The 72,089-nt window shown below is 46.2% G+C and overlaps 1 protein-coding gene across 1 annotated transcript; it reads left to right on the top strand.

Annotated features, from left to right (window-relative positions):
- Nucleotides 1-20,132: 20,132 nt before the first annotated feature.
- Nucleotides 20,133-40,834, top strand: LOC129811135 (tumor protein p63-regulated gene 1 protein-like). Its single transcript, XM_055862343.1, has 4 exons — nucleotides 20,133-20,180; nucleotides 20,757-21,009; nucleotides 35,290-35,522; nucleotides 40,410-40,834. The coding sequence occupies exons 1-4, from the start codon at nucleotides 20,133-20,135 to the stop codon at nucleotides 40,602-40,604; spliced, it is 729 nt and encodes a 242-aa protein (XP_055718318.1). The 3' UTR covers nucleotides 40,605-40,834.
- Nucleotides 40,835-72,089: the final 31,255 nt, after the last annotated feature.

Genomic DNA, 72,089 nt, shown 5'->3' with positions numbered 1-72,089 from the left:
AATCTTATTGACTAAAATGATATAGTACTGCTGGCTGGTGAAGTAGCCTGGCTAGCAGTAGCTGCGTTGTTGAAAGTGAAGCTGGCTAGGTGACCTCGACAGTTTCTCTAAGTTTCTCTAAACTACACAATTATCATGGATACAAGGACAGCAAAGACAACTAGCTAACACTACGCTAATCAAGTCGTTCCGTTGTAATGTAAGTTTCTACAGTGCTGCTATTCGGTAGAAGTTGGCTAGCTAGCAGTGTTAGCTAGCAGTGTTGGCTAGGTAGGAGGACGGCAGCGCGGCAGGCGAAACTAGCTGGCTAGCTAACCGATAATTACTCAGAGTTACACAATTATCTTAGATACAAAGCTAGCAAAGAAAACTATGTAGCTAGCTAACACTACACAAAACAAGTCGTTCCGTTGTATTGTAATCGTTTCTACAATGCTCTTCGGTGGCAGCTGGCTAGCTAGCAGTGTTGGCTACGTTGCGTTAATTTCGAACGAAAATAGCTCGCTAGCGAACCTCAATAACGACGCAATTATGTTTGATAAAAGACGGCTATGTAGCTAGCTAAGATCAAACAAATCAAACCGTTGTACTGTAATGAAAATGAAAATCAGACCGTTGTACTATAATGAAATGTAATGAAAAGTTATACTACTATTCGGTAGACGGTGGACGTTTGCTAGCTGCTGGGCAGATAGCAGTGGACAACGAGACGACGAAATACGATAATTACGCAGTTATCTTTGATACACAGACGGCTATGTAGCTAGTTAAGAAGAAATTGCTAAGGTTGGACAAATTAAATCGTTGTACTATAATGAAATGTAATGAAAAGTTATAAAAGTTATACTACCTGCAGAGCGAATGCAGAGCGAATGCAAATGCGACCGCTCGCCCCAAACCGGATGTTATTACCTGGTGCTCCCTGTATATATAGATAGGCATGTTATTACCTGGTGCTCCCTGTATATAGTCATGTTATTACCTGGTGCTCCCTGTATATAGCCATGTTATTACCTGGTACTCCCTGTATATATAGATAGTCATGTTATTACCTGGTGCTCCCTGTATATAGCCATGTTATTACCTGGTGCTCCCTGTATATATAGATAGCCATGTTATTACCTGGTGCTCCCTGTATATAGTCATGTTATTACTTGGTGCTCCCTGTATATATAGATAGTCATGTTATTACCTGGTACTCCCTGTATATAGCCATGTTATTACCTGGTACTCCCTGTATATATAGATAGTCATGTTATTACCTGGTGCTCCCTGTATATAGCCATGTTATTACCTGGTACTCCCTGTATATAGATAGCCATGTTATTACCTGGTACTCCCTGTATATAGATAGCCATGTTATTACCTGGTGCTCCCTGTATATAGCCATGTTATTACCTGGTACTCCCTGTATATAGCCATGTTACTACCTGGTACTCCCTGTATATAGCCATGTTATTACCTGGTGCTCCCTGTATATAGCCATGTTATTACCTGTTGCTCCCTGTATATAGTCATGTTATTACCTGGTGCTCCCTGTATATATAGATAGTCATGTTATTACCTGGTACTCCCTGTATATATAGATAGTCATGTTATTACCTGGTACTCCCTGTATATAGCCATGTTATTACCTGGTGCTCCCTGTATATAGTCATGTTATTACCTGGTACTCCCTGTATATAGCCATGTTATTACCTGGTACTCCCTGTATATAGCCATGTTATTACCTGGTGCTCCCCGTATATAGCCATGTTATTACCTGGTGCTCCCTGTATATATAGATAGTCATGTTATTACCTGGTACTCCCTGTATATATAGATAGTCATGTTATTACCTGGTGCTCCCTGTATATAGCCATGTTATTACCTGGTGCTCCCCGTATATAGCCATGTTATTACCTGGTGCTCCCTGTATATATAGATAGTCATGTTATTACCTGGTGCTCCCTGTATATAGCCATGTTATTACCTGGTGCTCCCTGTATATAGCCATGTTATTACCTGGTGCTCCCCGTAGATAGCCATGTTATTACCTGGTACTCCCTGTATATAGCCATGTTATTACCTGGTGCTCCCTGTATATAGCCATGTTATTACCTGGTACTCCCTGTATATAGCCATGTTATTACCTGGTGCTCCCCATATATAGCCATGTTATTACCTGGTGCTCCCTGTATATAGATAGCCATGTTATTACCTGGTGCTCCCCATATATAGCCATGTTATTACCTGGTGCTCCCTGTATATAGATAGCCATGTTATTACCTGGTACTCCCTGTATATAGCCATGTTATTACCTGGTGCTCCCCATATATAGCCATGTTATTACCTGGTGCTCCCTGTATATATAGATAGTCATGTTATTACCTGGTACTCCCTGTATATAGCCATGTTATTACCTGGTGCTCCCTGTATATAGCCATGTTATTACCTGGTACTCCCTGTATATAGCCATGTTATTACCTGGTGCTCCCCATATATAGCCATGTTATTACCTGGTGCTCCCTGTATATAGATAGCCATGTTATTACCTGGTGCTCCCCATATATAGCCATGTTATTACCTGGTGCTCCCTGTATATAGATAGCCATGTTATTACCTGGTACTCCCTGTATATAGCCATGTTCTTACCTGGTGCTCCCCATATATAGCCATGTTATTACCTGGTGCTCCCTGTATATAGATAGTCATGTTATTACCTGGTACTCCCTGTATATATAGATAGCCATGTTATTACCTGGTGCTCCCTGTATATATAGATAGTCATGTTATTACCTGGTGCTCCCTGTATATAGCCATGTTATTACCTGGTGCTCCCTGTATATAGCCATGTTATTACCTGGTGCTCCCTGTATATATAGATAGCCATGTTATTACCTGGTGCTCCCTGTATATAACCATGTTATTACCTGGTACTCCCTGTATATAGCCATGTTATTACTTGGTACCCCCTGTATATAGTCATGTTATTACCTGGTGCTCCCTGTATATAGTCATGTTATTACCTGGTACTCCCTGTATATAGATAGCCATGTTATTACCTGGTGCTCCCTGTATATAGTCATGTTATTACTTGGTGCTCCCTGTATATATAGATAGCCATGTTATTACCTGGTACTCCCTGTATATAGTCATGTTATTACCTGGTGCTCCCTGTATATAGCCATGTTATTACCTGGTGCTCCCTGTATATATAGATAGCCATGTTATTACCTGGTACTCCCTGTATATAGTCATGTTATTACCTGGTGCTCCCTGTATATATAGATAGTCATGTTATTACCTGGTGCTCCCTGTATATATAGATAGCCATGTTATTACCTGGTACTCCCTGTATATAGTCATGTTATTACCTGGTGCTCCCTGTATATAGTCATGTTATTACCTGGTACTCCCTGTATATAGCCATGTTATTACTTGGTACCCCCTGTATATAGTCATGTTATTACCTGGTGCTCCCTGTATATATAGATAGTCATGTTATTACCTGGTGCTCCCTGTATATATAGATAGCCATGTTATTACCTGGTACTCCCTGTATATAGCCATGTTATTACCTGGTACTCATGTGTCATGTGATGCTGCAAGGGGAGGGAGAGTTAAATGTGTCATGTGATGCTGGAAGGGAGGGAGAGTTAAATGTGTCATGTGATGCTGCAAGGGGAGGGAGACTTAAATGTGTCATGTGATGCTGCAAGGGAGGGAGAGTTAAATGTGTCATGTGATGCTGCAAGGGAGGGAGAGTTAAATGTGTCATGTGATGCTGCAAGGGAGGGAGAGTTAAATGTGTCATGTGATGCTGCAAGGGAGGGAGAGTTAAATGTGTCATGTGATGCTGCAAGGGAGGGAGAGTTAAATGTGTCATGTGATGCTGCAGGGGAGGGAGAGTTAAATGTGTCATGTGATGCTGCAAGGGGAGGGAGAGTTAAATGTGTCATGTGATGCTGCAAGGGGAGGGAGAGTTAAATGTGTCATGTGATGCTGCAAGGGGAGGTAGAGTTAAATGTGTCATGTGATGCTGCAAGGGGAGGGAGAGTTTAATGTGTCATGTGATGCTGCAGAGGAGGGAGAGTTAAATGTGTCATGTGATGATGCAGGGGAGGGAGAGTTAAATGTGTCATGTGATGCTGAAAGGGAGGGAGAGTTAAATGTGTCATGTGATGCTGCAAGGGGAGGGAGAGTTAAATGTGTCATGTGATGCTGCAAGGGGAGGGAGAGTTAAATGTGTCATGTGATGCTGCAGGGGAGGGAGAGTTAAATGTGTCATGTGATGCTGAAAGGGAGGGAGAGTTAAATGTGTCATGTGATGCTGCAAGGGGAGGGAGAGTTAAATGTGTCATGTGATGCTGCAAGGGGAGGGAGAGTTAAATGTGTCATGTGATGCTGCAAGGGGAGGGAGAGTTAAATGTGTCATGTGATGCTGCAAGGGGAGGGAGAGTTAAATGTGTCATGTGATGCTGCAAGGGGAGGGAGAGTTAAATGTGTCATGTGATGCTGCAAGGGGAGGGAGAGTTAAATGTGTCATGTGATGCTGCAGGGGAGGGAGAGTTAAATGTGTGTGTGTGTGTGGGTGGGTGTATTGCCTTACTCCTTTCTCTCCAAACTGACACGGTAATTAGTTATGCGGCACATCATTCACACACATATTATTCTTTATTCTCTATAAAGGAGCACTTTGTGAAGTATTCAAGAGAGGAAAAACCCACTCGGAGTTGAAGGAGTCAGAGCCAGAAAACCCACCAGGAGTTTAGTGTCAGTAGTGATATCAGAGAACGATGTCTATGAAGTTTGGAAAATAATCCTTCCTCCTGCCACCACTGTTTTCTGTTACCTCATTAGTTTAAAGGTAGAGGAAGAGAGAGAAAAGGAGAGGTAGGGGTAAAGCAGAGGTTGCTGTACACAGACGAGAAGAGAGCGAGAACGAGAGAGAAGTTGCTGTTAACAGACGTAGGGAAGAGAGAGAGAGAGCACGAATACAAATTCCATCTAGACACCGTTTCCCTAGAGCCGACAAAGAACGATACATACCTCGGCCTAAACATCAGCAACACAGGTAACTTCCACAAAGCTGTGAACGATCTGAGAGACGAGGCAAGAAGGGCCTTCTATGCCATCAAAAGGAATAAAATTTCAACATACCAATTAGGATCTGGCTAAAAATACATGGATCCGTTATAGAACCCATTGCCCTTTATGGTTGTGAGGTCTGGGGTCCGCTCACCAACCAAGAGTTCACAAAATGGGCCAAACACCAAATTGAGATTCTGCATGCAGAATTCTGCAAAACATCCTCTGTGTACAACGTAAAACACCAAATAATGCATGCAGAGCAGAATTAGGCCGTTACCCGCTAATTATCAAAATCCATAAAAGAGCTGTTAAATTCAACAACCACCTAAAAGGAAGCGGTCCTGAGACTCTGTTGACAAACACAAACACACCCCACATAGCCCCAGGACAGCAACACAATTAGATCCAACCAAATCATGAGAAAACAAAAATATAATTACTTGACACATTGGAAAGAATTAACACAAAAACTGAGCAAACTAGAATGCTATTTGGCCCTAAACAGAGAGTACACAGTGGCAGAATACCTGACCACTGTGACTGACCCAAACTTAAGGAAAGCTTTGACTATGTACAGACTCAGTGAGCATAGCCTTGCTATTGAGAAAGGCCGCCGTAGGCAGACCTGGCTCTCAAGAGAAGACAGGCTATGTGCTCACTGCCCACAAAATGAGGTGGAAACTGAGCTGCACTTCCTAACCTCCTGCCAAATGTATGACCATATCAGAGACACATATTTACCTCAGATTGCACACACCCATAAAGAATTAGAAAGCAAACCAAATTTTGATAAACTCCCATATCTACTGGGTGAAATACCAGTGTCCCATCACAGCAGAAATATTTGTGACCTGTTGCCACAAGAAAAGTGAAGCGAAAACCGCATTGTAAATACAACCCATATTTATGTTTATTTATTTTCCCTTTCGTACTTTAACTATACAAATCGTTATAACATAGCCATAATATGGAGAAAGAGAGCAAGAGAGAGAGGTGGCTGTAAACAGACATAGAGAAGAGGGAGAGATAAGGAGAGAGAGAGAGGTGTCTGTAAACAGGTGCAGGGAAGAGAGAGAGAGATAAGGAGAGAGAGATGGCTATTAACAGACGCAGGGAAGAGAGAGAGAGAGATAGCGAGATGGCTATAAACAGACTCAGGGAAGAGAGAGAGAGAGATAGCGAGATGGCTATAAACAGACTCAGGGAAGAGAGAGAGAGAGATAGCGAGATGGCTATTAACAGACTCAGGGAAGAAAGAGAGAGAGAGATAGCGAGATGGCTATTAACAGACTCAGGGAAGAGAGAGAGAGAGAGATAGCGAGATGGCTATTAACAGACTCAGGGAAGAAAGAGAGATAGCGAGATGGCTATAAACAGACTCAGGGAAGAGAGAGATAGCGAGATGGCTATAAACAGACTCAGGGAAGAGAGAGAGCAGTGTCTGTCTGCGAATAAGTGAAACCTTGCTGAGATCCCACCTTAAAATACACCCCCTTACCTTTCCTAAACCGTGGATTTGTTTATTTGCTCATGCAATTTCCAGTATTATTAGCTTTTTGGTCCAGAGAAAATCAAAGCCATGCATCTAAATATAGCCCGCTCACTGGTGAGAGAGCCCGCTCACTGGAGAGATAGCCCGCTCACTGGTGAAATAGCCCGCTCACTGGTGAAATAGCCCGCTCACTGGAGAGATAGCCCGCTCACTGGTGAAATATTCTACTCACTGGAGAGATAGCCCGCTCACTGGAGAGATAGCCCGCTCACTGGAGAGATAGCCCGCTCACTGGAGAGACAGCCCGCTCACTGGAGAGAGAGCCCGCTCACTGGAGAGATAGCCCGCTCACTGGTGAAATAGCCCGCTCACTGGAGAGATAGCCCGCTCACTGGAGAGATAGCCCGCTCACTGGAGAGACAGCCCGCTCACTGGAGAGAGAGCCCGCTCACTGGAGAGAGAGCCCGCTCACTGGAGAGAGAGCCCGCTCCCTGGAGAGATAGCCCGCTCACTGGAGAGAGAGCCCGCTCACTGGAGAGAGAGCCCGCTCACTGGAGAGACAGCCCACTCAATAGTGGACTTGGTTCTATTTCTACATTTTAGAGCAGGCCTGACTGTACCTGCTGGAACCAGTAGTAACTACTGAGATACAGCAGAGGGCGCTCTATGACATACAGAAGTTTCCTCTTAAAGAGCGACTGAACGCACCCATTGGTTTTCTTTTTGCTCATTATGAAAAACAAGTCTTCAGTCTTGGCGGTGTGGTTCGGTGTGGCAGTTACTGATGTTTGTCCCCGATGAGACACCATAGGAATATAGCTACTATCACTTCCTCAAAATAGTCAGAATGAATGTTGGATAGTTAAATTTTGAAGAAAAAAAATTCGCAGAGGAGCTTTTGGTCACACAATTTGACCTCTAGGTGCTTGGTGGGGTATTTCTCAAGTAAAAAAAACAAACAAAAGAAAGTACTGCGTGTTGTCATATGTAAACAAAGCCATAGCTTCTGTGCAGGTCTGTTTCACTGTCTGTTTCATTGTCTGGCCAGCAGCATACCACAAATAAATAAATAAATAAAGTCTGTGCCATTGGATAGACACTAATCGCCACAGTGGTTCATCATCTTAGTGGTTGTGGGTAAATCAAAACCCAGCCCTCAGGTAGGTCCTGACGAACGTTTAAAATCTCACAACTCCGTGTAGGAAGAGATTGACCTTCATGACCAAAATTAACCTAATTGCTTCTTTTCTGTAAAAAAAAAAAAAATTCTGACTAATATCGATGTCACACATGCCGTTTTCAACAAGAAAAGTTTCACGTTTCAAGTTTTAATCTCACGTGCACAAGTACAGTGAAATGCCTTTCTTGCAAAGTCTAAACCCAACAATACAGTAATCAATGTCAACGTAGCATTAAAAATAACTTAAAGGTGGAACAAAAAAAACACCAGAAATAAAAATAAGAAATTAGAAGAACTCAAAGTAAGAATCTACAGTAGCATACTATATACAGAGTCAGCATACTATATACAGGGTCAGTATACTATATACAGGGTCAGTATACTATATACAGAGTCAGCATACTATATACAGGGTCAGTATACTATATACAGGGTCAGTATACTATATACAGGGTCAGTATACTATATACAGAGTCAGTATACTATATACAGAGTCAGCATACTATATACAGGGTCAGCATACTATATACAGGGTCAGCATACTATATACAGGGTCAGCATACTATATACAGGGTCAGTACCGTATTAACAATGTACAGGGATACTGGAGTGATGGAGGTAGATATGTATAGGGGTAAGGTGACTATATACAGGGTCAGTACCATATTAACAATGTACAGGGATACTGGAGTGATGGAGGTAGATATGTATAGGGGTAAGGTGACAGGGATACTGGAGTGATGGAGGTAGATATGTATAGGGGGAATGTGACTATATACAGGGTCAGTACCATATTAACAATGTACCGGGATACTGGAGTGATGGAGGTGGATATGTATAGGGGTAAGGTGACTATGTACAGGGTCAGTATGCTATATACAGGGTCAGCATACTATATACAGGGTCAGTTCTAGTACCATATTAACAATGTACAGGGATACTGGAGTGATGGAGGTAGATATGTATAGGGGTAAGGTGACTATGTACAGGGTCAGTACCATATTAACAATGTACAGGGATACTGGAGTGATGGAGGTAGATATGTATAGGGGTAAGGTGACTATATACAGGGTCAGTATACTGTATACCGGGTCAGCATACTGTATACAGGGTCAGCATACTGTATACCGGGTCATCATACTGTATACAGGGTCAGTATACTGTATACCGGGTCAGCATACTGTATACCGGGTCAGCATACTATATACAGGGTCAGTATACTGTATACCGGGTCAGCATACTATATACAGGGTCAGTATACTGTATACCGGGTCAGCATACTATATACAGGGTCAGCATACTGTATACCGGGTCAGCATACTATATACAGGGTCAGTATACTGTATACCGGGTCAGCATACTATATACAGGGTCAGCATACTATATACAGGGTCAGCATACTATATACAGGGTCAGCATACTATATACAGGGTCAGTATACTGTATACCGGGTCAGCATACTATATACAGGGTCAGCATACTATATACAGGGTCAGCATGCTGTATACAGGGTCAGTATACTATATACAGGGTCAGCATACTATATACCGGGTCAGCATGCTGTATACAGGGTCAGTATACTATATACAGGGTCAGTATGCTGTATACAGGGTCAGCATACTATATACAGGGTCAGCATGCTATATACAGGGTCAGCATACTATATACAGGGTCAGTACCATATTAACAATGTACAGGGATACTGGAGTGATGGAGGTAGATATGTATAGGGGTAAGGTGACTATATACAGGGTCAGTACCATATTAACAATGTACAGAGATACTGGAGTGATGGAGGTAGATATGTATAGGGGGAAGGTGACTATATACAGGGTCAGTACCATATTAACAATGTACAGAGATACTGGAGTGATGGAGGTAGATATGTATAGGGGGAAGGTGACTATATACAGGGTCAGTACCATATTAACAATGTACAGGGATACTGGAGTGATGGAGGTAGATATGTATAGGGGTAAGGTGACTATATACAGGGTCAGTACCATATTAACAATGTACAGGGATACTGGAGTGATGGAGGTAGATATGTATAGGGGTAATCATACTATATACAGGGTCAGTACCATAGTAACAATGTACAGGGATACTGGAGTGATGGAGGTAGGTATGGAAGGTGATCCGTTCTGCTTTAATGTCTACTACAGCATTATATTATAGGCCTGCCACCCTGCACTGCGCTGTGCACAATGCACTACTAAATGAATTCATTAAAATGCATTACGTTGATGGGCTGTAGTATGTAAATACAGGTGTGCACCTTAACACACCTGAAGGATAAATTAGAAGCCATCTGGTACACTAACCACTAGGCTACCCTGGGATGGCAAGTAGCCTAGTGGTTAGAGCGTTGGACTAGAAACCGAAAGCTTGCAAGATCGAGTCCCCGAGCTGACAATGTAAAAAATCTGTCGTTCTGAGCCCTGAACAAGGCAGTTAATTAACCCACTGTTCCTAGGCCGTCATTGAAAATAAGAATTTGTTCTGACTTGCTGACTTGCCTCAATAAATAAAGGTTACATAAATAGTAAAGTACATGAAATCCTCTAGTGGGGCCATAAACAATATACTAGATGTGGGTGGTATATCTGGGTCACTCAGAGGGCTGTGGCGGATAGAGAGAGGCCACAAGAAGCATAGCTACACATCTGTTGTACTGCTTTGAACATACCTGTAGGTACACCTGACCTGAACAGTCCAGCCCTCAACTTCTCTCTCTAGCAAACAAAACAGTGAAGACATCTCTAGATCTGTTCTCCTCCCTCCATTCTATATCTGACTCCATCTCTAGATCTGTTCTCCTCCCTCCATTCTATATCTGACTCCATCTCTAGATCTGTTCTCCTCCCTCCATTCTATATCTGACTCCATCTATAGATCTGTTCTCCTCCCTCCATTCTATATCTGACTCCGTCTCTAGATTTGTTCTCCTCCCTCCATTCTATTTCTGACTCCATCTCTAGATCTGTTCTCCCTCCATTCTATATCTGACTCCATCTCTAGATCTGTTCTCCCTCCATTCTATATCTGACTCCGTCTCTAGATCTGTTCTCCTCCCTCCATTCTATATCTGACTCCATCTCTAGATCTGTTCTCCTCCCTCCATTCTATATCTGACTCCATCTCTAGATCTGTTCTCCCTCCATTCTATATCTGACTCCATCTCTAGATCTATTCTCCTCCCTCCATTCTATATCTGACTCCATCTCTAGATCTGTTCTCCCTCCATTCTATATCTGACTCCATCTCTAGATCTGTTCTCCTCCCACCATTCTATATCTGACTCCATCTCTAGATCTGTTCTCCTCCCTCCATTCTATATCTGACTCATCTCTAGATCTGTTCTCCTCCCTCCACTCTATATCTGACTCCATCTCTAGATCTGTTCTCCTCCCTCCATTCTATATCTGACTCCGTCTCTAGATTTGTTCTCCTCCCTCCATTCTATTTCTGACTCCATCTCTAGATCTGTTCTCCTCCCTCCATTCTATATCTGACTCCATCTCTAGATCTGTTCTCTCTCCATTCTATATCTGACTCCATCTCTAGATCTGTTCTCCCTCCATTCTATATCTGACTCCATCTCTAGATCTGTTCTCCCTCCATTCTATATCTGACTCCATCTCTAGATCTGTTCTCCCTCCATTCTATATCTGACTCCATCTCTAGATCTGTTCTCCCTCCATTCTATATCTGACTCCATCTCTAGATCTGTTCTCCTCCCTCCATTCTATATCTGACTCCATCTCTAGATCTGTTCTCCTCCCTCCATTCTATATCTGACTCCATCTCTAGATCTGTTCTCCCTCCATTCTATATCTGACTCCATCTCTAGATCTGTTCTCCTCCCTCCATTCTATATCTGACTCCATCTCTAGATCTGTTCTCCCTCCATTCTATATCTGACTCCATCTCTAGATCTGTTCTCCCTCCATTCTATATCTGACTCCATCTCTAGATCTGTTCTCCTCCCTCCATTCTATATCTGACTCCATCTCTAGATCTGTTCTCCTCCCTCCATTCTATATCTGACTCCATCTCTAGATCTGTTCTCCCTCCATTCTATATCTGACTCCATCTCTAGATCTGTTCTCCTCCCTCCATTCTATATCTGACTCCATCTCTAGATCTGTTCTCCTCCCTCCATTCTATATCTGACTCCATCTCTAGATCTGTTCTCCTCCCTCCATTCTATATCTGACTCCATCTCTAGATCTGTTCTCCTCCCTCCATTCTATATCTGACTCCATCTCTAGATCTGTTCTCCCTCCATTCTATATCTGACTCCATCTCTAGATCTGTTCTCCTCCCTCCATTCTATATCTGACTCCATCTCTAGATCTGTTCTCCTCCCTCCATTCTATATCTGACTCCATCTCTAGATCTGTTCTCCCTCCATTCTATTTCTGACTCCATCTCTAGATCTGTTCTCCCTCCATTCTATACCTGACTCCATCTCTAGATCTGTTCTCCTCCCTCCATTCTATATCTGACTCCATCTCTAGATCTGTTCTCCTCCCTCCATTCTATATCTGACTCCATCTCTAGATCTGTTCTCCTCCCTCCATTCTATATCTGACTCCATCTCTAGATCTGTTTTCCTCCCTCCATTCTATATCTGACTCCATCTCTAGATCTGTTCTCCTCCCTCCATTCTATATCTGACTCCATCTCTAGATCTGTTCTCCTCCCTCCATTCTATATCTGACTCCGTCTCTAGATCTGTTCTCCCTCCATTCTATATCTGACTCCATCTCTAGATCTGTTCTCCTCCCTCCATTCTATATCTGACTCCATCTCTAGATCTGTTCTCCCTCCATTCTATATCTGACTCCATCTCTAGATCTGTTCTCCTCCCTCCATTCTATATCTGACTCCATCTCTAGATCTGTTCTCCCTCCATTCTATATCTGACTCCATCTCTAGATCTGTTCTCCTCCCTCCATTCTATATCTGACTCCATCTCTAGATCTGTTCTCCTCCCTCCATTCTATATCTGACTCCATCTCTAGATCTGTTCTCCTCCCTCCATTCTATACCTGACTCCATCTCTAGATCTGTTCTCCTCCCTCCATTCTATATCTGACTCCATCTCTAGATCTGTTCTCCTCCCTCCATTCTATATCTGACTCCATCTCTAGATCTGTTCTCCCTCCATTCTATATCTGACTCCATCTCTATATCTGTTCTCCTCCCTCCATTCTATATCTGACTCCATCTCTAGATCTGTTCTCCCTCCATTCTATATCTGACTCCATCTCTAGATCTGTTCTCCTCCCTCCATTCTATATCTGACTCCATCTCTAGATCTGTTCTCCCTCCATTCTATATCTGACTCCATCTCTAGATCTGTTCTCCTCCCTCCATTCTATATCTGACTCCATCTCTAGATCTGTTCTCCTCCCTCCATTCTATATCTGACTCCATCTCTAGATCTGTTCTCCTCCCTCCATTCTATACCTGACTCCATCTCTAGATCTGTTCTCCTCCCTCCATTCTATATCTGACTCCATCTCTAGATCTGTTCTCCTCCCTCCATTCTATATCTGACTCCATCTCTAGATCTGTTCTCCCTCCATTCTATATCTGACTCCATCTCTAGATCTGTTTTCCTCCCTCCATTCTATATCTGACTCCATCTCTAGATCTGTTCTCCTCCCTCCATTCTATATCTGACTCCATCTCTAGATCTGTTCTCCTCCCTCCATTCTATATCTGACTCCATCTCTAGATCTGTTCTCCTCCCTCCATTCTATATCTGACTCCATCTCTAGATCTGTTCTCCTCCCTCCATTCTATATCTGACTCCATCTCTAGATCTGTTCTCCTCCCTCCATTCTATATCTGACTCCATCTCTAGATCTGTTCTCCTCCCTCCATTCTATATCTGACTCCATCTCTAGATCTGTTCTCCTCCCTCCATTCTATATCTGACTCCATCTCTAGATCTGTTCTCCCTCCATTCTATATCTGACTCCATCTCTAGATCTTTTCTCCTCCCACCATTCTATATCTGACTCCATCTCTAGATCTGTTCTCCTCCCTCCATTCTATATCTGACTCCATCTCTAGATCTGTTCTCCTCCCTCCATTCTATATCTGACTCCGTCTCTAGATTTGTTCTCCTCCCTCCATTCTATTTCTGACTCCATCTCTAGATCTGTTCTCCTCCCTCCATTCTATATCTGACTCCATCTCTAGATCTGTTCTCCTCCCTCCATTCTATTTCTGACTCCATCTCTAGATCTGTTCTCCTCCCTCCATTCTATATCTGACTCCATCTCTAGATCTGTTCTCCTCCCTCCATTCTATATCTGACTCCATCTCTAGATCTGTTCTCCTCCCTCCATTCTATATCTGACTCCATCTCTAGATCTGTTCTCCCTCCATTCTATATCTGACTCCATCTCTAGATCTGTTCTCCTCCCTCCATTCTATATCTGACTCCATCTCTAGATCTGTTCTCCCTCCATTCTATATCTGACTCCATCTCTAGATCTGTTCTCCTCCCTCCATTCTATATCTGACTCCATCTCTAGATCTGTTCTCCCTCCATTCTATATCTGACTCCATCTCTAGATCTGTTCTCCTCCCTCCATTCTATATCTGACTCCGTCTCTAGATTTGTTCTCCTCCCTCCATTCTATTTCTGACTCCATCTCTAGATCTGTTCTCCTCCCTCCATTCTATATCTGACTCCATCTCTAGATCTGTTCTCCCTCCATTCTATATCTGACTCCATCTCTAGATCTGTTCTCCCTCCATTCTATATCTGACTCCATCTCTAGATCTGTTCTCCTCCCTCCATTCTATATCTGACTCCATCTCTAGATCTGTTCTCCTCCCTCCATTCTATATCTGACTCCATCTCTAGATCTGTTCTCCTCCCTCCATTCTATATCTGACTCCATCTCTAGATCTGTTCTCCTCCCTCCATTCTATATCTGACTCCATCTCTAGATCTGTTCTCCCTCCATTCTATATCTGACTCCATCTCTAGATCTGTTCTCCTCCCTCCATTCTATATCTGACTCCATCTCTAGATCTGTTCTCCTCCCTCCATTCTATATCTGACTCCATCTCTAGATCTGTTCTCCTCCCTCCATTCTATATCTGACTCCATCTCTAGATCTGTTCTCCTCCCTCCATTCTATATCTGACTCCATCTCTAGATCTGTTCTCCCTCCATTCTATATCTGACTCCATCTCTAGATCTGTTCTCCCTCCATTCTATATCTGACTCCATCTCTAGATCTGTTCTCCCTCCATTCTATATCTGACTCCATCTCTAGATCTGTTCTCCCTCCATTCTATATCTGACTCCATCTCTAGATCTGTTCTCCTCCCTCCATTCTATATCTGACTCCATCTCTAGATCTGTTCTCCCTCCATTCTATATCTGACTCCATCTCTAGATCTGTTCTCCCTCCATTCTATATCTGACTCCATCTCTAGATCTGTTCTCCTCCCTCCATTCTATATCTGACTCCATCTCTAGATCTGTTCTCCCTCCATTCTATATCTGACTCCATCTCTAGATCTATTCTCCTCCCTCCATTCTATATCTGACTCCATCTCTAGATCTGTTCTCCCTCCATTCTATATCTGACTCCATCTCTAGATCTGTTCTCCTCCCTCCATTCTATATCTGACTCCATCTCTAGATCTATTCTCCTCCCTCCATTCTATATCTGACTCCATCTCTAGATCTGTTCTCCCTCCATTCTATATCTGACTCCATCTCTAGATCTGTTCTCCCTCCATTCTATATCTGACTCCATCTCTAGATCTGTTCTCCCTCCATTCTATATCTGACTCCATCTCTAGATCTGTTCTCCTCCCACCATTCTATATCTGACTCCATCTCTAGATCTGTTCTCCTCCCTCCATTCTATATCTGACTCCATCTCTAGATCTGTTCTCCCTCCATTCTATATCTGACTCCATCTCTAGATCTGTTCTCCTCCCTCCATTCTATATCTGACTCCATCTCTAGATCTGTTCTCCCTCCATTCTATATCTGACTCCATCTCTAGATCTGTTCTCCCTCCATTCTATATCTGACTCCATCTCTAGATCTGTTCTCCCTCCATTCTATATCTGACTCCATCTCTAGATCTGTTCTCCCTCCATTCTATATCTGACTCCATCTCTAGATCTGTTCTCCTCCCTCCATTCTATATCTGACTCCATCTCTAGATCTGTTCTCCCTCCATTCTATATCTGACTCCATCTCTAGATCTGTTCTCCCTCCATTCTATATCTGACTCCATCTCTAGATCTGTTCTCCTCCCTCAATTCTATATCTGACTCCGTCTCTAGATCTGTTCTCCTCCCTCCATTCTATTTCTGACTCCATCTCTAGATCTGTTCTCCTCCATTCTATATCTGACTCCATCTCTAGATCTGTTCTCTCTCCATTCTATATCTGACTCCATCTCTAGATCTGTTCTCTCTCCATTCTATATCTGACTCCATCTCTAGATCTGTTCTCCTCCCTCCATTCTATATCTGACTCCATCTCTAGATCTGTTCTCCTCCCTCCATTCTATATCTGACTCCATCTCTAGATCTGTTCTCCTCCCTCCATTCTATATCTGACTCCATCTCTAGATCTGTTCTCCTCCCTCCATTCTATATCTGACTCCATCTCTAGATCTGTTCTCCCTCCATTCTATATCTGACTCCATCTCTAGATCTGTTCTCCTCCCTCCATTCTATATCTGACTCCATCTCTAGATCTGTTCTCCTCCCTCCATTCTATATCTAACTCCATCTCTAGATCTGTTCTCCTCCCTCCATTCTATATCTGACTCCATCTCTAGATCTGTTCTCCCTCCATTCTATACCTGACTCCATCTCTAGATCTGTTCTCCTCCCTCCATTCTATATCTGACTCCATCTCTAGATCTGTTCTCCTCCCTCCATTCTATATCTGACTCCATCTCTAGATCTGTTCTCCTCCCTCCATTCTATATCTGACTCCATCTCTAGATCTGTTCTCCCTCCATTCTATACCTGACTCCATCTCTAGATCTGTTCTCCTCCCTCCATTCTATATCTGACTCCATCTCTAGATCTGTTCTCCTCCCTCCATTCTATATCTGACTCCATCTCTAGATCTGTTCTCCTCCCTCCATTCTATATCTGACTCCATCTCTAGATCTGTTCTCCTCCCTCCATTCTATATCTGACTCCATCTCTAGATCTGTTCTCCTCCCTCCATTCTATATCTGACTCCATCTCTAGATCTGTTCTCCTCCCTCCATTCTATATCTGACTCCATCTCTAGATCTGTTCTCCTCCCTCCATTCTATATCTGACTCCATCTCTAGATCTGTTCTCCTCCCTCCATTCTATATCTGACTCCATCTCTAGATCTGTTCTCCTCCCTCCATTCTATATCTGACTCCATCTCTAGATCTGTTCTCCTCCCTCCATTCTATACCTGACTCCATCTCTAGATCTGTTCTCCTCCCTCCATTCTATATCTGACTCCATCTCTAGATCTGTTCTCCCTCCATTCTATATCTGACTCCATCTCTAGATCTGTTCTCCTCCCTCCATTCTATATCTGACTCCATCTCTAGATCTGTTCTCCTCCCTCCATTCTATATCTGACTCCATCTCTAGATCTGTTCTCCTCCCTCCATTCTATATCTGACTCCATCTCTAGATCTGTTCTCCTCCCTCCATTCTATATCTGACTCCATCTCTAGATCTGTTCTCCTCCCTCCATTCTATATCTGACTCCATCTCTAGATCTGTTCTCCCTCCATTCTATATCTGACTCCATCTCTAGATCTGTTCTCCTCCCTCCATTCTATATCTGACTCCATCTCTAGATCTGTTCTCCTCCCTCCATTCTATATCTAACTCCATCTCTAGATCTGTTCTCCCTCCATTCTATATCTAACTCCATCTCTAGATCTGTTCTCCTCCCTCCATTCTATATCTGACTCCATCTCTAGATCTGTTCTCCCTCCATTCTATACCTGACTCCATCTCTAGATCTGTTCTCCTCCCTCCATTCTATATCTGACTCCATCTCTAGATCTGTTCTCCTCCCTCCATTCTATATCTGACTCCATCTCTAGATCTGTTCTCCCTCCATTCTATACCTGACTCCATCTCTAGATCTGTTCTCCTCCCTCCATTCTATATCTGACTCCATCTCTAGATCTGTTCTCCTCCCTCCATTCTATATCTGACTCCATCTCTAGATCTGTTCTCCTCCCTCCATTCTATATCTGACTCCATCTCTAGATCTGTTCTCCTCCCTCCATTCTATATCTGACTCCATCTCTAGATCTGTTCTCCTCCCTCCATTCTATATCTGACTCCATCTCTAGATCTGTTCTCCTCCCTCCATTCTATATCTGACTCCATCTCTAGATCTGTTCTCCTCCCTCCATTCTATATCTGACTCCATCTCTAGATCTGTTCTCCTCCCTCCATTCTATATCTGACTCCATCTCTAGATCTGTTCTCCTCCCTCCATTCTATATCTGACTCCATCTCTAGATCTGTTCTCCTCCCTCCATTCTATATCTGACTCCATCTCTAGATCTGTTCTCCTCCCTCCATTCTATATCTGACTCCATCTCTAGATCTGTTCTCCTCCCTCCATTCTATATCTGACTCCATCTCTAGATCTGTTCTCCTCCCTCCATTCTATATCTGACTCCATCTCTAGATCTGTTCTCCCTCCATTCTATATCTAACTCCATCTCTAGATCTGTTCTCCTCCCTCCATTCTATATCTGACTCCATCTCTAGATCTGTTCTCCCTCCATTCTATACCTGACTCCATCTCTAGATCTGTTCTCCTCCCTCCATTCTATATCTGACTCCATCTCTAGATCTGTTCTCCTCCCTCCATTCTATATCTGACTCCATCTCTAGATCTGTTCTCCCTCCATTCTATACCTGACTCCATCTCTAGATCTGTTCTCCTCCCTCCATTCTATATCTGACTCCATCTCTAGATCTGTTCTCCTCCCTCCATTCTATATCTGACTCCATCTCTAGATCTGTTCTCCTCCCTCCATTCTATATCTGACTCCATCTCTAGATCTGTTCTCCTCCCTCCATTCTATATCTGACTCCATCTCTAGATCTGTTCTCCTCCCTCCATTCTATATCTGACTCCATCTCTAGATCTGTTCTCCTCCCTCCATTCTATATCTGACTCCATCTCTAGATCTGTTCTCCTCCCTCCATTCTATATCTGACTCCATCTCTAGATCTGTTCTCCTCCCTCCATTCTATATCTGACTCCATCTCTAGATCTGTTCTCCTCCCTCCATTCTATATCTGACTCCATCTCTAGATCTGTTCTTCTCCCTCCATTGTACCTGCTGGAATTCAGGAGTTCAGTAGTAAAATTGTGTTTAACAAGGCATGAAATAAGTTGCATGGACTCACTCTGTGTGCAGTAATAGTGTTTAACATGATTTTTGAATGTCTACCTTATGTTTGTAACCCACAGATACAGTTCAACTATCTGTAAGGTCCCTCAGTCGAGCAGTGAATTTCAAACACAGATTCAACCACAAAGACCAGAAAGGTTTTCCAATGCCTCGCAAAGAAGGGCACCTATTGGTAGATGGATAAAATAAAATAAAAAATAAGACATTGAATGTACCTTTGAGCATGACGAAGTTATTAATTACACTTTGGATTGTTTATCAATACACCCAGTCACAAAAAGATGCAGGCGTCCTTTCTAACTCAGTTGCCGGAGAGGAAGGAAACCGCTCAGGGATTTCACCATGCGGCAAATGGTGACTTTAAAACAGTTACAGAGTTTAATGGCTGTGATAGTAGGAAACTGAGGATGGATCGATAACACTGTATGTAGAGTTCTGCTAGGAGTAAACCCAACCTGGTATGTAGAGTTCTGCTAGGAGTAAACACAACCTGGTATGTAGAGTTCTGCTTGGAGTAAACCCAACCTGGTATGTAGAGTTCTGCTTGGAGTAAACCCTACCTGGTATGTAGAGTTCTGCTTGGAGTAAACCCAACCTGGTATGTAGAGTTCTGCTTGGAGTAAACCCAACCTGGTATGTAGAGTTCTGCTTGGAGTAAACCCAACCTGGTATGTAGAGTTCTGCTTGGAGTAAACCCAACCTGGTATGTAGAGTTCTGCTTGGAGTAAACCCAACCTGGTATGTAGAGTTCTGCTTGGAGTAAACCCAACCTGGTATGTAGAGTTCTGCTTGGAGTAAACCCATCCTGGTTGCTGACTCCTTTACACTGCTACTGTTTACACTGTACCACACCTTTCTCTCTCCCTTTCTCTTCTCTCTCTCCCTTTCTCTTACCCTCTCTCCTGGAGGTTGGTTGATTGGCTGGCTGTCTAGGTACATGGATGGATGGATGGATGGCCGTGAGCGAGAGAAAGACTCTGAGGCTGTATTTAGCAGTCAGGGGATTTGTGAGTTTGCTGAGAGACAATGTGTGACACTGCCATGACAGCTGAACTGGTCTATGTATCCTTCCTTCCCTGGTGCTACAGGGAGACTCTGGAATTTATTGTCGCTCGCCCATCAGCTTAACTAAGAATTCAGTGTGTGTGTGTGTGGGGGGGTACATTTGCACAGATTAACTCTTCATTCAACACTATTCTATTATTACACTATTATTCCCTCCAAGCTGAACACCAAGCTCAGAGTCCTGGGTCTGAACACCAAGCTCAGAGCCCTGGGTCTGAACACCAAGCTCAGAGCCCTGGGTCTGGACACCAAGCTCAGAGCCCTGGGTCTGGACACCAAGCTCAGAGCCCTGGGTCTGGACACCAAGCTCAGAGTCCTGGGTCTGGACACCAAGCTCAGAGTCCTGGGTCTGGACACCAAGCTCAGAGCCCTGGGTCTGGACACCAAGCTCAGAGCCCTGGGTCTGGACACCAAGCTCAGAGCCCTGGGTCTGGACACCAAGCTCAGAGCCCTGGGTCTGGACACCAAGCTCAGAGCCCTGGGTCTGGACACCAAGCTCAGAGACCTGGGTCTGGGGGACACCAAGCTCAGAGACCTGGGTCTGGGGGACACCAAGCTCAGAGACCTGGGTCTGGGGGACACCAAGCTCAGAGACCTGGGTCTGGGGGACACCAAGCTCAGAGACCTGGGTCTGGGGGACACCAAGCTCAGAGACCTGGGTCTGGGGGACACCAAGCTCAGAGACCTGGGTCTGGGGGACACCAAGCTCAGAGACCTGGGTCTGGGGGACACCAAGCTCAGAGCCCTGGGTCTGGGGGACACCAAGCTCAGAGCCCTGGGTCTGGGGGACACCAAGCTCAGAGCCCTGGGTCTGGGGGACACCAAGCTCGGAGCCCTGGGTCTGAACACCAAGCTCAGAGTCCTGGGTCTGGACACCAAGCTCAGAGCCCTGGGTCTGGACACCAAGCTCAGAGCCCTGGGTCTGGACACCAAGCTCAGAGCCCTGGGTCTGGGGGACACCAAGCTCAGAGCCCTGGGTCTGGGGGACACCAAGCTCAGAGTCCTGGGTCTGGGGGACACCAAGCTCAGAGTCCTGGGTCTGGACACCAAGCTCAGAGCCCTGGGTCTGGACACCAAGCTCAGAGCCCTGGGTCTGAACACCACCCTCTGTAAATGGATTCTGGACTTCCTGACGGGAAAACCACAGGCTGTGAGGATTCACAGCAACACCTCCTACACACTGACTCTTAACACAGGGGCCCCCCAGGGGTGTGTCCTCAGCCCTCTGCTGTACTCCCTGTTCACCCAGGACTGCGTTGGTTTGCACCAACAGGCTCAGAGACACTCTTAACACAGGGGCCCCCCAGGGGTGTGTCCTCAGCCCTCTGCTGTACTCCCTGTTCACCCAGGACTGCGTTGGTTTGCACCAACAGGCTCAGAGACACTCTTAACACAGGGGCCCCCCAGGGGTGCGTCCTCAGCCCTCTGCTGTACTCCCTGTTCACCCAGGACTGCGTTGGTTTGCACCAACAGGCTCAGAGACACTCTTAACACATGGGCCCCCCAGGGGTGTGTCCTCAGCCCTCTGCTGTACTCCCTGTTCACCCAGGACTGCGTTGGTTTGCACCAACAGGCTCAGAGACACTCTTAACACATGGGCCCCCCAGGGGTGTGTCCTCAGCCCTCTGCTGTACTCACTGTTCACCCAGGACTGCGTTGGTTTGCACCAACAGGCTTAGAGACACTCTTAACACAGGGGCCCCCCAGGGGTGCGTCCTCAGTCCTCTGCTGTACTCCCTGTTCACCCAGGACTGCGTTGGTTTGCACGACACCTACTCCATCAAGTTTTCTGACGACACAACAGTTGTAGGCCTAATACTACTGCTGCTTCGTCGAGAACGTCCTGACCGGTTGCATCACGGCCTGGTAAGGGAAATGCTCCGTCCACGACCACAAGGCCTACCAACAGGTGGGTGAAGACGGCCCTGTACATCACTGGGAACGTGCTCTGTCCACGACCACAAGGCCTACCAACAGGTGGGTGAAGACGGCCCTGTACATCACTGGGACCGTGCTCTGTCCACGACCGCAAGGCCTACCAACAGGTGGGTGAAGACGGCCCTGTACATCACTGGGACCGTGCTCTGTCCACGACCGCAAGGCCTACCAACAGGTGGGTGAAGACGGCCCAGTACATCACTGGGACCGTGCTCCGTCCACGACCACAAGGCCTACCAACAGGTGGGTGAAGACGGCCCTGTACATCACTGGGACCGTGCTCCGTCCACGACCACAAGGCCTACCAACAGGTGGGTGAAGACGGCCCTGTACATCACTGGGACCGTGCTCCGTCCACGACCACAAGGCCTACCAACAGGTGGGTGAAGACGGCCCTATACATCACTGGGACCGTGCTTTGTCCACGACCGCAAGGCCTACCAACAGGTGGGTGAAGACGGCCCTGTACATTACCGGGATCGTGCTCTGTCCACGACCACAAGGCCTACCAACAGGTGGGTGAAGACGGCCCAGTACATCACTGGGACCGTGCTCCTACCTATCCAAGACATCTACTTGAAATGTTGCCTGAGGAAGTCCTGCAGTATCATCAACAACCCCTCTCCCTTACTGTTGGGCAGACTGTATCGGAGCATGATGTCTGTTACCAACAGGCTCAGAGACAGTTTCTATCTACAAGCCATCAGACTGTATCAGAGCATGAGGTCTGATACCAACAGGCTCAGAGACAGTTTCTATCTACAAGCCATCAGACTGTATCAGAGCATGAGGTCTGATACCAACAGGCTCAGAGACAGTTTCTATCTACAAACCATCAGACTGTATCAGAGCATGTGGTCTGTTACCAACAGGCTCAGAGACAGTTTCTGTCTACAAGCCATCAGACTGTATCAGAGCATGTGGTCTGTTACCAACAGGCTCAGAGACAGTTTCTGTCTACAAGCCATCAGACTGTATCAGAGCATGAGGTCTGATACCAACAGGTTCAGAGACAGTTTCTGTCTACAAGCCATCAGACTGTATCAGAGCATGAGGTCTGTTACCAACAGGCTCAGAGACAGTTTCTGTCTAAAAGCCATCAGACTGTATCAGAGCATGAGGTCTGTTACCAACAGGCTCAGAGACAGTTTCTGTCTACAAGCCATCAGACTGTATCAGAGCATGAGGTCTGATACCAACAGGCTCAGAGACAGTTTCTATCTACAAGCCATCAGACTGTATCAGAGCATGAGGTCTGATACCAACAGGCTCAGAGACTGTTTCTGTCTACAAGCCATCAGACTGTATCAGAGCATGAGGTCTGATACCAACAGGCTCAGAGACAGTTTCTGTCTACAAGCCATCAGACTGTATCAGAGCATGAGGTCTGATACCAACAGGCTCAGAGACAGTTTCTGTCTACAAGCCATCAGACTGTATCAGAGCATGAGGTCTGATACCAACAGGCTCAGAGACAGTTTCTATCTACAAGCCATCAGACTGTATCAGAGCATGAGGTCTGATACCAACAGGCTCAGAGACTGTTTCTGTCTACAAGCCATCAGACTGTATCAGAGCATGAGGTCTGATACCAACAGGCTCAGAGACAGTTTCTATCTACAAGCCATCAGACTGTATCAGAGCATGAGGTCTAATACCAACAGGCTCAGAGTCAGTTTCTATCTACAAGCCATCAGACTGCTGAACACTTGAACTGGACTGATCACCTGCTCTGATTCTCCACATCTTATCACTCTCACTCACTCACTCACTCACTCACTCACTCACTCACTCACACAGACATACACACACACACACACACACGTACATTCATGCTACACACACATCTCAACTGCTGCTACCAGTCTTTTATTATGATTGCTAAAGGCTGCACAATGTAACCACTCACCCCCAACCCACACTTCCCCCCAACCCCCACTTCCCCCCAACCCACACTTCCCCCCAACCCCCACTTACCCCCAACCCCCACTTCCCCCCAACCCCCACTTCCCCCCAACCCACACTTCCCCCCAACCCCCACTTACCCCCAACCCCCACTTCCCCAAAACGTGTAAATTATTGGAATATAAATTGTACCTTCCTGTTTTATATTGATGCTAAAATGTTTATTCTATTTGCTTTGTTTTGGATTCTTATAGATATATATATATTCTTATTGTAGTTTAATTGTCAAGACCTGCAAGTAAGCATTTTGTTGGAAGATAAAATAGTGTGTGTGTGTGTGTGTGTGTGTGTGTGTGTGTGTGGTGCGTGCGTGCGTCTACATTTGAAGTGACTTGCGTAAAAGAGGGCTTGCTATGTACAGCCCCCAGCAGTGTGTTTAGCTGTGGTGTATTATCAACACAGTGAAGACTTCCAAGGCCTCTGGCAGGTTAGAGAGCCCAGCCCTGTTGTGCCTGTCTGGGCTAGTCCCTCCAACCCTGGGTGCTTACCTGAGGAATTCTGCCTCCTTCAGACCCTTTTATATCTCCATTGATACCAGGGCAATAGGCTCCACGCTCATACAAAGGGAAGTGTGTACACACCTTATCCCCTCTCCTCCACCCTCGTCCTTCTTTTGGTGAAGTATAGTAAGTTGTCTATGAGCCGAGGCTTTAGGTCTTTGTGCCCTCCTGGGCTTATTGCTTTGGGTCTTTAGGTCTCCTTTCCTCCCAGGTGGGAACGTTTGGGCTGTGTCCCAAAAATCGCACCCTATTCCCTATTATAGTACACTATTGTTGACATTCATACACACACACACACACCCACCCTTTTACACTCATCATTTCCTGCTGCTCTGTTCTTTATTTTACTCATACTATTATCTATCCTAATGTCTAGTCACTTTACCCTGCCTTCATGTACATATCTACCTCAAATACCTTATTATTATCTATCCTGATGCCTAGTCACTTTACCCTGCCTTCATGTACATATCTACCTCTAATACCTTGTACCTCTCCACATTGATCTGGTACTGGTACTCCCTGTATATAGCTCCATATTGATATGGTACTTCCTGTATATAGCTCCACATTGATCTGGTACTCCCTGTATATAGCTCCACATTGATCTGGTACTTCCTGTATATAGCTCCACATTGATCTGGTACTCCCTGTATATAGCTCCACATTGATCTGGTACTGGTACTCCCTGTATATAGCTCCACATTGATCTGGTACTTCCTGTATATAGCTCCACATTGATCTGGTACTGGTACTCCCTGTATATAGCTCCACATTGATCTGGTACTTCCTGTATATAGCTCCACATTGATCTGGTACTTCCTGTATATAGCTCCATATTGATCTGGTACTCCCTGTATATAGCTCCACATTGATCTGGTACTTCCTGTATATAGCTCCATATTGATCTGGTACTTCCTGTATATAGCTCCACATTGATCTGGTACTCCCTGTATATAGCTCCACATTGATCTGGTACTTCCTGTATATAGCTCCATATTGATCTGGTACTTCCTGTATATAGCTCCACATTGATCTGGTACTGGTACTTCCTGTATATAGCTCCACATTGATCTGGTACTTCCTGTATATAGCTCCACATTGATCTGGTACTTCCTGTATATAGCTCCACATTGATCTGGTACTGGTACTTCCTGTATATAGCTCCACATTGATCTGGTACTTCCTGTATATAGATCCACATTGATCTGCTACTCCATGTATATAACTTTGTTCTTGTGTATTTTACTTTTTTCATCCAGTGTTACTATTTTAAAACTCTGAATTTTAGGGAAGGACTCGTAAGCAAGCATTTCAGGGTAAATTCTACACCAGTTGGTTCATGGGACAAATACAATTCGATTTGATTTCTATGTCGTAAGTAGTGCACTATATTGGGAATAGGGCTCTGATCTAAAGTAGTGCACTATATTGGGAATAGGGCTCTGATCTAAAGCAGTGCACTATATAGGGAATAGGGCTCTGATCTAAAGTAGTGCACTATATAGGGAATAGGGCTCTGATCTAAAGTAGTGCACTATATAGGGAATAGGGCTCTGGTCTAAAGTAGTGCACTATATAGGGAATAGGGCTCTGATCTAAAGTAGTGCATTATATAGGGAATAGGGCTCTGATCTAAAGTAGTGCACTATATAGGGAATAGGGCTCTGGTCTAAAGTAGTGCACTATATAGGGAATAGGGCTCTGATCTAAAGTAGTGCATTATATAGGGAATAGGGCTCTGATCTAAAGTAGTGCACTATATAGGGAATAGGGCTCTGGTCTAAAGTAGTGCACTATATAGGGAATAGGGCTCTGGTCTAAAGTAGTGCACTATATAGGGAATAGGGCTCTGATCTAAAGTAGTGCACTATATAGGGAATAGGGCTCTGATCTAAAGTAGTGCATTATATAGGGAATAGGGCTCTGATCTAAAGTAGTGCACTATATAGGGAATAGGGCTCTGGTCTAAAGTAGTGCACTATATAGGGAATGGGATGCCATTTGGGACGTAGCCTTGCTTTGGTAGCAGCTGGGCTGGAATGGCTGGCAGCACAAGGAGGTCAGGAGCCATTGTGTGTGTGTGTGTGTGTGTGTGTGTGTGTGTGTGTGTGTGTGTGTGTGTGTGTGTGTGTGTGTGTGTGTGTGTGTGTGTGTGTGTGTGTGTGTGTGTGTGTGTGTGTGTGTGTGTGTGTGTGTGTGTGTGTGTGTGTGTGTGTGTGTGTGTGTGTGTGTGTGTGTGGAGTGGTTGTGTAAACAGGTATAGTAGATGATTGCGTTATAAACGCAGCCCCACCCTGTCCTGCTGGCTAGGTGTGATATATAGAGGAGGAGGAGACAGCTGTATTCTGTAGCCTCAGGGATCGAAGTGGGCTTGGCAGGCAGGAAGTACTAGGTGTGTTCTGGAGGTACCGTAGAGGCCACTGTGAAGACAGAACATTAGGAAAGAATTAAAGCAGGATTAACCAAAAGGCAAGGATGGGGATTGTGAATGACCCACCGACAAGTCTCTATTCTTCCAACCACTGTCCTGTTCAGTATGCTACTGAGAAGGACTCAGGCTACCATTAATGCCCTGAGTGACAGAAGGGGAGAGAGGGAGAGTGAAGAGAGGGAGACGAGAGAGGGAGACGAGGGATAGAGGGATAGGAGAGAGAGGGAAAGAAGAGATAGGGAGAGGAGAGAGAGGGAGAGGAGAGAGGAAGAGGAGGGATAGAGGGATAGGAGAGAGAGGGAAAGAAGAGATAGGGAGAGGAGAGAAAGGGAGAGGAGAAAGGGAGAGGAGAAAGGGAGAAGAGAGAGAGGGAGAGAAGAGAAAGGGAGAGGAGAGAGAGGGAGAGGCTGTTGAAGTGTTTGGCAGGAAGTACTGTTGCTTAAGGTGTGTTCCAGAGGTCTCACTTGGCTGACAACAGAACATTAGAACAAATAAAATCAGGACAAATGGTGACTCAGCAATATTAAAAGCATGACCAACATTCAGGATGGGGAATGACTCAACTCTTTTAAGTATTCTCTGTCAATGTAACACACACAGGGAGGGAGCAGAGAGGAAGCAGAGGGGAGAGACGGAGCAGAGGACAGAGAGGAAGCAGAGGACAGAGAGGAAGCAGAGGACAGAGAGGGGGAGAGGACAGAGAGGGGGAGAGGACAGAGAGGGGGAGAGAGGGTGCAGAGGACAGAGAGGAAGCAGAGGACAGAGAGGGAGCAGAGGACAGAGAGGGAGCAGAGGACAGAGAGGAAGCAGAGGACAGAGAGGAAGCAGAGGACAGAGAGGAAGCAGAGGACAGAGAGGGGGAGAGAGGGAGCAGAGGACAGAGAGGGAGCAGAGGGGGAGAGAGGGAGCAGAGGACAGAGAGGGAGCAGAGGACAGAGAGGGAGCAGAGGACAGAGAGGGAGCAGAGGACAGAGAGGGAGCAGAGGACAGAGAGGGAGCAGAGGACAGAGAGGGAGCAGAGGACAGAGAGGGAGCAGAGGACAGAGAGGGAGCAGAGGACAGAGAGGGAGCAGAGGACAGAGAGGGAGCAGAGGACAGAGAGGAAGCAGAGGACAGAGAGGGGGTGAGACGGAGCAGAGGACAGAGAGGGAGCAGAGGACAGAGAGGGAGCAGAGGACAGAGAGGGAGCAGAGGACAGAGAGGAAGCAGAGGACAGAGAGGAAGCAGAGGACAGAGAGGGGGTGAGACGGAGCAGAGGACAGAGAGGGAGCAGAGGACAGAGAGGGAGCAGAGGACAGAGAGGGAGCAGAGGACAGAGAGGGAGCAGAGGACAGAGAGGGAGCAGAGGACAGAGAGGGAGCAGAGGACAGAGAGGGAGCAGAGGACAGAGAGGGAGCAGAGGACAGAGAGGGAGCAGAGGACAGAGAGGAAGCAGAGGACAGAGAGGAAGCAGAGGACAGAGAGGGGGTGTGACGGAGCAGAGGACAGAGAGGGAGCAGAGGACAGAGAAGGAGCAGAGGACAGAGAGGAAGCAGAGGACAGAGAGGAAGCAGAGGACAGAGAGGAAGCAGGGGACAGAGAGGAAGCAGAGGACAGAGAGGAAGCAGAGGACAGAGAGGAAGCAGAGGACAAAGAGGGAGCAGAGGACAGAGAGGAAGCAGGGGACAGAGAGGAAGCAGAGGACAGAGAGGGGGAGAGGACAGAGAGGGGGAGAGGACAGAGAGGGGGAGAGAGGGTGCAGAGGACAGAGAGGAAGCAGAGGACAGAGAGGGAGCAGAGGACAGAGAGGAAGCAGAGGACAGAGAGGGAGCAGAGGACAGAGAGGGAGCAGAGGACAGAGAGGGGGAGAGAGGGAGCAGAGGACAGAGAGGAAGCAGAGGACAGAGAGGGGGAGAGAGGGAGCAGAGGACAGAGAGGGAGCAGAGGACAGAGAGGGACAGAGAGGGAGCAGAGGACAGAGAGGGACAGAGAGGGGGAGAGAGGGAGCAGAGGACAGAGAGGGGGAGAGAGGGAGCAGAGGACAGCGAGGAAGCAGAGGACAGAGAGGAAGCAGAGGACAGAGAGGGAGCAGAGGACAGAGAGGGAGCAGAGGACAGAGAGGGAGCAGAGGACAGAGAGGGAGCAGAGGACAGAGAGGAAGCAGAGGACAGAGAGGGGGAGAGAGGGAGCAGAGGACAGAGAGGGAGCAGAGGACAGAGAGGGAGCAGAGGACAGAGAGGGAGCAGAGGACAGAGAGGGAGCAGAGGACAGAGAGGGAGCAGAGGACAGAGAGGGAGCAGAGGACAGAGAGGGAGCAGAGGACAGAGAGGGGGCAGAGGACAGAGAGGGAGCAGATTCCTCTGAATTGTAATGGAGTGAGAGAAGCTATACAGGCTTATTTATCTTCCAATTGTGTCTTGATAAATAGGATTCTGTGTGATAGGCGTATAAGGAAAACGGAAAGGCATCGTGTGGTTGCACTGTAGATAACCCGTCACAAGTAGTCAATACCAGGTTGTGTTTCAATTTTCACTGGTCAAATACCACTAATCATTCAATGAGGCAGATGGCTCATTCATAACCCTTTGATATTGCCAACCACTTTCAGAACTGTTTTAATTGACAAGATTAGAAAACGTAGACATGTCATGCAAACAACAAACGCTGAGCCTTCATATTCATGTCAAACAGACCAACTCATGAAAGACAAGCGCTGTAGTTTTCTGTTCCACCAAGTGGATGTGGAAGAGGTCATTTTTTTAAATATATATAAATAAGGACAAACCACCTGGTTCCCGACAACCTGGATGGTGAATTACTGAGGTTGGTAGCAGAATACATCGTGACTCCTGTTTTGCCACATCTTTAATCCTAGAAGATGGAGTGTGCCCTCAGGCCTGGGGGGTGACAAAGGTCATTCTGCTGTCCAAAAAATAGCAGAGCACCCCTTTAATGGTTCAGACAGCAGACCAATCAGCCTGTTACCGGTGCTTAACAAACTGTTGGGGAAAAAAGAGTGTTCGACCAAATGTTTTAATTTTTTTATTTAACCTTTATTTAACAAGGCAAGTTAGAGAGACAAAACAACACTACATAAAGAGAGACCTAAGACAACAACATAGCAAGGCAGCAACACATGACAACACAACATGGTAGCAGCATAATCTATCACATCCCATACGGGCCGGGCAGGAAGACTGTCCATTCAGATAATACCCTAGTCTATCACATCCATACTGTCCAGGCAGGAAGACTGTCCATTCAGATAATACCCTAGTCTATCACATCCATACTGTCCAGGCAGGAAGACTGTCCATTCAGATAATACCCTAGTCTATCACATCCATACTGTCCAGGCAGGAAGACTGTCCATTCAGATAATACCCTAGTCTATCACATCCATACTGTCCAGGCAGGAAGACTGTCCATTCAGATAATACCCTAGTCTATCACATCCATACTGTCCAGGCAGGAAGACTGTCCATTCAGATAATACCCTAGTCTATCACATCCATACTGTCCAGGCAGGAAGACTGTCCATTCAGATAATACCCTAGTCTATCACATCCATACTGTCCAGGCAGGAAGACTGTCCATTCAGATAATACCCTAGTCTATCACATCCATACTGTCCAGGCAGGAAGACTGTCCATTCAGATAATACCCTAGTCTATCACATCCATACTGTCCAGGCAGGAAGACTGTCCATTCAGATAATACCCTAGTCTATCACATCCATACTGTCCAGGCAGGAAGACTGGCCCTTATGGATGTTTCAACATGATAATACTGTTCAGTAATATACCCATCATGATGACATACAGGTTACATACAGGTTACATACATACAGGTTACATACAGGTTACATACAGGTTACATACATACAGGTTACATACATACAGGTTACATACATACAGGTTACATACATACAGGTTACATACAGGTTACATACAGATTACATACAGGTTACATACATACAGGTTATATACAGGTTACATACAGGTTATATACAGGTTACATACAGGTTACATACAGATTATACACAGGTTACATACAGATTACAAACAGGTTATATACAGGTTACATACAGGTTACATACAGATTACAAACAGGTTACATACAGATTACAAACAGGTTACATACAGATTACATACAGGTTACATACATGTTACATACAGGTTATATACAGGTTACATACAAGTTATATACAGGTTACATACAGGTTACATACAGGTTATATACAGGTTACATACAGGTTACATACAGGTTACATACATGTTACATACAGGTTACATACAGGTTACATACAGGTTACATACAGGTTATATACAGGTTACATACAAGTTATATACAAGTTATATACAGGTTACATACAGGTTACATACAGGTTATATACAGGTTACATACAGGTTACATACAGGTTATATACAGGTTACATACAGGTTATATACAGGTTACATACAAGTTACATACATGTTACATACAGGTTACATACAGGTTACATACAGGTTACATACAGGTTATATACAGGTTACATACAGGTTATATACAGGTTACATACAAGTTACATACATGTTACATACAGGTTATATACAAGTTACATACAGGTTACATACATACAGGTTACATACAGGTTACATACAGGTTACATACATACAGGTTATATACAGGTTACATACAGGTTACATACAGGCTACATACAGGCTATATACAGGCTATATACAGGTTACATACAGGTTACATACAGGTTACATACAGGCTACATACAGGCTATATGCAGGTTACATACAGGTTACATACAGGTTACATCAAATCAAATCAAATGTATTTATATAGCCCTTCGTACATCAGCTAATATCTCGAAGTGCTGTACAGAAACCCAGCCTAAAACCCCAAACAGCAAGCATTGCAGGTGTAGAAGCACGGTGGCTAGGAAAAACTCCCTAGAAAGGCCAGAACCTAGGAAGAAACCTAGAGAGGAACCAGGCTATGAGGGGTGGCCAGTCCTCTTCTGGCTGTGCCGGAAGGAGATTATAACAGAACACGGCCAAGATGTTCAAATGTTCATAGATGACCAGCATGGTCAAATAATAATAATCACAGTGGTTGTCGAGGGTGCAACAAGTCAGCACCTCAGGAGTAAATGTCAGTTGGCTTTTCATAGCCAATCATTAAGAGTATCTCTACCGCTCCTGCTGTCTCTAGAGAGTTGAAAACAGCAGGTCTGGGACAGGTAGCACGTCCGATGAACAAAGGTAGCATGTCCGGTGAACAAAGTACATACAGATTACATACAAACTACATGCATGTTACATACAGATTACATACAAACTACATACAGGTTACATGTGCAGTTTACTGTTGATTATTTGTGTTGACTGGTTCTGAATTTGTTATTTCAAGACTGTCATTGTGTTTCTCTGTGTGTTTTCATGTCATTGTGTTTCTCTGTGTGTTCTCAGGAGAGGAGGAGAGGGTGTGACTGTCATTCTGTTTCTCTGTGTGTTTTCATGTCATTATGTTTCTCTGTGTGTTCTCAGGAGAGGAGGAGAGGGTGTGACTGTCATTCTGTTTCTCTGTGTGTTTTCATGTCATTATGTTTCTCTGTGTGTTTTCAGGAGAGAAGGAGAGGGTGTGACTGTCATTGTGTTTCTCTGTGTGTTTTCATGTCATTATGTTTCTCTGTGTGTTCTCAGGAGAGAAGGAGAGGGTGTGACTGTCATTCTGTTTCTCTGTGTGTTTTCATGTCATTATGTTTCTCTGTGTGTTTTCAGGAGAGAAGGAGAGGGTGTGACTGTCATTCTGTTTCTCTGTGTGTTTTCATGTCATTATGTTTCTCTGTGTGTTTTCAGGAGAGAAGGAGAGGGTGTGACTGTCATTGTGTTTCTCTGTGTGTTTTCATGTCATTGTGTTTCTCTGTGTGTTTTCATGTCATTGTGTTTCTCTGTGTGTTCTCAGGAGAGAAGGAGAGGATGTGACTGTCATTGTGTTTCTCTGTGTGTTCTCAGGAGAGAAGGAGAGGATGTGACTGTCATTGTGTTTCTCTGTGTGTTTTCATGTCATTGTGTTTCTCTGTGTGTTTTCATGTCATTGTGTTTCTCTGTGTGTTCTCAGGAGAGAAGGAGAGGATGTGACTGTCATTCTGTTTCTCTGTGTGTTTTCATGTCATTGTGTTTCTCTGTGTGTTTTCAGGAGAGAAGGAGAGGATGTGACTGTCATTCTGTTTCTCTGTGTGTTTTCATGTCATTATGTTTCTCTGTGTGTTCTCAGGAGAGAAGGAGAGGGTGTGACTGTCATTGTGTTTCTCTGTGTGTTTTCAGGAGAGAAGGAGAGGATGTGACTGTCATTGTGTTTCTCTGTGTGTTTTCAGGAGAGAAGGAGAGGATGTGACTGTCATTGTGTTTCTCTGTGTGTTTTCATGTCATTATGTTTCTCTGTGTGTTTTCAGGAGAGAAGGAGAGGGTGTGACTGTCATTCTGTTTCTCTGTGTGTTTTCATGTCATTATGTTTCTCTGTGTGTTTTCAGGAGAGAAGGAGAGGGTGTGACTGTCATTCTGTTTCTCTGTGTGTTTTCATGTCATTATGTTTCTCTGTGTGTTTTCAGGAGAGAAGGAGAGGGTGTGACTGTCATTCTGTTTCTCTGTGTGTTTTCATGTCATTATGTTTCTCTGTGTGTTCTCAGGAGAGAAGGAGAGGGTGTGACTGTCATTCTGTTTCTCTGTGTGTTTTCATGTCATTATGTTTCTCTGTGTGTTTTCAGGAGAGAAGGAGAGGGTGTGACTGTCATTCTGTTTCTCTGTGTGTTTTCATGTCATTATGTTTCTCTGTGTGTTCTCAGGAGAGAAGGAGAGGGTGTGACTGTCATTCTGTTTCTCTGTGTGTTTTCATGTCATTATGTTTCTCTGTGTGTTCTCAGGAGAGAAGGAGAGGGTGTGACTGTCATTCTGTTTCTCTGTGTGTTTTCATGTCATTATGTTTCTCTGTGTGTTTTCAGGAGAGAAGGAGAGGGTGTGACTGTCATTCTGTTTCTCTGTGTGTTTTCATGTCATTATGTTTCTCTGTGTGTTTTCAGGAGAGAAGGAGAGGGTGTGACTGTCATTGTGTTTCTCTGTGTGTTTTCATGTCATTGTGTTTCTCTGTGTGTTTTCATGTCATTGTGTTTCTCTGTGTGTTCTCAGGAGAGAAGGAGAGGGTGTGACTGTCATTGTGTTTCTCTGTGTGTTTTCAGGAGAGAAGGAGAGGATGTGACTGTCATTGTGTTTCTCTGTGTGTTCTCAGGAGAGAAGGAGAGGATGTGACTGTCATTGTGTTTCTCTGTGTGTTCTCAGGAGAGAAGGAGAGGATGTGACTGTCATTGTGTTTCTCTGTGTGTTTTCATGTCATTGTGTTTCTCTGTGTGTTTTCATGTCATTGTGTTTCTCTGTGTGTTCTCAGGAGAGAAGGAGAGGATGTGACTGTCATTCTGTTTCTCTGTGTGTTTTCATGTCATTGTGTTTCTCTGTGTGTTTTCAGGAGAGAAGGAGAGGATGTGACTGTCATTCTGTTTCTCTGTGTGTTTTCATGTCATTATGTTTCTCTGTGTGTTCTCAGGAGAGAAGGAGAGGGTGTGACTGTCATTGTGTTTCTCTGTGTGTTTTCAGGAGAGAAGGAGAGGATGTGACTGTCATTGTGTTTCTCTGTGTGTTTTCATGTCATTATGTTTCTCTGTGTGTTTTCAGGAGAGAAGGAGAGGGTGTGACTGTCATTCTGTTTCTCTGTGTGTTTTCATGTCATTATGTTTCTCTGTGTGTTTTCAGGAGAGAAGGAGAGGGTGTGACTGTCATTCTGTTTCTCTGTGTGTTTTCATGTCATTATGTTTCTCTGTGTGTTTTCAGGAGAGAAGGAGAGGGTGTGACTGTCATTCTGTTTCTCTGTGTGTTTTCATGTCATTATGTTTCTCTGTGTGTTCTCAGGAGAGAAGGAGAGGGTGTGACTGTCATTCTGTTTCTCTGTGTGTTTTCATGTCATTATGTTTCTCTGTGTGTTTTCAGGAGAGAAGGAGAGGGTGTGACTGTCATTCTGTTTCTCTGTGTGTTTTCATGTCATTATGTTTCTCTGTGTGTTCTCAGGAGAGAAGGAGAGGGTGTGACTGTCATTCTGTTTCTCTGTGTGTTTTCATGTCATTGTGTTTCTCTGTGTGTTCTCAGGAGAGAAGGAGAGGGTGTGACTGTCATTGTGTTTCTCTGTGTGTTTTCATGTCATTCTGTTTCTCTGTGTGTTTTCATGTCATTGTGTTTCTCTGTGTGTTCTCAGGAGAGAAGGAGACGGTGTGCGTGTGTTCTGGGACCGGCTAAGGGAACCCTCATTCTCGTCTCGGTGGAACCCGTTCGCTACAGACTACCCGTTCAGCACCTTTACCTATCACCCTGTCAGAAACATAGACCACAGCTTCACTGCTCTCTGTGATGTAAGTTTTGTGATGTGTACCATTCCCTATTCCACCCTACCTCCCTACATTTTACACCCTACCTCCCTACCACCCGACATATTCCACCCTACCATCTAACGCCCTACCACCCTACCTTCCTTTCACCCTACCATCTTACACCCTACCACCCTACCATCCTACACCCTACCATCCTACCATCTAACGCCCTACCACCCTACTACCCTACCATCCTACCATCCTACTACCCTACCATCCTACCATCCTACCACCCTACCATCCTACACCCTACCACGCTAATTCTCTACACCCTACCACCCTACCATCCTACTACCCTACCATCCTACCATCTTACCACCCTACGCCTACCATCCTACCAACCTACCACCCTACGCCCAACCAACCTACCACCCTAATACTCTTTACCCTACCAATCGACCACCCTACCAACCTACCACCCTACGAAACCTACCACCCTACTCCCGACCATCTTATCACCCTACGCTCTACCATCCTACCAACCTACCACCCTACGCCCAACCAACCTACCACCCTACCAAACCTACCACCCTACGCCCAACCATCCCACCACCCTACCACCCTAATACTCTACCCCCTACCACCCTACCACCCTAATACTCTACACCCTACCACCCTACCACCCTAATACTCTACACCCTACCATACTACCACCATAATACTCTACACCCTACCACCCTACCACCCTAATACTCTACACCCTACCATCCTACCACCCTAATACTCTACACCCTACCATACTACCACCCTAATACTCTACACCCTACCATCCTACCACCCTACATCCTACCACCCTAATACTCTACACTCTACCATCCTACCACCCTAATACTTTACCCCCTACCACCGTACCACCCTAATACTCTACCCCCTACCACCCTACCACCCTACCACCCTAATACTCTACACCCTACCATCCTACCACCCTACATCCTACCACCCTAATACTCTACACTCTACCATCCTACCACCCTAATACTTTACCCCCTACCACCGTACCACCCTAATACTCTACACCCTACCATCCTACCACCTACATCCTACCACCCTAATACTCTACCATCCTACCACCCTACCACCCTACCATCCTACCACCCTACCATCCTACCATCTACCATCCTACCACCCTAACAATCTACACTCTACCACCCTACCATCCTACCACCCTACCATCCTACCACCCTACCATCCTACCACCCTACCATCCTACCATCCTAATACTCTACACCCTACCACTCTACCATCCTACCACCCTACACCAGACCATTCAAATCAAATCAAATGTTATTTGTCACATACACATATTTAGCAGAAGTTATAGGCCAGCAGCATACCACCCTGCATACCACTGCCGGCTTGCTTCTGAAGCTAAGCAGCGTTGGTCCTGGTCAGTCCCTGGATGGGAGACCAGATGCTGCTGGAAGTGGTGTTGGAGGGCCAGTAGGAGGCACTCTTTCCTCTGGTCTAAAAAATATCCCAATGCCCCAGGGCAGTGATTGGGGACACTGCCCTGTATAGGGTGCCGTCTTTCGGATGGGACGTTAAACGGGTGTCCTGACTCTCTGAGGTCATTAAAGATCCCATGGCACTTATCGTAAGAGTAGGGGTGTTAACCCCGGTGTCCTGGCTAAATTCCCAATCTGGCCCTCAAACCATCATGGCCACCTAATCATCCCCAGCTTACAATTGGCTCATTCATCCCCCTCCTCTCCCCTGTAACTATTCCCCAGGTCGTTGCTGCAAATGAGAACGTGTTCTCAGTCAACTTACCTGGTAAAATAACGGTAAAATAAATAAATAAAAATAAATAAATAGTGGGTGTAGTGAAATGCTTGTGTTCCTAGCTCCAACAGTTCAGTAATATCTAACAATTCACAACAATACACACACATCTAAAAGTAAAATAATGGAATTAAGAAATATATAAATAGTAGGACAAGTCATGTCAGAGTGGCATGGACTAAAATACAGTAGAATAGAATACAGTAGAATAGAATACAGTATATACATATGAGATGAGTAAAGCAGTATGTAAACATTAAAGTGACCAGTGTTCTGTTATTAAAGTGACCAGTGATTCCATGTCTATGTATAGAGGGCAGCAGCCTCTAAGGTGGAGGGTGGAGTAACATTATTAAAGTGACCAGTGATTCCATGTCTATGTATAGAGGGCAGCAGCCTCTAAGGTGCAGGGTGGAGTAACATTATTAAAGTGTGATTCCATGTCTATGTATAGAGGGCAGCAGCCTCTAAGGTGGAGGGTGGAGTAACATTATTAAAGTGACCAGTGATTCCATGTCTATGTATAGAGGGCAGCAGCCTCTAAGGTGCAGGGTGGAGTAACATTATTAAAGTGTGATTCCATGTCTATGTATAGAGGGCAGCAGCCTCTAAGGTGCAGGGTGGAGTAACATTATTAAAGTGTGATTCCATGTCTATGTATAGAGGGCAGTAGCCTCTAAGGTGCAGGGTGGAGTAACATTATTAAAGTGACCAGTGATTCCATGTCTATGTATAGAGGGCAGCAGTCTCTAAGGTGCAGGGTGGAGTAACATTATTAAAGTGTGATTCCATGTCTATGTATAGAGGGCAGCAGCCTCTAAGGTGCAGGGTGGAGTAACATTATTAAAGTGACCAGTGATTCCATGTCTATGTATAGAGGGCAGCAGCCTCTAAGGTGCAGGGTGGAGTAACATTATTAAAGTGTGATTCCATGTCTATGTATAGAGGGCAGCAGCCTCTAAGGTGCAGGGTGGAGTAACATTATTAAAGTGACCAGTGATTCCATGTCTATGTATAGAGGGCAGCAGCCTCTAAGGTGGAGGGTGGAGTAACATTATTAAAGTGTGATTCCATGTCTATGTATAGAGGGCAGCAGCCTCTAAGGTGGAGGGTGGAGTAACATTATTAAAGTGTGATTCCATGTCTATGTATAGAGGGCAGCAGCCTCTAAGGTGGAGGGTGGAGTAACATTATTAAAGTGTGATTCCATGTCTATGTATAGAGGGCAGCAGCCTCTAAGGTGCAGGGTGGAGTAACATTATTAAAGTGACCAGTGATTCCATGTCTATGTATAGAGGGCAGCAGCCTCTAAGGTGCAGGGTTGAGTAACATTATTAAAGTGTGATTCCATGTCTATGTATAGAGGGCAGCAGCCTCTAAGGTGGAGGGTGGAGTAACATTATTAAAGTGTGATTCCATGTCTATGTATAGAGGGCAGCAGCCTCTAAGGTGCAGGGTGGAGTAACATTATTAAAGTGTGATTCCATGTCTATGTATAGAGGGCAGCAGCCTCTAAGGTGCAGGGTGGAGTAACATTATTAAAGTGACCAGTGATTCCATGTCTCTGTATAGAGGGCAGCAGCCTCTAAGGTGGAGGGTGGAGTAACATTATTAAAGTGTGATTCCATGTCTATGTATAGAGGGCAGCAGCCTCTAAGGTGGAGGGTGGAGTAACATTATTAAAGTGACTAGTGATTCCATGTCTCTGTATAGAGGGCAGCAGCCTCTAAGGTGCAGGGTGGAGTAACATTATTAAAGTGTGATTCCATGTCTATGTATAGAGGGCAGCAGCCTCTAAGGTGGAGGGTGGAGTAACATTATTAAAGTGACTAGTGATTCCATGTCTATGTATAGAGGGCAGCAGCCTCTAAGGTGGAGGGTGGAGTAACATTATTAAAGTGTGATTCCATGTCTATGTATAGAGGGCAGCAGTCTCTAAGGTGCAGGGTGGAGTAACATTATTAAAGTGGCCAGTGATTCCATGTCTATGTATAGAGGGCAGCAGCCTCTAAGGTGGAGGGTGGAGTAACATTATTAAAGTGACCAGTGATTCCATGTCTATGTATAGAGGGCAGCAGCCTCTAAGGTGCAGGGTGGAGTAACATTATTAAAGTGACCAGTGATTCCATGTCTATGTATAGAGGGCAGCAGCCTCTAAGGTGCAGGGTGGAGTAACATTATTAAAGTGACCAGTGATTCCATGTCTATGTATAGAGGGCAGCAGCCTCTAAGGTGGAGGGTGGAGTAACATTATTAAAGTGACCAGTGATTCCATGTCTATGTATAGAGGGCAGCAGTCTCTAAGGTGCAGGGTGGAGTAACATTATTAAAGTGTGATTCCATGTCTATGTATAGAGGGCAGCAGCCTCTAGGGTGGAGGGTTGAGTAACCGGGTGGTAGCCGGCTAGTGATGACTATTTAACAGTCTGATGGCCTTGAGATAGAAGATATTTTGGCAGACCGTACCACCCCCTCGAGAGTCGGTACCAGGCAGTGTTACAGCCCGACAGGAAGCTCTCAATTGTGCGCCTCAATTTGTGAGGTTCTTAGTGGCCAAGCTGAATTTCTTTAGCCTCCTGAGGTTGAAGAAACGCTGTAGCATTTCAGATCATTAGTGATCTTCCCTCTCTCCCTCCCTTTCTCAAACAACAAGACACACGGCCATGCGCATTAGATCACATGCTGTGTCTCGACGAACTGTGCCGATTCAACATGTAGAGTAGTCGGGAAATGAATAGAATATTGCAGCCGATGTTCTGTGTTCAGAGGCGATAGAGAGGCCAAGCGCTGTTTTTAACTTTTCCTCTCTCTCCCTCCTCTCTTCCTCTCTCTCTCCTCCTCCTCTCTTCCTCTCTCTCTCCCTCCTCTGTCTCTACCTCATCTCTTACTCTGTCTCTCCCTCCTCTCTTCCTCTGTCTCTCCCTCCTCTCTTCCTCTCTCTCCCTCCTCTCTTCCTCTGTCTCCCTCCTCTTGTCCTCTGTCTCTACCTCATCTCTTCCTCTCTCTCTCCCTCCTCTCTTCCTCTTTCTCTCCCTCCTCTGTCTCTCCCTCCCCTCTTCCTCTATCTCTCCCCCCTCCCTTTCTCAGATCCAAAGTTTCCGTGAGCAGCTAACGGAAGCAGCCCAGAAGGCCCACCTACAGACGCCCGTCCCTGGCAAGGCCAACGGGGTCCTGGTGCTGAACCAGCGCCTGCTCATCGAGGCCTACGTGGGTCTAATGTCCTATATCGGCAACCAGAACAAACTGGGATACAGTCTGGCACGGGGAAACGTTGGGTTTTAAACTAGGATTTGTCTTTGTTGCTTTTCAATGTACATTACTACTTCATTACTTAACCCTATTTTACAGTTTGTTTTCTTGGCTTGTTCAACTACAGTCAGTCTGAAATTGAAAAGTATGTAGTTCTCTATCGTTTTTATTACCTAAAGGCTAAAGTCTACTGTAATTTCATACACAAATTACCGTGCCAAATTCTTCCTGACATCACAGTCAATAAAGTTTTTGCATTACCATCCGTGACTGTACAGCTCTGATTTACCATCCTCTAACTCAATCACTTAATGTACAAACAGACACCAGGCTCCCGAGTGGCACAGCGGTCTAAGGCATCTCAGTGCTAGAGGCGTAACCGGCCATGATTGGGAGTCCCACAGGGCGGCGCACAATTGGCCCAGCGTCGAACGGGTTAGGGTTTGGCCCGGGGTAGGCTGAATTTGTTCTCCAGTTAAATAAAGGTTAAATAAATGAAATCTAGGAGCTTTACCTCTGTAGTTATTAATCATTCAGCTTTGTAATGGGAGCTTCTCCCTCCATGGTCATTTATGGTTCCCTATTCCCTATGTAGAGCACTACTTTAGGCCAGGGCCATGCTGGTGTGTTTGTGTGTGTCTAAGAGAGACAGAGAGAGCGAGAGACACAGAGAGAGATGCAGACAGACAGAGAGACAGACAGAGAGACAGATGCAGACAGATAGACAGATGCAGACAGACAGATGCAGACAGACAGACAGATGCATACAGACAGATGCAGACAGACAGACAGACAGACAGGCAGACAGACAGACAGACAGACAGACAGACAGACAGACAGACAGACAGACAGAGAGAGAGAGTCTAAGGCACTGCATCTCAGTGCTAGTCGCATCACTACAGACACCCTGGTTCAAATCCAGCTGTATCACAACCTGCCGTGATTGGGAGTCCCATAGGGCGGTGCACAATTGGCCCAGCGTCGTTTGGCCGGTGTAGGCCGTCATTGTAAAGTAACGTCATGAATGGGGATTATGGTTCATTGTTTAGCTAGCTACATGTCTTAACAAAAGACTCCACTATGCAAGTAAACATTTCGGGTGCGTTCGTAAATTCAGTCTGGCCATCTACTCCGATTTCAGAGCACGCTCGTCTGAGTGTGCCAGAGCGCAGAATAACTGATGAATTTACAAACGCTCAGCACCCGTTGAATATGGTCGGTGTCAGTAAAAGTCGTCAAAAAAAGTAATTAAATTGTTGCCTGCAGCACAGTTACAGTCACCAACGCTCTGGATAACATGAAAACAGTTCGGAAAGTATTCGGATACCATAACTTTTTCCAAATTTTGTTACAGCTTTATTTTCAAATGGATTCTATTTATTTTTTTCCTCATCAATCTACAGACAATACCCCACAATGACAAAGTTAAAACAGGTTTTTAGAAATTTTGGCTAATTTATAAAATTAAAAATACTTATATCACGTTTACATAAGTATTCAGACCCTTTACTCAGTACTTTGTTGAAGCACCTTTGGCAGCAATTACTGCCTCGAGTCTTCTATGATGCTACAAGCTTGGGCACACCTGTATTTGAAGAGTTTCTCCCATTCTTCTCTGCAGATCCTCTCGAGCTCTGTCAGGTTGGATGGGGAGCGTCGCTGCACAGCTATTTTCAGGTCTCTCCAGAGATGTTCGATCAGGTTCAAGTCCGGGTTCTGGCTGGGCCACTCAAGGACATTCAGAGTCTTGTCCCGAAGCCACTCCTGCGTTGTCTTGGCTGTGTGTTTAAGGTCATTGTCCTGTTGGAAGGTGAACCTTCGCCCCAGTCTGAGGTCCTGAGCCCTCTGGAGCAGGTTTTCATCAAGGATCTCTCTGTACTTTACTCCGTTCATCTTTGCCTCGATCCTGACTAGTCTCCCTGTCCATGCTGCTGAAAAACATCCCCACAGCATGATGCTTGCTAACATTTCCCCACAGCTAAACTTGCTAACATTTCTTAAAACCTGTTTTTGCTCTGTCGTTATGGGATATTGGGTGAGGGAAAAACAAACAATGTAATCCATTTTAGAATAAGCCTGTAACGTAACAAAATGTGGAAAAAGTCAAGGGGTCTGAATACTTTTGATGCCCACAAGGTTATCAACAATTACCATTCAAAATCCTTATTTTCCATATCTCCTAACCCTTAACCTTAACCCCTAACCCTTAACCTGACCCTAACCTTAACCCCTAACCTTGAACCCTTAACCTAACCTTAACCCTTAACCTAACCTTAACTCCTAACCCTTAACCTAACCCTTAACCCTTAACCTAACGATAACCTTAACCCCTAGCCCTTAATCTAACCCCTTCCCCTAACCCCTAACCCTTAACCTAACCCTAACCTTAACCCCTAACCTTAACCCATAACCCTAACCCTAACCCTAAACTTAACCTAACCCTAACCTTAACCCCTTAACCTAACCCTAACCTTAACCCCTAACGCCTAAACCTAACCCTTAACCCCTAACCCTGACCTTAACCCTTAACCCTAACCTCAAAGCGCTAGGCCTATCAGTTGATCCAGAAGTCTTCACGAGGGTAGTAAAAACAAGGAACGTTTGGACAAGTGGGTACATATCGCCGGTCTCCACAAAAAGACAAAAAGGTTATTAAATAACTTGGCTGAGAGCCGAGCACATAAAGCACCGTAGTCAGTTAGAGCCCTCCAGACGTATTTCACCGGGTTTCACAACTACATTAAAACTCACTTACTGCTTTTATATATTGTTGTTTCGCAAGAGGAACATTAAAACTAAGATGTCAATCAGATTTCTGTACGGCAATTACACTGCATTTTGATAATGGCTTGAGATGCCCATCCCATTGAATCTTGTTTGTTTATTATTGGACACAATACTGTAGCTAAAGTTTAGAAGGCTATAGTCCCATCTTACATACCTGAATGACTGTTTACATACCTGAATGACTGTTTACATACCTGAATGACTGTTTACATACCTGAATGACTGTTTACACACCTGAATGACTGTTTACACACCTGAATGACTGTTTACACACCTGAATGACTGTTTACATACCTGAATGACTGTTTACACACCTGAATGACTGTTTACATACCTGAATGACTGTTTACATACCTGAATGACTGTTTACACACCTGAATGACTGTTTACACACCTGAATGACTGTTTACACACCTGCATGACTGTTTACATACCTGAATGACTGTTTACATACCTGAATGACTGTTTACATACCTGAATGACTGTTTACATACCTGAATGACTGTTTGCATACCTGAATGACTGTTTACATACCTGAATGGCTGTTTGGTGATGGGTTATTGTAATGCCTCTGTCATCATCTTTAGCTATAATAAAGGTAGAGTATCTCCGTTGTGTTTTTTCTCTGTTGGTTTCCTTGGGAGAACACAATTGACTGTTTTATTCATCATGTTGTGAAGGTGTGTTTTTATGGCCCTGAAATTACCCCCCCACACCACAGGGAGGCGCTGTGGGGGGAAAACAAATATGATTTCATGGATCTTTGGCATAGAAAGTGCAGAATAATCAGAATACTTCTAGTACTGTGGTTTGGAGCTCTGTTGTTTATTTCAAATCATGAACAAAGAAGAAGTTCTCAACCCTTTTTACATTTTATTTGACCTTTATTTAACTAGGCAAGTCAGTTAAGAACAAATTCTTATTTTACGATGACGGCCTACCCCGGCCAAACCCCAAACCCCCTCTCCCTCTCCCTCTCCCTCTCCCTCTCCCTCTCTCTCTCTCTCTCTCTCTCTCTCTCTCTCTCTCTCTCTCTCTCTCTCTCTCTCTCTCTCTCTCTCTCTCTCTCTCCCTCTCCCTCTCCCTCTCCCTCTCCCTCTCCCTCTCCCTCTCCTCTCTCTCTCTCTCTCTCTCTCTCTCTCTCTCTCTCTCTCTCTCTCTCTCTCTCTCTCTCTCTCTCCTGTTTTCATAATAAACAACTAAGTGTTTTCATAAGGCCGTCTTTGAGTCTTCTTGACGATATGTGATTCGCTCCAAGCTAAGATATTAATTATTTTGGCAACATAAAAAAAAAAATTGAAACAAAATTAATGGGAGCGTCCTTACGTGTTCATCTCATTAGACGTATTCATGTTGGATCTTTTCGATACTACTAGTATATTAACTGATTACAGCATATCGTCATGGAACCAGGACATCAGGTTTTATGGGTAATTAAAGATTAATCTCATCAGGTTTTATGTGTAATTAAAGATTAATCTCATCAGGTTTTATGGGTAATTAAACAGTAATCTCATCAGGTTTTATGGGTAATTAAACAGTAATCTCATCAGGTTTTATGTGTAATTAAACTGTAATCTCATCAGGTTTTATGTGTAATTAAAGATTAATCTCATCAGGTTTTATGTGTAATTAAACCGTAATCTCATCAGGTTTTATGTGTAATTAAAGATTAATCTCATCAGGTTTTATGTGTAATTAAACCGTAATCTCATCAGGTTTTATGTGTAATTAAAGATTAATCTCATCAGGTTTTATGTGTAATCAAACCGTAATCTCATCAGGTTTTATGTGTAATTAAACAGTATTCTCATCAGGTTACTGTTGTGTAATTAAAGAATAATATTTGTAATTAAACAGTAATTCCATTGTGTATCTCCTCATCGTACAAGATTTATACACATGTCAAACAAAAGATTTTACAAAGAATCTTGAAAATACTAAAAAGTCAAGTGATTTAGCATGGGTTGAAGGAGGCTTTGTAGTCGTCTGGGTTTAGAAAGGTAGAAAGATGTGCTTGATTTAGAAACTGCTGCTTTAAAAAAAAAAGTGCCCGTGATGCTCACCTGTGCATTCAGGTGTGTGTCATTCAGGTGTTCTAGAACGTCTACATGGGCGAAGGTGCAGAGCAGCGAGATTAATGACCTGAGAGGCGGTCTAATCAGCGTTCCATTCTGGGAAGGTAAACCTGCGCCGCGGGGGGAGAGAATATGGGCTAAACTTCACTCCAGTTATATTTACTAAAATAACATCTAACTGATCAACTGGCAGCTTTGTCTCTCCTATTCGTGACAGTAGGCAGAGATTTAACGTTATAGGCTTTCTGCACGGCACACAGCAGACTGAAAACTATATCTGTGCAGTGTGGACAAAGTCATAGAGAGTAAGGCCAGGATCCAATCAGATCGCGTTAAATCAGCTATGCACCTTTTAATAAAGGCAATGTTCCCGCGTTTTTCGGCTCAATAGGAAATGACCTTTAAATGGTGCGTAGCCGACAGGAGGCAACCCGGATTGAATCCTGGCGTAATTGTACAAAAGTGTTGTTCAAGATAGTGCATCTGTGAATCTGCTTCTCCTGAGTGTCAGTGACCCCATTGTCAAATGCCCTTTCTCTGTTGTAGAGTTCTGTTGTGAATTCATCTGAACCACCCGTTCAGTACGGTAGATGTTGTGGGTAAGATCCCAAAGTACTTTTTACATTTTTTTTTTTGTTCTGTAAATGAGAAACCACATATCTGAGAAGAGGAACAGCGAAGTGTGAAGGATCCTTCTCCCCTACGTAGAGGTCAGCGGCATCGTATCGGCTGGCTGTTAGTCCTCTGCTGTTATGATCCCTAGTCAGCCCCAACTACTTCCTTATTGTTGGACGGTCAGGCCCAATAGGGAATAGGGTGCCATTTGAGACGTACTCCTTGTCAGTCCCAAGTCGTTGGATGGTTGGACTGATCTGAAACAAGAGTCCTTATTGCCCTGAAATGGAATGTGATTGGCTGTGTAAGTGATGGGGGCTTAAAGAAGCTCTCCAGAATGCCCATGACCCCGGCTGACCCCCAGCCTGCGTCCCAAATACAATGTTATTTGTCACATGCTTTGTAAACAACAGGTTTAGACTAACATACGGGCCTTACTTACTTACAAATAAGTGCTTACTCACCCTATGGGCCCTGGTCGAAAGTAGTACGCTATATACGGACTAGGATACCATTTGGGACTCTACCCACAATGAGCTGGGCTGCCTGGGATCAGTGGGATGCTTGGGGCGTCAGAGTAACTGTAGACACATTCTAGGAGACACGTGATCCTGATATGGCATGCATCCTGCTCTGGTCTTCTTCCCAGGAACACTTAGTCAGAGATCTCCTAGCTTCTAGATCGGGGAGGGGCCGCATCAATGTCCACAAAACAAACAACAAAACAAACATTTGGTGGGGGGGCATTCAGTCGGGGGTCTCAATTTACTGTTGGGATTAGAAAGGTAGAAAACACAAGGTGAAATTGTGTTGTGTTTTCCTCTTGTTATGTCAGTCACCGACAGTCACTCCATTAGCCCATGTCAGCGAACAGTTTTTAAGATTGTTAATGTAGTTTAGCCATCAGCTATTTAAACTTGTAGTAATCATGGTTGAATTACTGACCCCTTGGGGGTCGCCCATTGATTTTGTTAGTCACTCGTACTCAGATATCATATTAAAAACTGAAAACATTATTCTCCACCCCATGGCAAAATGGGTAGAATTACAGGATATGAGCAGTAAAACGGCACATTTTCCTGTCCACCACATGGCAAAATGGGTAGAATTGCATGACATTTTTTTATAAAATATCACGGGTCATGGAATCTCCAGCTCCATGTCTGGCCTGTTTGTTCCGTAAACAAGCTGCACCTGTCCATGGAATGCTGGTTGCCAACCAACAACGGAATGTTGGTTGCTAACAAACAATGGAATGCTGGTTGCCAACCAACAATGGAATGCTGGTTGCTAACAAACCAGACTATATGCTGTGACCCTCTCCCTGGCCTCTCTCTTCGTCTCTCTTTTTTCCATCCGCAATGTGTGTTTGCGAGTGCTATTTTTTTTGAGTGCTTTCGTGTGTGTTTATATGTGTGTTTGCGTGTGTGTGTGCGTGCGTGTGTGTGTGCGTGCATAACAACGTGTTCATGAGGATGTGTGTGGCCAGAAGATAGACCAGATATCTGTCTATCTTGCTCTCAGACCAGGGTGATAGGTTTTCCTCTCCTGGCAGCTGTCACTGTTGTGTCTGAAGCAGCACGCGGATCTGAAGGGAAACACTGGGCTGCATCCCAATTAGCACACTAATCCCTATAGACTGGACTGTACATAGTGTCCTACTTTTGGTCAAAATCGCGCGATGAAACGATGAGTCGAGCAACAGGTCAGTTCCAAGTGGAACATCTACTTTCTCTTTCAGATAGAAATAACACCGTTGGTAGTGGTTAAGAGGTTAACCGCTAGACTACCACCCAGTTACTGACCCTACCTCTTAACCGCTAGACTACCACCCAGTTACTGACCCTACCTCTTAACCACTACCACCCAGTTACTGACCCTACCTCTTAACCACTATACTACCACCCAGTTACTGACCCTACCTCTTAACCACTAGACTACCACCCAGTTACTGACCCTACCTCTTAACCACTAGACTACCACCCAGTTACTGACCCTACCTCTTAACCACTAGACTACCACCCAGTTACTGACCCTACCTCTTAACCACTAGACTACCACCCAGTTACTGACCCTACCTCTTAACCGCTAGACTACCACCCAGTTACTGACCCTACCTCTTAACCGCTAGACTACCACCCAGTTACTGACCCTACCTCTTAACCACTAGACTACCACCCAGTTACTGACCATACCTCTTAACCACTAGACTACCACCCAGTTACTGACCCTACCTCTTAACCACTAGACTACCACACAGTTACTGACCCTACCTCTTAACCACTAGACTACCACCCAGTTACTGACCCTACCTCTTAACCACTAGACTACCACCCAGTTACTGACCCTACCTCTTAACCACTAGACTACCACCCAGTTACTGACCCTGCCTCTTAACCACTAGACTACCACCCAGTTACTGATCCTGCCTCTTAACCACTAGACTACCACCCAGTTACTGACCCTACCTCTTAACCACTAGACTACCACCCAGTTACTGACCCTACCTCTTAACCACTAGACTACCACCCAGTTACTGACCCTACCTCTTAACCACTAGACTACCACCCAGTTACTGACCCTACCTCTTAACCACTAGACTACCACCCAGTTACTGACCCTACCTCTTAACCACTACCACCCAGTTACTGACCCTGCCTCTTAACCACTAGACTACCACCCAGTTACTGACCCTACCTCTTAACCACTAGACTACCACCCAGTTACTGACCCTACCTCTTAACCACTAGACTACCACCCAGTTACTGACCCTACCTCTTAACCACTAGACTACCACCCAGTTACTGACCCTACCTCTTAACCACTAGACTACCACCCAGTTACTGACCCTACCTCTTAACCACTACCACCCAGTTACTGACCCTACCTCTTAACCACTAGACTACCACCCAGTTACTGACCCTACCTCTTAACCACTAGACTACCACCCAGTTACTGACCCTACCTCTTAACCACTAGACTACCACCCAGTTACTGACCCTACCTCTTAACCACTAGACTACCACCCAGTTACTGACCCTACCTCTTAACCACTAGACTACCACCCAGTTACTGACCCTACCTCTTAACCACTAGACTACCACCCAGTTACTGACCCTACCTCTTAACCACTACCACCCAGTTACTGACCCTACCTCTTAACCACTAGACTACCACCCAGTTACTGACCCTACCTCTTAACCACTAGACTACCACCCAGTTACTGACCCTACCTCTTAACCACTAGACTACCACCCAGTTACTGACCCTACCTCTTAACCACTAGACTACCACCCAGTTACTGACCCTACCTCTTAACCACTAGACTACCACCCAGTTACTGACCCTACCTCTTAACCACTAGACTACCACCCAGTTACTGACCCTACCTCTTAACCACTAGACTACCACCCAGTTACTGACCCTACCTCTTAACCACTAGACTACCACCCAGTTACTGACCCTACCTCTTAACCACTAGACTACCACCCAGTTACTGACCCTACCTCTTAACCACTAGACTACCACCCAGTTACTGACCCTACCTCTTAACCACTAGACTACCACCCAGTTACTGACCCTACCTCTTAACCACTAGACTACCACCCAGTTACTGACCCTACCTCTTAACCACTACCACCCAGTTACTGACCCTACCTCTTAACCACTAGACTACCACCCAGTTACTGACCCTACCTCTTAACCACTAGACTACCACCCAGTTACTGACCCTACCTCTTAACCACTAGACTACCACCCAGTTACTGACCCTACCTCTTAACCACTAGACTACCACCCAGTTACTGACCCTACCTCTTAACCACTAGACTACCACCCAGTTACTGACCCTACCTCTTAACCACTAGCTCACCCAGTTACTGACCCTACCTCTTAACCACTAGACTACCACCCAGTTACTGACCCTACCTCTTAACCACTAGACTACCACCCAGTTACTGACCCTACCTCTTAACCACTAGACTACCACCCAGTTACTGACCCTACCTCTTAACCACTAGACTACCACCCAGTTACTGACCCTACCTCTTAACCACTAGACTACCACCCAGTTACTGACCCTACCTCTTAACCACTACCACCCAGTTACTGACCCTACCTCTTAACCACTAGACTACCACCCAGTTACTGACCCTACCTCTTAACCACTAGACTACCACCCAGTTACTGACCCTACCTCTTAACCACTAGACTACCACCCAGTTACTGACCCTACCTCTTAACCACTAGACTACCACCCAGTTACTGACCCTACCTCTTAACCACTAGACTACCACCCAGTTACTGACCCTACCTCTTAACCACTAGACTACCACCCAGTTACTGACCCTACCTCTTAACCACTAGACTACCACCCAGTTACTGACCCTACCTCTTAACCACTAGACTACCACCCAGTTACTGACCCTACCTCTTAACCACTAGACTACCACCCAGTTACTGACCCTACCTCTTAACCACTAGACTACCACCCAGTTACTGACCCTACCTCTTAACCACTAGACTACCACCCAGTTACTGACCCTACCTCTTAACCACTAGACTACCACCCAGTTACTGACCCTACCTCTTAACCCTAGACTACCACCCAGTTACTGACCCTACCTCTTAACCACTAGACTACCACCCAGTTACTGACCCTACCTCTTAACCACTAGACTACCACCCAGTTACTGACCCTACCTCTTAACCACTAGACTACCACCCAGTTACTGACCCTACCTCTTAACCACTACCACCCAGTTACTGACCCTACCTCTTAACCACTAGACTACCACCCAGTTACTGACCCTACCTCTTAACCACTAGACTACCACCCAGTTACTGACCCTACCTCTTAACCACTAGACTACCACCCAGTTACTGACCCTACCTCTTAACCACTAGACTACCACCCAGTTACTGACCCTACCTCTTAACCACTAGACTACCACCCAGTTACTGACCCTACCTCTTAACCACTAGACTACCACCCAGTTACTGACCCTACCTCTTAACCACTAGACTACCACCCAGTTACTGACCCTACCTCTTAACCACTAGACTACCACCCAGTTACTGACCCTACCTCTTAACCACTAGACTACCACCCAGTTACTGACCCTACCTCTTAACCACTAGACTACCACCCAGTTACTGACCCTACCTCTTAACCACTAGACTACCACCCAGTTACTGACCCTACCTCTTAACCACTAGACTACCACCCAGTTACTGACCCTACCTCTTAACCACTAGACTACCACCCAGTTACTGACCCTACCTCTTAACCACTACCACCCAGTTACTGACCCTACCTCTTAACCACTAGACTACCACCCAGTTACTGACCCTACCTCTTAACCACTAGACTACCACCCAGTTACTGACCCTACCTCTTAACCACTAGACTACCACCCAGTTACTGACCCTACCTCTTAACCACTAGACTACCACCCAGTTACTGACCCTACCTCTTAACCACTAGACTACCACCCAGTTACTGACCCTACCTCTTAACCACTAGACTACCACCCAGTTACTGACCCTACCTCTTAACCACTAGACTACCACCCAGTTACTGACCCTACCTCTTAACCACTAGACTACCACCCAGTTACTGACCCTACCTCTTAACCACTAGACTACCACCCAGTTACTGACCCTACCTCTTAACCACTAGACTACCACCCAGTTACTGACCCTACCTCTTAACCACTAGACTACCACCCAGTTACTGACCCTACCTCTTAACCACTAGACTACCACCCAGTTACTGACCCTACCTCTTAACCACTAGACTACCACCCAGTTACTGACCCTACCTCTTAACCACTACCACCCAGTTACTGACCCTACCTCTTAACCACTAGACTACCACCCAGTTACTGACCCTACCTCTTAACCACTAGACTACCACCCAGTTACTGACCCTACCTCTTAACCACTACCACCCAGTTACTGACCCTACCTCTTAACCACTAGACTACCACCCAGTTACTGACCCTACCTCTTAACCACTAGACTACCACCCAGTTACTGACCCTACCTCTTAACCACTAGACTACCACCCAGTTACTGACCCTACCTCTTAACCACTAGACTACCACCCAGTTACTGACCCTACCTCTTAACCACTAGACTACCACCCAGTTACTGACCCTACCTCTTAACCACTAGACTACCACCCAGTTACTGACCCTACCTCTTAACCACTAGACTACCACCCAGTTACTGACCCTACCTCTTAACCACTACCACCCAGTTACTGACCCTACCTCTTAACCACTAGACTACCACCCAGTTACTGACCCTACCTCTTAACCACTAGACTACCACCCAGTTACTGACCCTACCTCTTAACCACTAGACTACCACCCAGTTACTGACCCTACCTCTTAACCACTAGACTACCACCCAGTTACTGACCCTACCTCTTAACCACTAGACTACCACCCAGTTACTGACCCTACCTCTTAACCACTACCACCCAGTTACTGACCCTACCTCTTAACCACTAGACTACCACCCAGTTACTGACCCTACCTCTTAACCACTAGACTACCACCCAGTTACTGACCCTACCTCTTAACCACTAGACTACCACCCAGTTACTGACCCTACCTCTTAACCACTAGACTACCACCCAGTTACTGACCCTACCTCTTAACCTACTACCACCCAGTTACTGACCCTACCTCTTAACCACTACCACCCAGTTACTGACCCTACCTCTTAACCACTAGACTACCACCCAGTTACTGACCCTACCTCTTAACCACTAGACTACCACCCAGTTACTGACCCTACCTCTTAACCACTAGACTACCACCCAGTTACTGACCCTACCTCTTAACCACTACCACCCAGTTACTGACCCTACCTCTTAACCACTAGACTACCACCCAGTTACTGACCCTACCTCTTAACCACTAGACTACCACCCAGTTACTGACCCTACCTCTTAACCACTAGACTACCACCCAGTTACTGACCCTACCTCTTAACCACTAGACTACCACCCAGTTACTGACCCTACCTCTTAACCACTAGACTACCACCCAGTTACTGACCCTACCTCTTAACCACTAGACTACCACCCAGTTACTGACCCTACCTCTTAACCACTAGACTACCACCCAGTTACTGACCCTACCTCTTAACCACTAGACTACCACCCAGTTACTGACCCTACCTCTTAACCACTAGACTACCACCCAGTTACTGACCCTACCTCTTAACCACTAGACTACCACCCAGTTACTGACCCTACCTCTTAACCACTAGACTACCACCCAGTTACTGACCCTACCTCTTAACCACTAGACTACCACCCAGTTACTGACCCTACCTCTTAACCACTAGACTACCACCCAGTTACTGACCCTACCTCTTAACCACTAGACTACCACCCAGTTACTGACCCTACCTCTTAACCCACTACCACCCAGTTACTGACCCTACCTCTTAACCACTAGACTACCACCCAGTTACTGACCCTACCTCTTAACCACTAGACTACCACCCAGTTACTGACCCTACCTCTTAACCACTAGACTACCACCCAGTTACTGACCCTACCTCTTAACCACTACCACCCAGTTACTGACCCTACCTCTTAACCACTAGACTACCACCCAGTTACTGACCCTACCTCTTAACCACTAGACTACCACCCAGTTACTGACCCTACCTCTTAACCACTAGACTACCACCCAGTTACTGACCCTACCTCTTAACCCAGACTACCACCCAGTTACTGACCCTACCTCTTAACCACTAGACTACCACCCAGTTACTGACCCTACCTCTTAACCACTAGACTACCACCCAGTTACTGACCCTACCTCTTAACCACTGACTACCACCCAGTTACTGACCCTACCTCTTAACCACTACCACCCAGTTACTGACCCTACCTCTTAACCACTAGACTACCACCCAGTTACTGACCCTACCTCTTAACCACTAGACTACCACCCAGTTACTGACCCTACCTCTTAACCACTAGACTACCACCCAGTTACTGACCCTACCTCTTAACCACTAGACTACCACCCAGTTACTGACCCTACCTCTTAACCACTAGACTACCACCCAGTTACTGACCCTACCTCTTAACCACTAGACTACCACCCAGTTACTGACCCTACCTCTTAACCACTACCACCCAGTTACTGACCCTACCTCTTAACCACTAGACTACCACCCAGTTACTGACCCTACCTCTTAACCACTAGACTACCACCCAGTTACTGACCCTACCTCTTAACCACTAGACTACCACCCAGTTACTGACCCTACCTCTTAACCACTACCACCCAGTTACTGACCCTACCTCTTAACCACTAGACTACCACCCAGTTACTGACCCTACCTCTTAACCACTAGACTACCACCCAGTTACTGACCCTACCTCTTAACCACTAGACTACCACCCAGTTACTGACCCTACCTCTTAACCACTAGACTACCACCCAGTTACTGACCCTACCTCTTAACCACTAGACTACCACCCAGTTACTGACCCTACCTCTTAACCACTAGACTACCACCCAGTTACTGACCCTACCTCTTAACCACTAGACTACCACCCAGTTACTGACCCTACCTCTTAACCACTACCACCCAGTTACTGACCCTACCTCTTAACCACTACCACCCAGTTACTGACCCTACCTCTTAACCACTAGACTACCACCCAGTTACTGACCCTACCTCTTAACCACTAGACTACCACCCAGTTACTGACCCTACCTCTTAACCACTAGACTACCACCCAGTTACTGACCCTACCTCTTAACCACTAGACTACCACCCAGTTACTGACCCTACCTCTTAACCCACTACCACCCAGTTACTGACCCTACCTCTTAACCACTAGACTACCACCCAGTTACTGACCCTACCTCTTAACCACTAGACTACCACCCAGTTACTGACCCTACCTCTTAACCACTAGACTACCACCCAGTTACTGACCCTACCTCTTAACCACTACCACCCAGTTACTGACCCTACCTCTTAACCACTACCACCCAGTTACTGACCCTACCTCTTAACCACTAGACTACCACCCAGTTACTGACCCTACCTCTTAACCACTAGACTACCACCCAGTTACTGACCCTACCTCTTAACCACTAGACTACCACCCAGTTACTGACCCTACCTCTTAACCACTAGACTACCACCCAGTTACTGACCCTACCTCTTAACCACTAGACTACCACCCAGTTACTGACCCTACCTCTTAACCACTACCACCCAGTTACTGACCCTACCTCTTAACCACTAGACTACCACCCAGTTACTGACCCTACCTCTTAACCACTAGACTACCACCCAGTTACTGACCCTACCTCTTAACCACTAGACTACCACCCAGTTACTGACCCTACCTCTTAACCACTAGACTACCACCCAGTTACTGACCCTACCTCTTAACCACTAGACTACCACCCAGTTACTGACCCTACCTCTTAACCACTAGACTACCACCCAGTTACTGACCCTACCTCTTAACCAGACTACCACCCAGTTACTGACCCTACCTCTTAACCACTAGACTACCACCCAGTTACTGACCCTACCTCTTAACCTACTACCACCCAGTTACTGACCCTACCTCTTAACCACTAGACTACCACCCAGTTACTGACCCTACCTCTTAACCACTAGACTACCACCCAGTTACTGACCCTACCTCTTAACCACTAGACTACCACCCAGTTACTGACCCTACCTCTTAACCACTAGACTACCACCCAGTTACTGACCCTACCTCTTAACCACTACCACCCAGTTACTGACCCTACCTCTTAACCACTAGACTACCACCCAGTTACTGACCCTACCTCTTAACCACTAGACTACCACCCAGTTACTGACCCTACCTCTTAACCACTAGACTACCACCCAGTTACTGACCCTACCTCTTAACCACTAGACTACCACCCAGTTACTGACCCTACCTCTTAACCACTACCACCCAGTTACTGACCCTACCTCTTAACCACTAGACTACCACCCAGTTACTGACCCTACCTCTTAACCACTAGACTACCACCCAGTTACTGACCCTACCTCTTAACCACTAGACTACCACCCAGTTACTGACCCTACCTCTTAACCACTAGACTACCACCCAGTTACTGACCCTACCTCTTAACCACTAGACTACCACCCAGTTACTGACCCTACCTCTTAACCACTAGACTACCACCCAGTTACTGACCCTACCTCTTAACCACTAGACTACCACCCAGTTACTGACCCTACCTCTTAACCACTAGACTACCACCCAGTTACTGACCCTACCTCTTAACCCTAACTACCACCCAGTTACTGACCCTACCTCTTAACCCTAGACTACCACCCAGTTACTGACCCTACCTCTTAACCACTAGACTACCACCCAGTTACTGACCCTACCTCTTAACCACTAACTACCACCCAGTTACTGACCCTACCTCTTAACCACTAGACTACCACCCAGTTACTGACCCTACCTCTTAACCCTAGCTACCACCCAGTTACTGACCCTACCTCTTAACCACTAGACTACCACCCAGTTACTGACCCTACCTCTTAACCACTAGACTACCACCCAGTTACTGACCCTACCTCTTAACCACTAGACTACCACCCAGTTACTGACCCTACCTCTTAACCACTAGACTACCACCCAGTTACTGACCCTACCTCTTAACCACTAGACTACCACCCAGTTACTGACCCTACCTCTTAACCACTAGACTACCACCCAGTTACTGACCCTACCTCTTAACCACTAGACTACCACCCAGTTACTGACCCTACCTCTTAACCTGACTACCACCCAGTTACTGACCCTACCTCTTAACCACTAGACTACCACCCAGTTACTGACCCTACCTCTTAACCACTAGACTACCACCCAGTTACTGACCCTACCTCTTAACCACTAGACTACCACCCAGTTACTGACCCTACCTCTTAACCACTAGACTACCACCCAGTTACTGACCCTACCTCTTAACCCTAGACTACCACCCAGTTACTGACCCTACCTCTTAACCACTAGACTACCACCCAGTTACTGACCCTACCTCTTAACCACTAGACTACCACCCAGTTACTGACCCTACCTCTTAACCACTAGACTACCACCCAGTTACTGACCCTACCTCTTAACCACTAGACTACCACCCAGTTACTGACCCTACCTCTTAACCACTAGACTACCACCCAGTTACTGACCCTACCTCTTAACCACTAGACTACCACCCAGTTACTGACCCTACCTCTTAACCTAGACTACCACCCAGTTACTGACCCTACCTCTTAACCACTAGACTACCACCCAGTTACTGACCCTACCTCTTAACCACTAGACTACCACCCAGTTACTGACCCTACCTCTTAACCCAGCTACCACCCAGTTACTGACCCTACCTCTTAACCACTAGACTACCACCCAGTTACTGACCCTACCTCTTAACCACTAGACTACCACCCAGTTACTGACCCTACCTCTTAACCACTAGACTACCACCCAGTTACTGACCCTACCTCTTAACCACTAGACTACCACCCAGTTACTGACCCTACCTCTTAACCACTAGACTACCACCCAGTTACTGACCCTACCTCTTAACCACTAGACTACCACCCAGTTACTGACCCTACCTCTTAACCACTAGACTACCACCCAGTTACTGACCCTACCTCTTAACCACTAGACTACCACCCAGTTACTGACCCTACCTCTTAACCACTAGACTACCACCCAGTTACTGACCCTACCTCTTAACCACTAGACTACCACCCAGTTACTGACCCTACCTCTTAACCACTAGACTACCACCCAGTTACTGACCCTACCTCTTAACCACTAGACTACCACCCAGTTACTGACCCTACCTCTTAACCACTAGACTACCACCCAGTTACTGACCCTACCTCTTAACCACTAGACTACCACCCAGTTACTGACCCTACCTCTTAACCACTAGACTACCACCCAGTTACTGACCCTACCTCTTAACCACTACTACCACCCAGTTACTGACCCTACCTCTTAACCACTACCACCCAGTTACTGACCCTACCTCTTAACCACTAGACTACCACCCAGTTACTGACCCTACCTCTTAACCACTAGACTACCACCCAGTTACTGACCCTACCTCTTAACCACTAGACTACCACCCAGTTACTGACCCTACCTCTTAACCACTAGACTACCACCCAGTTACTGACCCTACCTCTTAACCACTAGACTACCACCCAGTTACTGACCCTACCTCTTAACCACTAGACTACCACCCAGTTACTGACCCTACCTCTTAACCACTAGACTACCACCCAGTTACTGACCCTACCTCTTAACCACTACCACCCAGTTACTGACCCTACCTCTTAACCACTGACCCACCCAGTTACTGACCCTACCTCTTAACCACTAGACTACCACCCAGTTACTGACCCTACCTCTTAACCACTAGACTACCACCCAGTTACTGACCCTACCTCTTAACCACTAGACTACCACCCAGTTACTGACCCTACCTCTTAACCACTAGACTACCACCCAGTTACTGACCCTACCTCTTAACCACTACCACCCAGTTACTGACCCTACCTCTTAACCACTAGACTACCACCCAGTTACTGACCCTACCTCTTAACCACTAGACTACCACCCAGTTACTGACCCTACCTCTTAACCACTAGACTACCACCCAGTTACTGACCCTACCTCTTAACCACTAGACTACCACCCAGTTACTGACCCTACCTCTTAACCACTAGACTACCACCCAGTTACTGACCCTACCTCTTAACCACTAGACTACCACCCAGTTACTGACCCTACCTCTTAACCACTAGACTACCACCCAGTTACTGACCCTACCTCTTAACCACTAGACTACCACCCAGTTACTGACCCTACCTCTTAACCACTAGACTACCACCCAGTTACTGACCCTACCTCTTAACCACTAGACTACCACCCAGTTACTGACCCTACCTCTTAACCACTAGACTACCACCCAGTTACTGACCCTACCTCTTAACCACTAGACTACCACCCAGTTACTGACCCTACCTCTTAACCACTAGACTACCACCCAGTTACTGACCCTACCTCTTAACCACTAGACTACCACCCAGTTACTGACCCTACCTCTTAACCACTAGACTACCACCCAGTTACTGACCCTACCTCTTAACCACTAGACTACCACCCAGTTACTGACCCTACCTCTTAACCACTAGACTACCACCCAGTTACTGACCCTACCTCTTAACCACTCTACCACCCAGTTACTGACCCTACCTCTTAACCACTAGACTACCACCCAGTTACTGACCCTACCTCTTAACCACTAGACTACCACCCAGTTACTGACCCTACCTCTTAACCACTAGACTACCACCCAGTTACTGACCCTACCTCTTAACCACTAGACTACCACCCAGTTACTGACCCTACCTCTTAACCACTAGACTACCACCCAGTTACTGACCCTACCTCTTAACCACTAGACTACCACCCAGTTACTGACCCTACCTCTTAACCACTAGACTACCACCCAGTTACTGACCCTACCTCTTAACCACTAGACTACCACCCAGTTACTGACCCTACCTCTTAACCACTAGACTACCACCCAGTTACTGACCCTACCTCTTAACCACTAGACTACCACCCAGTTACTGACCCTACCTCTTAACCCTACTACCACCCAGTTACTGACCCTACCTCTTAACCACTAGACTACCACCCAGTTACTGACCCTACCTCTTAACCACTAGACTACCACCCAGTTACTGACCCTACCTCTTAACCACTAGACTACCACCCAGTTACTGACCCTACCTCTTAACCACTAGACTACCACCCAGTTACTGACCCTACCTCTTAACGACTACCACCCAGTTACTGACCCTACCTCTTAACCACTAGACTACCACCCAGTTACTGACCCTACCTCTTAACCACTAGACTACCACCCAGTTACTGACCCTACCTCTTAACCACTAGACTACCACCCAGTTACTGACCCTACCTCTTAACCACTAGACTACCACCCAGTTACTGACCCTACCTCTTAACCACTAGACTACCACCCAGTTACTGACCCTACCTCTTAACCACTAGACTACCACCCAGTTACTGACCCTACCTCTTAACCACTAGACTACCACCCAGTTACTGACCCTACCTCTTAACCACTAGACTACCACCCAGTTACTGACCCTACCTCTTAACCACTAGACTACCACCCAGTTACTGACCCTACCTCTTAACCACTAGACTACCACCCAGTTACTGACCCTACCTCTTAACCACTAGACTACCACCCAGTTACTGACCCTACCTCTTAACCACTAGACTACCACCCAGTTACTGACCCTACCTCTTAACCACTAGACTACCACCCAGTTACTGACCCTACCTCTTAACCACTAGACTACCACCCAGTTACTGACCCTACCTCTTAACCACTAGACTACCACCCAGTTACTGACCCTACCTCTTAACCCTAGACTACCACCCAGTTACTGACCCTACCTCTTAACCACTAGACTACCACCCAGTTACTGACCCTACCTCTTAACCACTAGACTACCACCCAGTTACTGACCCTACCTCTTAACCACTAGACTACCACCCAGTTACTGACCCTACCTCTTAACCACTAGACTACCACCCAGTTACTGACCCTACCTCTTAACCTAGACTACCACCCAGTTACTGACCCTACCTCTTAACCACTAGACTACCACCCAGTTACTGACCCTACCTCTTAACCACTAGACTACCACCCAGTTACTGACCCTACCTCTTAACCACTAGACTACCACCCAGTTACTGACCCTACCTCTTAACCACTAGACTACCACCCAGTTACTGACCCTACCTCTTAACCACTAGACTACCACCCAGTTACTGACCCTACCTCTTAACCACTAGACTACCACCCAGTTACTGACCCTACCTCTTAACCACTAGACTACCACCCAGTTACTGACCCTACCTCTTAACCACTAGACTACCACCCAGTTACTGACCCTACCTCTTAACCACTAGACTACCACCCAGTTACTGACCCTACCTCTTAACCACTACTACCACCCAGTTACTGACCCTACCTCTTAACCACTAGACTACCACCCAGTTACTGACCCTACCTCTTAACCACTAGACTACCACCCAGTTACTGACCCTACCTCTTAACCACTAGACTACCACCCAGTTACTGACCCTACCTCTTAACCACTAGACTACCACCCAGTTACTGACCCTACCTCTTAACCACTAGACTACCACCCAGTTACTGACCCTACCTCTTAACCACTAGACTACCACCCAGTTACTGACCCTACCTCTTAACCACTAGACTACCACCCAGTTACTGACCCTACCTCTTAACCACTAGACTACCACCCAGTTACTGACCCTACCTCTTAACCACTAGACTACCACCCAGTTACTGACCCTACCTCTTAACCACTAGACTACCACCCAGTTACTGACCCTACCTCTTAACCACTACTACCACCCAGTTACTGACCCTACCTCTTAACCACTAGACTACCACCCAGTTACTGACCCTACCTCTTAACCACTAGACTACCACCCAGTTACTGACCCTACCTCTTAACCACTAGACTACCACCCAGTTACTGACCCTACCTCTTAACCACTAGACTACCACCCAGTTACTGACCCTACCTCTTAACCACTAGACTACCACCCAGTTACTGACCCTACCTCTTAACCACTAGACTACCACCCAGTTACTGACCCTACCTCTTAACCACTACCACCCAGTTACTGACCCTACCTCTTAACCACTAGACTACCACCCAGTTACTGACCCTACCTCTTAACCACTAGACTACCACCCAGTTACTGACCCTACCTCTTAACCACTAGACTACCACCCAGTTACTGACCCTACCTCTTAACCACTAGACTACCACCCAGTTACTGACCCTACCTCTTAACCACTAGACTACCACCCAGTTACTGACCCTACCTCTTAACCACTAGACTACCACCCAGTTACTGACCCTACCTCTTAACCACTAGACTACCACCCAGTTACTGACCCTACCTCTTAACCACTAGACTACCACCCAGTTACTGACCCTACCTCTTAACCACTAGACTACCACCCAGTTACTGACCCTACCTCTTAACCACTAGACTACCACCCAGTTACTGACCCTACCTCTTAACCACTAGACTACCACCCAGTTACTGACCCTACCTCTTAACCACTAGACTACCACCCAGTTACTGACCCTACCTCTTAACCCTAGACTACCACCCAGTTACTGACCCTACCTCTTAACCACTAGACTACCACCCAGTTACTGACCCTACCTCTTAACCACTAGACTACCACCCAGTTACTGACCCTACCTCTTAACCACTAGACTACCACCCAGTTACTGACCCTACCTCTTAACCACTAGACTACCACCCAGTTACTGACCCTACCTCTTAACCACTAGACTACCACCCAGTTACTGACCCTACCTCTTAACCACTAGACTACCACCCAGTTACTGACCCTACCTCTTAACCACTAGACTACCACCCAGTTACTGACCCTACCTCTTAACCACTAGACTACCACCCAGTTACTGACCCTACCTCTTAACCACTAGACTACCACCCAGTTACTGACCCTACCTCTTAACCACACTACCACCCAGTTACTGACCCTACCTCTTAACCACTAGACTACCACCCAGTTACTGACCCTACCTCTTAACCACTAGACTACCACCCAGTTACTGACCCTACCTCTTAACCACTAGACTACCACCCAGTTACTGACCCTACCTCTTAACCACTAGACTACCACCCAGTTACTGACCCTACCTCTTAACCACTAGACTACCACCCAGTTACTGACCCTACCTCTTAACCACTAGACTACCACCCAGTTACTGACCCTACCTCTTAACCACTAGACTACCACCCAGTTACTGACCCTACCTCTTAACCACTAGACTACCACCCAGTTACTGACCCTACCTCTTAACCACTAGACTACCACCCAGTTACTGACCCTACCTCTTAACCACTAGACTACCACCCAGTTACTGACCCTACCTCTTAACCACTAGACTACCACCCAGTTACTGACCCTACCTCTTAACCACTAGACTACCACCCAGTTACTGACCCTACCTCTTAACCACTAGACTACCACCCAGTTACTGACCCTACCTCTTAACCACTAGACTACCACCCAGTTACTGACCCTACCTCTTAACCACTAGACTACCACCCAGTTACTGACCCTACCTCTTAACCACTAGACTACCACCCAGTTACTGACCCTACCTCTTAACCACTAGACTACCACCCAGTTACTGACCCTACCTCTTAACCACTAGACTACCACCCAGTTACTGACCCTACCTCTTAACCACTAGACTACCACCCAGTTACTGACCCTACCTCTTAACCACTAGACTACCACCCAGTTACTGACCCTACCTCTTAACCACTAGACTACCACCCAGTTACTGACCCTACCTCTTAACCACTGACTACCACCCAGTTACTGACCCTACCTCTTAACCACTAGACTACCACCCAGTTACTGACCCTACCTCTTAACCCTAGACTACCACCCAGTTACTGACCCTACCTCTTAACCACTAGACTACCACCCAGTTACTGACCCTACCTCTTAACCACTAGACTACCACCCAGTTACTGACCCTACCTCTTAACCACTAGACTACCACCCAGTTACTGACCCTACCTCTTAACCACTAGACTACCACCCAGTTACTGACCCTACCTCTTAACCACTAGACTACCACCCAGTTACTGACCCTACCTCTTAACCACTAGACTACCACCCAGTTACTGACCCTACCTCTTAACCACTAGACTACCACCCAGTTACTGACCCTACCTCTTAACCACTAGACTACCACCCAGTTACTGACCCTACCTCTTAACCACTAGACTACCACCCAGTTACTGACCCTACCTCTTAACCACTAGACTACCACCCAGTTACTGACCCTACCTCTTAACCACTAGACTACCACCCAGTTACTGACCCTACCTCTTAACCACTAGACTACCACCCAGTTACTGACCCTACCTCTTAACCACTAGACTACCACCCAGTTACTGACCCTACCTCTTAACCACTAGACTACCACCCAGTTACTGACCCTACCTCTTAACCACTAGACTACCACCCAGTTACTGACCCTACCTCTTAACCACTAGACTACCACCCAGTTACTGACCCTACCTCTTAACCACTAGACTACCACCCAGTTACTGACCCTACCTCTTAACCACTAACCACCCAGTTACTGACCCTACCTCTTAACCACTAGACTACCACCCAGTTACTGACCCTACCTCTTAACCACTAGACTACCACCCAGTTACTGACCCTACCTCTTAACCACTAGACTACCACCCAGTTACTGACCCTACCTCTTAACCACTAGACTACCACCCAGTTACTGACCCTACCTCTTAACCACTAGACTACCACCCAGTTACTGACCCTACCTCTTAACCACTACTACCACCCAGTTACTGACCCTACCTCTTAACCACTAGACTACCACCCAGTTACTGACCCTACCTCTTAACCACTAGACTACCACCCAGTTACTGACCCTACCTCTTAACCACTAGACTACCACCCAGTTACTGACCCTACCTCTTAACCACTACCACCCAGTTACTGACCCTACCTCTTAACCACTGACTACCACCCAGTTACTGACCCTACCTCTTAACCACTAGACTACCACCCAGTTACTGACCCTACCTCTTAACCACTAGACTACCACCCAGTTACTGACCCTACCTCTTAACCACTAGACTACCACCCAGTTACTGACCCTACCTCTTAACCACTAGACTACCACCCAGTTACTGACCCTACCTCTTAACCACTAGACTACCACCCAGTTACTGACCCTACCTCTTAACCACTAGACTACCACCCAGTTACTGACCCTACCTCTTAACCACTAGACTACCACCCAGTTACTGACCCTACCTCTTAACCACTAGACTACCACCCAGTTACTGACCCTACCTCTTAACCACTAGACTACCACCCAGTTACTGACCCTACCTCTTAACCACTAGACTACCACCCAGTTACTGACCCTACCTCTTAACCACTAGACTACCACCCAGTTACTGACCCTACCTCTTAACCACTAGACTACCACCCAGTTACTGACCCTACCTCTTAACCACTAGACTACCACCCAGTTACTGACCCTACCTCTTAACCACTAGACTACCACCCAGTTACTGACCCTACCTCTTAACCACTACCACCCAGTTACTGACCCTACCTCTTAACCACTAGACTACCACCCAGTTACTGACCCTACCTCTTAACCACTAGACTACCACCCAGTTACTGACCCTACCTCTTAACCACTAGACTACCACCCAGTTACTGACCCTACCTCTTAACCACTAGACTACCACCCAGTTACTGACCCTACCTCTTAACCACTAGCTACCACCCAGTTACTGACCCTACCTCTTAACCACTAGACTACCACCCAGTTACTGACCCTACCTCTTAACCACTAGACTACCACCCAGTTACTGACCCTACCTCTTAACCACTAGACTACCACCCAGTTACTGACCCTACCTCTTAACCACTAGACTACCACCCAGTTACTGACCCTACCTCTTAACCTACTACCACCCAGTTACTGACCCTACCTCTTAACCACTAGACTACCACCCAGTTACTGACCCTACCTCTTAACCACTAGACTACCACCCAGTTACTGACCCTACCTCTTAACCACTAGACTACCACCCAGTTACTGACCCTACCTCTTAACCACTAGACTACCACCCAGTTACTGACCCTACCTCTTAACCACTAGACTACCACCCAGTTACTGACCCTACCTCTTAACCACTAGACTACCACCCAGTTACTGACCCTACCTCTTAACCACTAGACTACCACCCAGTTACTGACCCTACCTCTTAACCACTACCACCCAGTTACTGACCCTACCTCTTAACCACTAGACTACCACCCAGTTACTGACCCTACCTCTTAACCACTAGACTACCACCCAGTTACTGACCCTACCTCTTAACCACTAGACTACCACCCAGTTACTGACCCTACCTCTTAACCACTAGACTACCACCCAGTTACTGACCCTACCTCTTAACCACTAGACTACCACCCAGTTACTGACCCTACCTCTTAACCACTAGACTACCACCCAGTTACTGACCCTACCTCTTAACCACTAGACTACCACCCAGTTACTGACCCTACCTCTTAACCACTAGACTACCACCCAGTTACTGACCCTACCTCTTAACCACTAGACTACCACCCAGTTACTGACCCTACCTCTTAACCACTAGACTACCACCCAGTTACTGACCCTACCTCTTAACCACTAGACTACCACCCAGTTACTGACCCTACCTCTTAACCACTAGACTACCACCCAGTTACTGACCCTACCTCTTAACCACTAGACTACCACCCAGTTACTGACCCTACCTCTTAACCACTAGACTACCACCCAGTTACTGACCCTACCTCTTAACCACTAGACTACCACCCAGTTACTGACCCTACCTCTTAACCACTAGACTACCACCCAGTTACTGACCCTACCTCTTAACCACTAGACTACCACCCAGTTACTGACCCTACCTCTTAACCACTAGACTACCACCCAGTTACTGACCCTACCTCTTAACCACTAGACTACCACCCAGTTACTGACCCTACCTCTTAACCACTAGACTACCACCCAGTTACTGACCCTACCTCTTAACCACTAGACTACCACCCAGTTACTGACCCTACCTCTTAACCACTAGACTACCACCCAGTTACTGACCCTACCTCTTAACCACTAGACTACCACCCAGTTACTGACCCTACCTCTTAACCACTAGACTACCACCCAGTTACTGACCCTACCTCTTAACCACTACCACCCAGTTACTGACCCTACCTCTTAACCACTAGACTACCACCCAGTTACTGACCCTACCTCTTAACCACTAGACTACCACCCAGTTACTGACCCTACCTCTTAACCACTAGACTACCACCCAGTTACTGACCCTACCTCTTAACCACTAGACTACCACCCAGTTACTGACCCTACCTCTTAACCACTAGACTACCACCCAGTTACTGACCCTACCTCTTAACCACTAGACTACCACCCAGTTACTGACCCTACCTCTTAACCACTAGACTACCACCCAGTTACTGACCCTACCTCTTAACCACTAGACTACCACCCAGTTACTGACCCTACCTCTTAACCACTACCACCCAGTTACTGACCCTACCTCTTAACCACTAGACTACCACCCAGTTACTGACCCTACCTCTTAACCACTAGACTACCACCCAGTTACTGACCCTACCTCTTAACCACTAGACTACCACCCAGTTACTGACCCTACCTCTTAACCACTAGACTACCACCCAGTTACTGACCCTACCTCTTAACCACTAGACTACCACCCAGTTACTGACCCTACCTCTTAACCACTAGACTACCACCCAGTTACTGACCCTACCTCTTAACCACTAGACTACCACCCAGTTACTGACCCTACCTCTTAACCACTAGACTACCACCCAGTTACTGACCCTACCTCTTAACCACTAGACTACCACCCAGTTACTGACCCTACCTCTTAACCACTACCACCCAGTTACTGACCCTACCTCTTAACCACTACCACCCAGTTACTGACCCTACCTCTTAACCACTAGACTACCACCCAGTTACTGACCCTACCTCTTAACCACTAGACTACCACCCAGTTACTGACCCTACCTCTTAACCACTAGACTACCACCCAGTTACTGACCCTACCTCTTAACCACTAGACTACCACCCAGTTACTGACCCTACCTCTTAACCACTAGACTACCACCCAGTTACTGACCCTACCTCTTAACCACTAGACTACCACCCAGTTACTGACCCTACCTCTTAACCACTGACCACCCAGTTACTGACCCTACCTCTTAACCACTACCACCCAGTTACTGACCCTACCTCTTAACCACTAGACTACCACCCAGTTACTGACCCTACCTCTTAACCACTAGACTACCACCCAGTTACTGACCCTACCTCTTAACCACTAGACTACCACCCAGTTACTGACCCTACCTCTTAACCACTAGACTACCACCCAGTTACTGACCCTACCTCTTAACCCTACTACCACCCAGTTACTGACCCTACCTCTTAACCACTAGACTACCACCCAGTTACTGACCCTACCTCTTAACCACTAGACTACCACCCAGTTACTGACCCTACCTCTTAACCACTAGACTACCACCCAGTTACTGACCCTACCTCTTAACCACTAGACTACCACCCAGTTACTGACCCTACCTCTTAACCACTAGACTACCACCCAGTTACTGACCCTACCTCTTAACCACTAGACTACCACCCAGTTACTGACCCTACCTCTTAACCACTAGACTACCACCCAGTTACTGACCCTACCTCTTAACCACTAGACTACCACCCAGTTACTGACCCTACCTCTTAACCACTAGACTACCACCCAGTTACTGACCCTACCTCTTAACCACTAGACTACCACCCAGTTACTGACCCTACCTCTTAACCACTAGACTACCACCCAGTTACTGACCCTACCTCTTAACCACTAGACTACCACCCAGTTACTGACCCTACCTCTTAACCACTAGACTACCACCCAGTTACTGACCCTACCTCTTAACCACTAGACTACCACCCAGTTACTGACCCTACCTCTTAACCACTAGACTACCACCCAGTTACTGACCCTACCTCTTAACCACTAGACTACCACCCAGTTACTGACCCTACCTCTTAACCACTAGACTACCACCCAGTTACTGACCCTACCTCTTAACCACTAGACTACCACCCAGTTACTGACCCTACCTCTTAACCACTAGACTACCACCCAGTTACTGACCCTACCTCTTAACCACTAGACTACCACCCAGTTACTGACCCTACCTCTTAACCACTAGACTACCACCCAGTTACTGACCCTACCTCTTAACCACTAGACTACCACCCAGTTACTGACCCTACCTCTTAACCACTAGACTACCACCCAGTTACTGACCCTACCTCTTAACCCTGACTACCACCCAGTTACTGACCCTACCTCTTAACCACTAGACTACCACCCAGTTACTGACCCTACCTCTTAACCACTAGACTACCACCCAGTTACTGACCCTACCTCTTAACCACTACCACCCAGTTACTGACCCTACCTCTTAACCACTGCTACCACCCAGTTACTGACCCTACCTCTTAACCACTAGACTACCACCCAGTTACTGACCCTACCTCTTAACCACTAGACTACCACCCAGTTACTGACCCTACCTCTTAACCACTAGACTACCACCCAGTTACTGACCCTACCTCTTAACCACTAGACTACCACCCAGTTACTGACCCTACCTCTTAACCACTAGACTACCACCCAGTTACTGACCCTACCTCTTAACCACTAGACTACCACCCAGTTACTGACCCTACCTCTTAACCACTAGACTACCACCCAGTTACTGACCCTACCTCTTAACCACTACCACCCAGTTACTGACCCTACCTCTTAACCACTACCACCCAGTTACTGACCCTACCTCTTAACCACTAGACTACCACCCAGTTACTGACCCTACCTCTTAACCACTAGACTACCACCCAGTTACTGACCCTACCTCTTAACCACTAGACTACCACCCAGTTACTGACCCTACCTCTTAACCACTAGACTACCACCCAGTTACTGACCCTACCTCTTAACCACTAGACTACCACCCAGTTACTGACCCTACCTCTTAACCACTAGACTACCACCCAGTTACTGACCCTACCTCTTAACCACTACCACCCAGTTACTGACCCTACCTCTTAACCACCTACCACCCAGTTACTGACCCTACCTCTTAACCACTAGACTACCACCCAGTTACTGACCCTACCTCTTAACCACTAGACTACCACCCAGTTACTGACCCTACCTCTTAACCACTAGACTACCACCCAGTTACTGACCCTACCTCTTAACCACTAGACTACCACCCAGTTACTGACCCTACCTCTTAACCACTAGACTACCACCCAGTTACTGACCCTACCTCTTAACCACTAGACTACCACCCAGTTACTGACCCTACCTCTTAACCACTAGACTACCACCCAGTTACTGACCCTACCTCTTAACCACTAGACTACCACCCAGTTACTGACCCTACCTCTTAACCACTAGACTACCACCCAGTTACTGACCCTACCTCTTAACCACTAGACTACCACCCAGTTACTGACCCTACCTCTTAACCACTAGACTACCACCCAGTTACTGACCCTACCTCTTAACCACTAGACTACCACCCAGTTACTGACCCTACCTCTTAACCCACTACCACCCAGTTACTGACCCTACCTCTTAACCACTAGACTACCACCCAGTTACTGACCCTACCTCTTAACCACTAGACTACCACCCAGTTACTGACCCTACCTCTTAACCACTAGACTACCACCCAGTTACTGACCCTACCTCTTAACCACTAGACTACCACCCAGTTACTGACCCTACCTCTTAACCACTAGACTACCACCCAGTTACTGACCCTACCTCTTAACCACTAGACTACCACCCAGTTACTGACCCTACCTCTTAACCACTAGACTACCACCCAGTTACTGACCCTACCTCTTAACCACTAGACTACCACCCAGTTACTGACCCTACCTCTTAACCACTAGACTACCACCCAGTTACTGACCCTACCTCTTAACCACTAGACTACCACCCAGTTACTGACCCTACCTCTTAACCACTAGACTACCACCCAGTTACTGACCCTACCTCTTAACCACTAGACTACCACCCAGTTACTGACCCTACCTCTTAACCACTAGACTACCACCCAGTTACTGACCCTACCTCTTAACCACTACACCACCCAGTTACTGACCCTACCTCTTAACCACTAGACTACCACCCAGTTACTGACCCTACCTCTTAACCACTAGACTACCACCCAGTTACTGACCCTACCTCTTAACCACTAGACTACCACCCAGTTACTGACCCTACCTCTTAACCACTAGACTACCACCCAGTTACTGACCCTACCTCTTAACCACTAGACTACCACCCAGTTACTGACCCTACCTCTTAACCACTAGACTACCACCCAGTTACTGACCCTACCTCTTAACCACTAGACTACCACCCAGTTACTGACCCTACCTCTTAACCACTAGACTACCACCCAGTTACTGACCCTACCTCTTAACCCACTACCACCCAGTTACTGACCCTACCTCTTAACCACTAGACTACCACCCAGTTACTGACCCTACCTCTTAACCACTAGACTACCACCCAGTTACTGACCCTACCTCTTAACCACTAGACTACCACCCAGTTACTGACCCTACCTCTTAACCACTAGACTACCACCCAGTTACTGACCCTACCTCTTAACCACTACCACCCAGTTACTGACCCTACCTCTTAACCACTAGACTACCACCCAGTTACTGACCCTACCTCTTAACCACTAGACTACCACCCAGTTACTGACCCTACCTCTTAACCACTAGACTACCACCCAGTTACTGACCCTACCTCTTAACCACTAGACTACCACCCAGTTACTGACCCTACCTCTTAACCACTAGACTACCACCCAGTTACTGACCCTACCTCTTAACCACTAGACTACCACCCAGTTACTGACCCTACCTCTTAACCACTACCACCCAGTTACTGACCCTACCTCTTAACCACTAGACTACCACCCAGTTACTGACCCTACCTCTTAACCACTAGACTACCACCCAGTTACTGACCCTACCTCTTAACCACTAGACTACCACCCAGTTACTGACCCTACCTCTTAACCACTAGACTACCACCCAGTTACTGACCCTACCTCTTAACCACTACCACCCA

This window comes from Salvelinus fontinalis, chromosome 14 (assembly GCF_029448725.1).
Source record: "Salvelinus fontinalis isolate EN_2023a chromosome 14, ASM2944872v1, whole genome shotgun sequence".
In the NCBI taxonomy this organism is placed as follows: Eukaryota; Metazoa; Chordata; class Actinopteri; order Salmoniformes; family Salmonidae; genus Salvelinus; species Salvelinus fontinalis.
The sequence above is the reverse complement of the archived record's forward strand: the minus strand, read 5'-3'. Positions and strand labels throughout refer to the sequence as shown.

What these genes read in the sequence shown, in the direction of transcription:
- LOC129811135 (XM_055862343.1), top strand. Translation starts at nt 20,133, where the DNA reads ATGGATGGATGGATGGATGGCCGTGAGCGAGAGAAAGACTCTGAGGCT. An exon ending in GAGAGAAAGACTCTGAGGCT is followed by an intron (nt 20,181 to 20,756) that starts GTATTTAGCAGT and finishes CTGGACACCAAG; the next exon opens with CTCAGAGACCTGGGTCTGGG. An exon ending in CACCAAGCTCAGAGCCCTGG is followed by an intron (nt 21,010 to 35,289) that starts GTCTGGGGGACA and finishes TGTGACTGTCAT; the next exon opens with TGTGTTTCTCTGTGTGTTTT.